Source organism: Pagrus major, chromosome 15 (genome assembly GCF_040436345.1).
Source record: "Pagrus major chromosome 15, Pma_NU_1.0".
Classification (NCBI taxonomy): Eukaryota; Metazoa; Chordata; class Actinopteri; order Spariformes; family Sparidae; genus Pagrus; species Pagrus major.
In genome coordinates this window covers 16,174,044-16,239,378 of record NC_133229.1, presented here as the reverse complement: position 1 = coordinate 16,239,378, position 65,335 = coordinate 16,174,044, and the positions used below count along the sequence as shown (strand labels likewise).

At 41.5% G+C, this 65,335-nt stretch overlaps 2 protein-coding genes across 3 annotated transcripts; both read left to right on the top strand.

Moving 5' to 3' along the window:
• Positions 1 to 10,981: 10,981 nt before the first annotated feature.
• Positions 10,982 to 56,472, top strand: kndc1 (kinase non-catalytic C-lobe domain containing 1). 2 transcript variants are annotated; one of them, XM_073481363.1, is made up of 32 exons: positions 10,982 to 11,066; positions 14,059 to 14,398; positions 18,789 to 18,987; positions 22,606 to 22,664; positions 25,897 to 26,043; positions 27,950 to 28,067; positions 28,158 to 28,297; positions 28,629 to 29,264; positions 30,908 to 31,022; positions 31,293 to 31,364; positions 31,528 to 31,589; positions 31,699 to 31,857; positions 33,592 to 33,669; positions 33,864 to 33,945; positions 34,275 to 34,467; positions 34,617 to 35,317; positions 36,560 to 36,698; positions 38,157 to 38,419; positions 40,614 to 40,969; positions 42,900 to 42,993; positions 43,075 to 43,172; positions 43,265 to 43,449; positions 45,175 to 45,285; positions 45,389 to 45,536; positions 46,329 to 46,484; positions 46,920 to 47,126; positions 47,296 to 47,372; positions 49,328 to 49,481; positions 50,373 to 50,495; positions 50,857 to 50,916; positions 51,360 to 51,517; positions 53,804 to 56,472. In XM_073481363.1, the coding sequence occupies exons 2-32, from the start codon at positions 14,300 to 14,302 to the stop codon at positions 54,030 to 54,032; spliced, it is 5,418 nt and encodes a 1,805-aa protein (XP_073337464.1). In that variant the 5' UTR covers positions 10,982 to 11,066; positions 14,059 to 14,299; the 3' UTR covers positions 54,033 to 56,472. The 2 variants fall into 2 exon arrangements, with proteins under 2 accessions (XP_073337464.1, XP_073337465.1); XM_073481364.1 differs by having other exon boundaries at positions 11,041 to 11,120.
• Positions 56,473 to 61,366: 4,894 nt separating this feature from the next.
• LOC141009737 (homeobox protein pv.1-like) lies at positions 61,367 to 62,292 on the top strand. Its single transcript, XM_073482429.1, has 3 exons — positions 61,367 to 61,619; positions 61,707 to 61,936; positions 62,047 to 62,292. Exons 1-3 carry the CDS (start codon positions 61,367 to 61,369, stop codon positions 62,290 to 62,292), a joined length of 729 nt encoding a protein of 242 aa, XP_073338530.1.
• Positions 62,293 to 65,335: the final 3,043 nt, after the last annotated feature.

The window sequence follows — 65,335 nt, the reverse complement described above, 5'->3', positions numbered from 1 at the left end:
TAATTACCACATTGCAATCTTTAAAATGGCACCCACTCCTTCTCCCTCTTTGAACTTTCCAGAATATATGAATATGCAAATTTTTCATTTCACAAGTTTTGTTGTCTCCTACTTCACTGTAAAGCCCATTGTGCACTGGAGGCTTCAAGTTTCAACAGTACACTTGTGTGCAAAATACAATCGATCAGCCACATTATTAAAATGACTGATCAATAACGTTGATCATCTCGCTGCAATGCAATGTTTCCCTGGAACACCATGGGACCTGGCATTCATGTGACACCTGCTTGGCTGGAGGGGCACTGCCATCAAGGAGTTTCGTTGCCGTGATGGCCACATGAATGCCAGGACCCAAGGTTTCATTAGATCCTGGAATTCAAGGTTTGGGGGTCCGAGGCTTCACTGTATTGTAACCTTTCAATGTTGTGGCTGATCAGTGTATTTGTGATGTCACAAATCATGCTCGTAGGACCGCTTCTTAAAATTAGATTTTCAATGAGCACAGAGAAAGTTGAAACTTTCAGTGAATGTGAAAACAGCCTTCTAGTGTCAAACTCTGCTCTTACATCTTCTGCCGAGTGAAGCTCAAACATTCAACTGTGGGAACAAGAAGAAAGAAAGACTGGAGGGGAACCTAAAATACTGAGTATAACGTAATAACCCATAATAGAATTTATATAACATTACAACACTCATTTTACTCTGATGCCTCTGTGCTTCATCTGTTTCACTATAATTAAATGTACTTTCATCTGCAATGGAGAACTTTACACAGACATTTTTCACAGAAAAAAAATCTCACAGAAGTTTTAAAAGCACAGGTGTAAATAATAAAATCATTCCCTTTAGCTGCTTCAGCTTCAGGATCCTGGAATTGTGCATGCTGGCTCACCGTCAACAGTCTAATAATAGTCTAATAGTCCACTCGAAGGCATAGTAGTTGTTGTAACAGTTAATTAAGCATTTATTTGGAGTTGTGTCTCGACACCTGATGAATGTCAGTCCAGTGTTCTCTCCTTTTAGCTCACTTTTGGTCTCCACCAACTCTTGAGAGAAATACCCGCTTCTTTAACTTGCTAAATGCTCCACCATCTTTAGCCTGCTGAAAACGGCTTCCAGCATGGGTGGAAGTAATAACAGTAATTGAGTCAGGTGTGGGTTTGTCGCTGAGTGCCCCTGTTAATGCTACAAATGTTGATTTAATCCATTGTTAATATAGGAAATACTGATTTGTGCCACTTTACATAAAGATCTGAAGACACCATTCCACTGCATGGTAGCATTAGTGATGTTGCAGTCTTTGTGATGCAGTGATTTATAGTCCTGTCTACGAAGCGTGTTGCTCCGTCATCTGTTATTTCCTTGGAAGAAGCAGCCTGCGTTTCCTCACAGACTTGAACTGTAGTTGTTTGCCTGGCGGACAAAGGATGTGATGTATGCTAATGCAGTGGGGGGGTGGGGGGGACTTCAGACATGGGAAAACAAAAACAGGTCTATTGGTTTACTTGGTTGTCATCGCTGTGTTTCGCCTCAGTATACGTCTCCCTCTGCTGAGGTTGCCTTCCAGCCAGTTGCCATCTCGCAGCTTCCCCATAAGACGACCTCTGAAGACTTATATCACTTGTCAAAGCACATGAAAGCAATGAACAAAACCCCCCCCAACCTATTTTCCCAAGCTCAACCCCATTCTGCTATTTCACTGTGGCTTACTGTCAACACAGCCGCACCTGATTTCCAGCCTGTGATGTGACAAAGCGAGGTAGCATCTCATTCTGGAGAAAAAAAGACTCTGACGTCTGGGTGAGTGACACGTCTGAATATTCCCTATAACTTGTTTTCTTGTCACAGCCATTGGCCCCTGCTGCGCTGCTGAATTTCTTAATGCATCAAATCCTTTTGTGAGTATTGTGATGCATGCCAACGACTAAGTCATGTAAGTGCGAACGTTACTGTGCTCTCCAACTCAAAGCTGTGTGAAGGGTTCGGATGGAGCCAATAGCTGCCAATCTGTGCTGCTCTGTGTGTTTGATAGTCCTGTATCTCCCCTCCCTCCCCCGCAGCCCCTCTTTGTTATTTATAGCTTCCTCTAATGGTGACGCAACACGGTACAACTGGAAGGGAGCAAAGAATCATGTGATGGTTTTAATGCAACAATCCAGTGGATTATGGGGGCCTAAGAGGCTGCTACTGCAGTCTGTAACATCAAGGCTCCAACACACCAGCCAGGCAGGCAGGCAGGGCTGGAGCCGGCCAGCTCCCTCCCCCCCCCTGCCCCCCCCCCCCCCCTCTTCCTCCCTCCTTCAGTGGAGAGAGAGCAGGACAGCTGGGGACGGCATGGTGGGCAAAGGTCCAGGGAGCGGGGAGGAGAATCGAGAGGATGGAGCAGGAGGAGTGAAGCCAGGAGATTACGCTACAGTAGCTGTTTGTTATGGGTGTGTTAAATCCTGCACAGCCGCCAGTACCCGGTGTCCATCCCCACTATATCCACAAAATGAAGGTTTATCCTCTGAGCAGAAGAATCATTTCCAAAGTTTGTAAAGGGGACCGCAAACTGATCTGAGTTATCCCGTGTCTCATAAAACAATAAACACTGTGACAGCTCTGCAAAGTTTGTTGTATTTAAGAAACACAGAAACATGAACAACACGACACTACAGTAATTCCTTTTGGATCAAGCCTGGCAGGACTCTTTAAAAGTAAAGATTTCTTATAATTAGTTTCATTTCATTAAAGCTGATTTCACATTTTTTATTACCGATACATTCAAATGCGACTACTTTAAGGCCAACAAAACAATGAATAAATACAGATTTAAGCTTTTCACCCCCAGAATTACATTTGTGATAATGTGGTGAAGAAATATGGCGTCCCAAAGCTGTCAAAAGGCAGTGAAAGTAAAAACAAACAAACAAACAATTGTGACTGAATACAACACATAAAAATAAAAAGTTGTATTCCTAACGCCAAGGAGGTTATGTTTTCACCGGTGGCCATTTTTTAGCTGGTTGGTTGGTTTGTAAGCTGGATTACAAAATAACTACTGAACTGATTTCCACGAAACTTAAATGGAGGATGGGCCTCAAGCTATTGAACAGTTCCCTAAAACATTAATAATGATGAGCACCCTGGTGGCTTTGGGTTTGAGTCACATACCATAAACCGTAGCGTGTCCAGTTTGTGTCCAGCTGCAGTCTTTTTTCTTCATTTCCAGATATCCCTCTACAGTAGAAAATAAATGGTTTATAGTTTTAATTTTCTGAGTGGTGGGGGATGCATTGCAGCAGACACATCTCCTCAGCATGCTAAAATCCTGGACACAGCCGGGGTACATTTTTTATGTCAGACTATATTCCCTCGCTAAAGATTCATGCCGACTGTACTGTATGCTCCAGAAAGTCACTCTGTCATCAGTTTCATTTGTTTTCATCAGATGAGCTCAGGGAATCTCAGAACGTAATTGTGCACTTGACCCTTAAAGGCTTTAAGCATGTGGCCAAGTGTGCAAATATGAGTTCTGAAATGGAGAAACATTCAGAGAGCTCCTCAGGGTTTTTCCTCTCAGCGTGACAGAAATCAAATCCCCACCAAAATAAAAGCGGTGAGTCGGTGAGAGCCACGGAAACTGCTGCTGCCGCTCTCACGACATAGAAACAGACAGTGATGCTAATGCATGATGTAACATAGCTGGTAGTGGCTTCAGCTGTCACAACACAAACACACTGAAGCATCTGATTGCCAGGCTTGTCTCTGGTTTCCTGTTTGTACTCTTGTAGTCTGCTTTCTATACATGAGTGCCATCTAGTGGTTGAAACTGGTAACTTGAGGTGTTGAAGGGCAAGTGGATGTCAGTGGAAAGCCTGTTTTTTCAGCATCAGTGAGGTTGAGACAGAGGTCAACAGGGAGGATAACGCATGAGCTGGATTCTACTTTGTGGTTGAGAGACGGTTTTTACGACAGAGAGACAAACTCTATCACTGACAAACAAACAAATAAAGATTATGCAAATGGTCAAGACACGAGTCAGTTTGAAATTTCCACATGTGGAAAGTGTACCTGCAAGATTTATCCGCCTGGCACAAAATATTGCCTTGACTTCATGTTGCAGAAACACTGGAGCATTGATCCCGGCTCTCTCACCCAGACAGGCCTGTTTAATAGATTTTTATCAAGTGAAAGATTAGCCAGCTGAAGTAATTAAGTGTTCAGACAGAGGTGAAAAATGGGGGTCTGGTAGAACTCCTGCCCCCGGCTAAATGCAAATGTATGCAGGAGTAAACTGTAAGTCCTCCCTTTCTCTCTTCCTGTGAAGCATTATCATGTGGAGAAAGCATGGGCGAGGTTCATAACTGTTTGTTCTGCTGTAACATATCAAGTGTTACTGCAGCTAGTTAACCCCGCGCGCGATGCAGAGATTATGCCAGTACATTGTTTTGTCTGCGAGGCCTAATGAATATGCATCTTTTTCCCTCTTCGACTTTTATGCCCGAGTGCTTCCTCGCCCTCACACAGGCTCAGACACACACACGCAAATGTGCACAAGGAGCCACTTGGCAACAACACCCATCTGCATGCACACAATGCTGTTTGGATACAGTTCATGTCAGAATTGTAATGCAGTAATCCACCTCGCTGGAGATACAGTTTACATTACTTTACACATGTAGTCGTTTGTATTGCAGTAATACCGTGGCTGCTGCTGCTGCTGCTGCTAATTAACTTGCTCTTAATAAGTTTGTTGTGATTATGTAAGATTTTTGTTAATGATGAAAATGCTGTAGTTATAACTGTAATGTTGAACACTCGGAAGCTAACTTTAGCATCATATCCTCCAGACTGTAAACTAAAAAAGCTTCACCAACTGTTTAAAGGACAAAAAGATCATCAAGAACAAAGAAACTCAACAGTAACAGTGACAATAAAAAGGGTTAGGGTTAGGGTTAGGGTTAGAGCCTGGCTAACTTGAATGGGGATAAAATAATTTTTTGAGTGAACAGTTCCTTTAACCATGACTGAATGCTCATGCAATAATGTACTCATGGGTCAGAATGCAAACATGTCGACGGACCTCAAAGATGGGGTGATCAGACTGCAAGACGTTCTCTACTTTTAGTCCATGTTTAAATTTTGGCAAATAGGGGCCATTGGAAATATGTCGAATTAGCAGTGTCTGTTTACGATATATTCATGGAAGTACAGGCACTGCACAACTATCACTGAATTACTGTGATAATGAAGAACACTTAAAAACATGATGGTTCTCAGACACATTCTGGAGCTACAAATGAGCTGTTTTTCTAAGACATTTAAGCAGATGCCACCTGCCAGAATGCCAGAAGAAGCAGGTAATATTGTGTTTTCCTGTTTGGCCTCATTTTGTGACACTGACACTGTTTTGATGTCTGAGAGTACAACAGTGCTTGCTTAGAAGCAACGAGCTTGACAGAAAAACTGAACTGCAACCATGGATACAATAGATATTAATACATCCCTGACTAAAACGTACAGTGCTCACGGCCGTGATGCGACGAGCATGACACTGTTACTGATCTGTTTACAGACTAATTTCTGTTTGATAAGTTCCAGTCATAGAGCAGTCACAGAAGCCTTTTTGTAACACATAGAGGACGGTTACTGCCTACTATGGTGCTACAAGTTATTTTTAGTGAGAATATGGTGCAGAAAGACAGGGTAACCCAAACTCAGTGCTTCAGCTTAACGGCAGCATTAACTGCGCTGGGATCTGGGTCAGGTTTAAACATAAAAACAGAATGTCTTTCAGGTTGAGGTCAGGCTGGTTTACTTTCTTGAACTCAGGATGGGTTTGGGTGGAAATACGTGGCCTCAGCTGCACTCCAGTACGACAGAACAATATGTAAATAAACATAAAATCTGTAATGTTTAAAGATATCAGTATGTTTTGATAATGCCTTTGTGAGTTTTCCTATAGTAAATAAATGCTGTAATGCTGTTATGTAAGGTATTCATCTGTTGCTCAATCTGTTACTTATTTACCAAAAGTCTCAGAAGACGCACTGTACTGTATGTTTGTCCAACTCCCACAGATTTCATGGTTAATATTCAGTATGAGTCACTGCGATCTGACTCACTGAGTTATAAATGTGTATTTCAAGATTTTTCTTTAAACTGTCAACTGCCCTCAGCTCCACCAGCTGTTCCAGAGGTGACACAGTGACCTGAAGCATCTCCCCCACGGCTCTCAGTCCTGTCCGTGGCATTAGCTTTCAACCTCATGTTGTAACTCCAGCAGTCAAGACTGTTTGCATGCATTTTCTCTTGCCAGTGTTTGATTTTGTAATCCCCCAGATATTACTGTAGGTCTACCCACAGAAAGCTTGTCACGCTAAATGAAATTGGACGAGTTACAAGGCGAGCATAGTTGCCTTGTAGCAAGTGTGTTACTCTGCGTCTGTGTGTGTGTGTTTCTGTGTGTGTGCTGTTTCTGTTCACCGGGTTTACATAGTTCCCCGTCTGGCCAAAGGGGCCAAAAAGGCTCCTTTTTTCCTCCCTTTTAACAAGGTCCTGGGAAAACACATGTCACCATGGCTTTTGTCAGATCCTACATGTCTCTTTGTGGACGTCTGAGCCCCGAACACATACCTTCAAGGAGAGGGATCAGAGTAAAGGTGAGAGTGGGACTGACCTTTGGGAGCGCTGAAGGAACTTGTGGTAAAACTACAACTTCAAGACACTGCACACGACAACAAATCCTGCCAGGACAGCTGTGATGTACAACGTGCTTCAAATGTTGATGTCTGTGACTCCGCTGAAACTATAAGGCCATACAGGGAGGGAATGGAGGATCAACTCAAAAAGAGTGTTATATCAAATACTGTTACTATTCCAAACACCACTTCATTTTGAAATTTCACATTTGTTATTTTGTCTTTTTTTTTTTTAAAGCACCCTTCACCCAATTTCTGTTAAAACATATATTTCCTCTCATCTTTTAATTACCATATCTTTGCAGGAGTTGTGGGTTATGGCCAGGGGTTAACAGCTAGACTCTCCTTACTACTGCTACTCATGTCAAGCTTTTCAGTTCTTGCACAGCACAGCTTATGATGCAATGATTACATTAGGAGAATTACCATTTGAAAATATCAGTCACTTTTGAAACTTTTTTCCAGGCAGGTTTTCTCATTTCTAATTGTGTACAATCCATTTTACCGGCTGAAATGCCAACCGTCACTGGCAGATCTTATCTTTTTATTGTGTGTAATAAATTCTGAGAGACTGAGGATAAAGCTTGAGGCTAAAAGTCTGCATCCTCACTAGGCTATGATCCATGTATAAGAACCAGCATTGTTCTGGCATTTCAGTGTAGAGCGTGTTAGTCCTAGTGGGTATACTGTGTTCTAAGGGAAAAAAATTAAGATTAGACTTCAGAGCTGGGGTTGGCAAGATTGTAGAAACCAGCAAAAGCGTCCAACCGTAAAAATCTTCTAAGGAAGTCAATGAAGGCTCTTCCTGCTGCTGCGGCTCTGTTCATCCCAGGGCCTGTGTGCTTTGTGCTACTTAGTTAGCAGCTGAACAACAGTCTGTTACCACAGTCGATGTGAAAATAATCCTGCTGAGAGTAAAGCAGCTGGTCTTGATAGCATCCCAGGCCATGTAAAAACACTTGCTAGCTAATGTTATTAGCCTACAGACATTTTTTAAGAAACTGGTTCCCCATTACATCAAAAGGTGCAAAACCATGTCGAAAACGATATGTAAATGTGGCATTTAGGTATGTTACAATCTCATTGCTTCCTACAGATCTAATGTTTTCATCTTCTGCAATCTTCTCTCTGTCCGGTAATCCAAATTACCACAACAGGCTGCGTATTGGAAATAAGCCGATGTTTTCTCAGCACAAATGAAGTTACAAGATTTACTCGACATGTACTCAACCTGGCGTAGCAGACTTTGTCATACTCAGCAGATTCTAACTGAGACTGAGATATTTCCATTTTTTTCAAATTTCTGGCATTTCCACTCATATCAGCAAACGTTACACGTGTACATTAACCTCTTTCATTTCCCCAGCCGCTATAAAGTTTTCAGCAGGTGAGGTCCACTGACAGTCCAGCTCATTTTATGATTTTGCTGCCGCTGGTGTAAATCTGACATTTAAAGAATAAGACTATAGGGATTCAACATTTGCATATGCCTAGCATTAAATCAATACTATATGCTGCTAACTGTGGTTTCATCTGGTTCCACACATTGCTCCTGCTCATTTAAACACAACGCTTCAGTAGACTCCCTGCATACCTCAACAAGCCTTTCTGCTTTGCTAGTTCAGATATTCTCACAGGAGCTTCCCCGCTGAGACACAACCCTGAGCTACACTCTTAGAGCATCATATTGGAACTGTCGACTCCAGGAACTTTTGATACCTCGCAGGGTTTTCTTTTTTTTGTTTTTTTGTTGTTGTTTTTTTTTTATTTCTGGTGCACATCTGCCAGTATTCACCATTACACCATGTGAATAGTATTATATAACTTTAAAATTATATAAAAATATATATAACTATATATTACATTTGTCAAAAAATAATGTCGTTCTATAACATACATAACAAAGGCATAAAAAGTGCAACATTCGGGATAATATAATAAAATGTATAATGTATATTATGAATTATGTGTATTACACATAAAATCTAGAGATAAAGTGTGATCAGATGTTTCAAAACTTAATAAACGTTAAACAATAGTAACAATATCTGTATAAAATGTAATGTAAAAGAACAACAGTCAATGTAATAGAAATAAAACTGAATAGATCAAGAATATAATCAATATACTAAAATGCATCCAGTGAAAACATCTGTTTTACATTTTTTGTAAAAGGTGAACAGTCAGTGTAATGTCACAGAAACAGAAGTAGATTAAAATCATTGAATGGTCACACACTTTTTCACTTTTCTGCCAGTGTATGTATACTCTGAATGTATCTGTCTGGAGACGTCTGATGGCTGAACAATGTAGCTGAATCAGAATGAATGCCAGTTAGACTTAGAAATGAAGACAAAGAACACACTTGTGTCTAAAACATGAGAACAGACAAAACTGACTTCAGATTTCCAATGTCAAGCTTATCCCCGCCAAGTGCTGCCTCGCTATAAATGATTCAGCTGTGCGGCGGCGAGGAGTGGTGAAGTATTTCCACATTAGCAGCTAATCTTTTTGAAGATGAAATACCTCTGAATGTATCTCTCGGTTGGCTACCGTACAATGCCAACAAGGATCAAACAGACTGCCTTGTTCTCAACTAATAAGTCATTGAGGGGATATGCCAGAATACGTATGATCACATTAATTGCCTGGCTGCTGAAGTAAAAGCATTTCCCTCTATCGTCTCGACACGCCAGGGCGTCGAGCAGTCAACAAATCTAATAGTGGTTCTCCTCCGCCTGACCAGAGAGGCCTCTCTATCACTGCTCAGCAGCCACAGGGCACTGCTGGCATAATAGCAATCTCATTCCCGACCACCCTGGGCTCAGCTGGCACCCACACAGGCTTTCCATCATCACTAGCACGCAGCACAAGATGATATTCAAATTGAGTGGGCGATTAAGATGGATCAGAGAGTGTACAAATAGTATTGATCTAGAACAAGTATGCAAGAGTGTGACTGCATTAGTAATATGAAAGCAGGGAGGGTTGCATTCCTCAGGAGAGGGTTTAGATTCTTTATAACACGCCGGTAAAATGAGGTAAAAATACAGACTCTGGTGTAGTCAAGGTTGTCGTACTGTGTTCTTTATAGCCCAGCTGGTTTTCTGAAAGTCACTTTTCCTCCAAATGGGTCACCTACTGAGGGCTGTGGTTTAAGTCTGGCTTAACAAGATTGAGAAAGTCTTCAAAACCTGGACAAACATGAGTGGAATAAAAGACACTGGGCTCATTTTAATAGGCCAGTGTTTGACAGACTGTGTGGGAAAGATCAGTAACAATTAAGGGGTTAATTCACCCATAATTACAGAAAAGTCCTCGGATATGTATGCATGCATTTTTGAGATTTACACGTGGCTTTCCATCTCCCCCCTTCCATTGCAATCACGTAACAACACTGCTGTTGTTGTTGTTGTTGCTAGCTAACATTAATGTAACTAATAGCTTAATGTTGCTAACGCTAGATAGCTAACATTAGGGCAGTATCCTGGGTGCATAATGTACGGTATGTACTGCCATTTTTGAGGGTTTTTTGTCCCACAAACTGAGACTCTAGATTGAAACACAGGTACCAAGTGATACCAATGCAGTTGTACTATTGATTGATATAAAGGAGCACTATGTAGTTTGGGGGGAGAAATTTTAATCAGAAGACAAAGATCTTCATTGACTGATTTTTTATGCCTGAACATGCTAAATAAACAAACTTCTCCTGACTGAATAAACAAACTGAGCTTAAAGGACAACACACTTTCATACTGTTTTGCTTTGTTTATATGTGGCGGACCCTGCCACCTTTCTAGCTTCAGACAGTTTTCTGGGGACCTTATTTTCCTCTGAGAACAGCTTGTTCATTCAGTTATGGAAAACATAAATATTTCTGAGTTTGTATTATTACCTCTGTCAAAGGGCAGAAGTGACTGTTGTTAAGTATTTTAGATTTTTGCGTGCTGTGTTTATATTTGCACGAGTTTGTTTGTTTTATTGCATGGTTTTATTGTTACAAATTGGTTTGTCTGCACTTGTCACTGCTTGATGTCTGCACTCCCCCTTAACTCACTTGATTGCCTGATAACCTGCACCTGGAGACATGCTTGATTTTGTAACAGGCACTGGCAACCACCAATTGGGTTTCTGAGCACGGCACGAGGGACCAATGGCGTGGTTCGACGGGTGGGACCAACCACCTGGCTGAAAGGTTAAAGATGAGGAGACTGGCACAGAACAGCAGAAAAAGAGGGAAAAGAAGGCAGAGGTGTGGAGAGACACAAGAGACACAAGAGACCTGCAGAGACCTGCAGAGCAAGGCCGGTGGTGTACCAGGCTGGTGGCGAGAGGGAGACTGAGGAGCTGCCACCTTTTCTCTGCTACACTGGACTGCAGGTTTTTAGAGACTCTTTTAATCTGGATTTTAACATTTTTGGGACTCTATTAAATGTATGCATTCGACAATTGTAAAATAAACTTGAACTGTTTTTAACTTGAACTTTGGCTCTCTGGTCTCCTCAGTATTGCTCTCCACCGGATTTAAAAAAAAAACACCTTTCCCCCTTACATTAAACCCCCTTACACCTCATTAATATTGTAAATATTAAAATTCTAAGTTTGAATTTCTTCTGCAAAACTACGTAGTGCCCCTTTAATTCACATCATAATAAGGAAATAAGGAAAATGGATACTTGTTTTCTGCACCTTTCTACAAGCTCTGTAGATGTATTGCTTTTTATTTTAAAAAAGATTCTGATCTAGCTGTCAGCAGTTTTGTTAGAAACGCGGTGAAATGGAAATTGTGGAGCTCAGGAAATTGTTCTCTGCAAGGACTGTAGATTTCAAGCGATGTTTCAAAATAAAACCAGCAGGTGTCATGACAGCAGTTTATTAAATTTCTGACTACCTGCTACTAACATTAAGACCTTTTTTCACAGCAGACATTTTGACTTGTCAAAGCAGGAGAAGAACGGGTGTTCAATTAAAGATCCAGTGTGTCGGCTTTAGGGGGCTCTATTGGCAGAAAAGAAAGCGATTTCATAGTTATGTTTTATAATCACCTGAAACTTAGAATCGTGTTGTTGTTGTTGCCTTAAAATGAGCCCTTTATATCCACAGAGGGAGCGGGTCCTCTTCCACGGAGTCCAGCATGTTGCACTGCCATGTTTCAGCTAGCACAACTAATACCACCTTATAAATACATAAATGAATGAACACGATGTGGTCCAAGCAGTCCAAGTTGTGTGTGCGTGGATTTGCAGAGAATAAACAGGCAAGTAGAGGAAGGAACCTGGGTTAGAGGATAGATTAGGATGCACAGAAAGCAAGGATTATTTTTGCAATGAAAACGTAAAACTGCCTGCTCGTATTGAGGTTCAGCAAGGATGACGCGGTTACAAATACTGAACAGCTTGTGTGCATGTATTCTGAATTCAGAAACTATAAGCTACTATTGTGCTCGCTACATACAAACAGATGCATGATGAGACTGGGTTCAGAGAACTAGCAGAGGATAGGGGGAGAAAGGAGAGGATGGTCTGCTCTCATTGGCTGCGGCTCGTTCTTGGCTCCCTGACCTGTCTGCAACTCGGCCAGATATTTAGCCTGCTAGATATCCAGGTGACGTCGGCAACTGGCCGGCAAGCTGTCCCTGAGATCCTGGATCACGTCTTTGAACAGTTCGTACATACTGATCATTGTTCATGGGAGCGCCTGCCATCTGCCTCTGATCTGTGGCTTTTTGTTAAGGAGCTCCAAAAAACCATCTGCGATGGCAAGATCAGGGCTGAAATCCTGTAGTGTGACCTTGGCTTGCGTTATCTTAACTCACTGTGTGATTCTCAGGCCACAAGTAATACATAGGAGACAGTCTGTCGGTCTGTAAGAGTCTGAAGCTGAGTACATAGTAGATCTGTTGGCCAAGTTGCCCTGGAGACAGAGGCAGTGTTATCAGGAGAGCTGCTCTAACCAGTCATCCTGAGGAAACACAGGTTAATTAGCTCCGCAAGCAACTGTGACATTTTACCTTTAGCTTAAAGAAAGAAATTCCATCACGGTCATGTAACAATTGGTTATTATCTAGACATCTAACAAACTTTTACTAATCAAGCATTTTTACCCAGTTTCAAAATTGCTAAATGAACCCTTACTAGCATTTATTTTATATGAGTGTGTTGTTCTATCAGTGTTGGGAATTCATTTACTGTTTATTCTGTTAACTTGAATTGAGTCTTCCTCCACGGAGTCCGCCATGTTCCTGCAGTAGCCCAGAGCGGACAAACCAAACCAAAAACTGGTTTTAGAGAGGGGCTTACGCATATTTAGCGTGCATTAATGTAGAAGTCGTTGCAGATGGTTGAGGTGGAGCCCGTTTTGAGCTATTTTGTAAAGGACTATTTTGACACATTTCCGGATCTTCACAGCAAAACAGCGTTGCAGCATTCTCCTAAACTGCAGTGGATGGGGACTGGGAAAGACTGTACACACTTTTTAAAAGCATGCATGGAGCCAATTTATGATTTTTTTTTTATGTTTCTTTGCATTTTAAAACAAGTCCCCATTTACTTCAGTTGTTCAGGAGAATGCTGTGACGTTGCTTTGCTGTGAAGCTCCAGAAATGTTTTGTGGATTGCAAAACTTCACTTTCAATCGGCATGGGGGTGAGTAGAAAATGACTGCATTTTCATTTCTGGGTGAACTGTTCCTTTAAAGGGGCACTATGCAGTTTTGGAGAAGAAATGCACACTCAGAATGGTTATATTTACAATACTAATGAGGTAATAATACAAACTTTTTCCATAACTGAATCAACAAGCTGTCCTCAGAGGAAGAACAAGGTCTGGTGGCGGGGTCCGCCTAATGTAAACAAAGTCAAACAGTGTGAAATTGTGTTGGCCTTTAAGGTTTGTTTGTTTATTCAGTCATGGAAATGAAGAGAGTTTGAAATTTTCGACATAAAAAAATGAAGATCTTTCTCTTTTGATACATTTTAATTATAAACACCCCCAAAACTACATAGTGCACCTTTAAGCTTAAACACACGGTGGGTAAATGACGGCCACTTAGTTACATTCCACCACTTGTGGCATGATGACATTGACGGCACATATTAATGGTGTAACACCTGAGTGGAGGCCAGCTGACAGACTGAGAGGAGATAGTGGTGAATGAGTCACGCTGTGTGTGGACGGAGGCGTGCAGCCAACTGTAGCAGGCAGCAGGCAGCTCCTCTCTGCAGCTCCGACTCACAAGGCTGCGGCTCATGGTCATCTTCAGTGTGTCGCCTCTTTCTGTGGAGGTGTAGTAGTCATGACAGCCTCGCACACTGGCCAGCATCACTCACCCCCACCTCCTCTTCCTCCTCCTCCTCCTCCTCCTCCCACCACAGCACGCTACAGACGGTCGGCTCCGGCGCATCGCTGCGCTCCTGTTTTCTGCGCCGCTGTTTTTGGACCCGAGTGTCCCGCAGTGACCATCGACTGGTTGCTGGACTGCAGCAAGTAGTCGACCCCCTCGCTGGTGCTCGGTGGACACAGACAGCTCGGGCATGCTATCAGTCTCGGCTGGAAACGTTGCTGTTGTCTGGGCAGAAATCCGCTCCACTACTTGAAGGCATCAAAGTTGCTGCAATGGAGACTTCTGGGAGCGACGCAGCGGTCACATACCCGGGCAGAGCTGAGGACAGAGACTATGAGCTGGAGCATCTGCCTCCACTGCTGGAGGATGAGGTGGGTGAGACACAGGGGTGACATGAAGAAGTTGAATGTTGAGTGTTGGTTTTCATAAATGGACTTTCTTCTGCAGAAACCATGCTACTTCTTCAAACTGTTGAGGTTTTCATCACGGAGGCCTTGGATTATTAGAATATTTGCACCTCAGCTGCACCAAGGCTAAGAAGTTGTGAGTTCATGTCAGAGACCTGCAACAGATAGCAACGACACTGATGCTCTCCATAATGATGTTTTCTCCTGTGAGAAGCGCAGACTGTGGTCATGTATGACCCTGTGACTTCTTGCTATAAGCAGTATTCAGTTCCTTCAAGTAAAAGTACCAATAATCCAAAAAGAAGCAACAGTCCTGCATTTAAACATGAATCTAAAGTATCAAAAATAGGACTGCACAGTATATCGAGATTATAATCTTGGTGATATGAGACTACATGTTGTCGTAGATTTTGCATATGTCAAAAGTGTTGTCTTTTCCTGGTTTTAAACGCTGCATTACAGTAAAGTGCACCAGACTGTTCTACATGTTCTTATACTTGCCTTTACCCAGTCAGGCTGAAATCAATAACTACCCATGAGGTTTGTAATCTTTTGAGGAGATTTTGAAATATCCATATATATATCTTGCACTGTGATGCAGCCTAATGAAAGTAAAGGTACCTCAGTAACTATTTTGTATACAGTTATTGAGTTAAAGTAGCGTAGTCTAGTTGTTCCCAATATGGGTTATGGGTTGGGCCACTGCAAATAGTCACACGATAAATCTGGAGGTCCCTGAGCTGGTTGTTGGGGTAGAAAAGAAGAAAGTTCTGCGACATACATTTGTAATCTTTTTTGGAGTTTGGACTGATTGATTCTTTGGACCTTGCTTCTTTTGTAAAATATTCGATCGTGTTTCCTCTTTGAGCCTTGAACAGCTATTTTAATGAAACCATCTGTTAAGTGTAATGACAAAATCAGTCCTTGCTGGAACTGCTAGCAACTAATATTAGACATCTGAAATGCGACAAGAGGCCTCAATAAGCAGACATCTCTTTTTTGAAGGTGTCATATATTTAGTAAAAAGTACACTACTTTCTTCTAAAAGCCAGTCGGACTCTGGTGTGGACTAAAGTTCAATCAAACATAAGTGCATCAAACTGTTCCTGTCAGTTCCAGCGTGCAGAGCCAGAAAGTGCACCAGCAGCCCCATCACAAACCTCGGAGCTCCGAGGCAAACTTATGTAGGACAGCATATTTAACTTGCGAGGGGTGAGAGAGACTTCGAGCTTCCCTATGCACTGCTCTCGAGGGAAGCCGTCTATTTATGGGGCCGGAGCTGCTGCTGCTGCTGCTTGAAGTGGCACTTTTCTGCCCTGTAATTGTGCTCTACCCCACTAGATCACATCGATATGCGTTGTTCACAATCTTCTGCGACTCTCCTGCAACTACAAGTCTCATAAAGCACAGCAGATGCAGCCGGTCGCAGATAACGCAGTGATTTTCAGTTGTTGAATATTAAACAGATCCGGGCAGTAAAATAAGTAAAAATAAGTTCTGAATGAAAGATTTATGTGGTACAGTTTATGTCATGGAATGAATAAAAAAGATTAAAATAGAAGTACTGGACATAGTGTTTGACAGTTGCTGCTTTGTGATAGCCCACACCTCCCACTTCCGCCCCTCTAGCTGAGTTAAGGCCAGCTTTTGTGTTCACTTGCAAAATCCTATAATTATCAGGCCGCAGCATTCTGCTGGATGCTGCATGGAATATCTGAGATCACTGTTTGCCAGGATAAATGGGGCCAGTTAGTAATAGTGGATCACAGATGATGAAGTGTGTTCATGTGAGTGTGAGTCACTCCATCCATGGCATGAAAAGGCTACGTGAGTGTGTGTGAAGGCCACCATGTACTTTGTGTACCATATGCCCTTGCTGCTGAAGTAAATTTGGGCTTTTGTGCTGTTAGTGTGAATAAGGGCACTGTTCAGGGTGCTGTATTTGATGAAATTAAAGCAGCAACATGTCGCTTTTTTACCTTAAAATCACAGCTTCAAAATCAGTTTGATGTTACAGTGACCTGTAATAGGTAGAATGGTGTCTCTGTCTCAGCCACTCCATCCCCTGAGTGCTTGTTTCTGCGCTGTATTACCTCAGTGAGCAGGTAGCATCGCAGTGTGTAAGGCTTTACAGCAGTACATCACGCACAGCACCAACATCACTGATTTTGGTGAAACTCGAGGACACAATTCCAGGACTGTCACACCAGAATCCAGGGATAGCATTCAGTCTGTGGTTAGGTTTAAGAAACAAAGCTTGGTTAAGTTTAGGAAAAGATATTTTTGGTATTTGATATTTCTTTGACATGGTCACGAATTCAGTTTGATTAAGGTCAGGGAAAGATTGTGATTTTGATAATATGTTGAAAACAATCTTCAGCAAGTACTGGCCAACTTTGTGTGTACATGGACACAAATCTTCCATTTTAAACTTGCAGACATTTCGTGCCCGTGTACAGGAATCCTGTTGATTTAATTTCTCAGTGTTTGACAAACTGTTGGATACTTGGTCCATTCACTACAGTTAAGTCATGTGCATCTTTAACTTTGCATCCTGCAGCACTTTTCCAATAAAGGTTGCAAAATCAGAGTAAAATAAAATAGACTCATTATTTCACAATTTTATTTTTAGCAAGCTGCAAATAAACTGTGCAATTAGCAACAGCACTCCAACAAGCATAAAGATAATCAGCTCTGTAAATGTTTTATCCCTTTTGGCACCTCTAGTACCTTTAATTCGCTGGATTGGCCAAAAACACACATTCACATTTGGTTGCCTTATCTGTATCTGACCTGAAGTCCCTGTCTGTATCCTTGCAGTAAGGCAATCTATTTAATCTGCAATGCTGCTGCTGCTATAGCACTGCATGGTCACTGTGTTATGTTGTCCCCTTCTCCACCCCGGCACCACCTGTAGCTTCTAGTCTCTCCGGGGTTTTGGTCGAACTTTGTTATCTCTCTCCAGTGTCCCTCTGTGCTGCAGAGAGTGATAAGGTCAGAGCGTTAACACCAAACCTTACCTTGCACGCTCTGTATTTACATTTTAATAAATCCGTTCCACTTGAGTTAGCTGACTGAAATGCAGCCGAGAGCCGGGACTGTTTTGAAAACTCTTCTTTGATGGTGCGTTTAGGTGCTCATGGAGGGGAAGGAAACGTGAATGCTCTGCCTGGCTCTGGTCTCTGTTGCCTCACATTAAAACGTATGATATGCTCTGAAAAGAGTCAAGATAATAAACATATATGAATAATATGGATCCCAGAGGACGTTGAAGAACGTCAGTCCTCCTAGAGTCCTCGCTACACTGAATGCCCTTCCCAAAGTTGCTGAAACCTTATTTTACCTGACTTGAAAGTTTCTAGTTTCTATGTCAATGCAAGGTACAACTGCATTGTTGTATTGTTGTATTATAGTGTTATGTTCTGCCTCCTCTCTTGTTTTGAAACAACAGCAAATGGTCAGCCGAGCTAAATAGCTAAAAGGTGATAGAAAAAATCTGACAAAATGCTGAATTGAGCTGAAGGCAGGTAATCAGTATAAAACAAAGGGAGTTCCTCATTAACATTTCGCCTCACACTATACTAAACCAGAGCGCTGATGCAGATCCGGCATGCCCTTTAACATTTTACAGGGTTTAAGAAATTCAAACAGCCTAAAGTGTTTTTTAAACACGAAATTAAGCCAAGGGATAAATCTTCAGTCCAAAATGTGATAATCCCAATTTTAGACTAGGGCTTGCTGGCTTCGCTCTGGAACATGGCTAGCTAGCCCAGAGTTTGCAGGCTTATCCCCTGGAAAATGACTAAAAATGGGGCTAAAATGAGCCAGTTTTAAAAGGGGGCTCAAGTAAACAACTAACCCATGTATGCATCATTCAAGGATGTAAACATTAGTTGTGTGTTCCATATAACGCAGGAATGGCAGATGTGCAGTGTGAACTGTATTGCCCTGGGGCTTTTAAAAAGTATTTAATATAGTATATAAAACCGTCATCTCAAGCACTGTAAAACCAAGTGTAAGTATTTATTTATAAAACCTGACTTTGATGTGAAAATGATCTAGTCAGCAAAAAATCTTGACTTGGCGAAAGTGATTGTCCTGCTGGTTATGTAGGGTTATTGCAGTTTCAGAAACATGTGCAGCAGTGACACTCTCCCAAGAGGCTACTCTTTAGTTTGATTGTAATTTATAGCTTGCAGGTGTGTAAGCTGTAAATGGGATTCTTCAAACCTGCTTAAGCAGTATTTTAATATTCAGCATCTTTTATGAATGAAGGCACACCCTTGGAAATGATCTTAAGACCAAGTTCGAGTGTAAATCTAAAAAACAATATTGAATGTGTTTACGTCCACAGGAGAATGTGTCTCTGGCTGACATCCTCTCTCTGAGGGACAGCTGTCTGACCGAGGACGAGGTGTGGGCGGTGTGTGCAGAGTGCGCTCTGGCTCTGCAGAGCATCAGACCCTCCCACCTCTTCCACACCCTGTGCATAACACCAGACACTCTGGCCTTCAACGCCCATGGGAATGTTTGCTTCATGGAGCAGCTCAGTGGTGAGTCTTTATTAATCTTTTAAGACAACTTTTAGGACAGTTTTTTAGGACATGGTAAAAGGCTTCTTTATTCTTGGCACAAACAACACTTTATATCACTATGGCAGAGTTAAAATGTGAGGTTGTGCTTTAACTGTAGTTTAAACTCTGTTTGACGCAGAGAGGAGGCACCTTCTTCTCTTCGGTGATTTACCGCCCTGATATGTATCAGTTTCAATTAGCAAATTTCTGCTTGAAAATACTCCATCAGTGTCTCTCTGGATCTGTCAGGCTCTGCTGAGGTCTGCAGGTCTGCTCTGATTTGCACAGATGACATCTTCCTCCTTCACAATGACAGCCAATGAAATCCTATCAGGGATTATCATCCCTCACCTCTCCTCCTCTCTTCTCTTCCCCCTCCTCCCTTTTTGTCCTTCCTTTCTCTCTGGTATTCTCCATTTTTCCATCATTCTCTATCTTATCACTTCCACCAGAGCTTGTGCATGCGTGCACGCACCTCTTCCATGTCCCGATGAAGAAATTGATAAGGATTGATTAGATCAGCGGTGTCAGAGTTGCCAGGGGGAGCGTTGTTGTGGTAACAGCTTGGCAGTCGACCTGCGTTCACACACATGCGCTACACAGCCAACATGGCATCGTTTAAAGTGTTGCATCCATTTATCTCCACACAAATCTCGAGTCAGTAATAGAGACACTACGCGGAGATGTTTTGATTACTCTGTCAGATAAAATCCTTCTCAGCCTCATTTGTTGTCATGCTTTATTGGATTGTGTTCAGTCCTTCGGCTATGATTCATCCTGTGGATAGAGAAACAAACCACAGCGCCCGCATTAGCCCTCTTGTGTTAGCTGTTCATGCTCAACAAAGTGCATCTATATCATTAATCATAACACTACGTGCTCCGCTTTACTTGCTGCACAGTTTCCTATTGACTCCTTGTAATTGAAGTCTTTGTGCGATAGTGATGAAACCTCAAGCTGACGCACACTTGAGCAGCCAATGCCGTGCTCACACACAAACAGCCTCTCTGTAAAGCCGTATAATAGAATGACCTTGAGGGCTGCGGTGATGAATCTCAGCGAGAATAGCTGTTGTCACAACCACTCATCAATAGGCTTCATTTTGGCTAATTAATTCCTGCAGTAATAACAGGAAGGTAGTTTGTCTGACACTGTGGGTGATGTGGCATCGCCAGAGTACCCAGCCGGAGCAACAAAATGTCCTCGATTGGTTTTCACACAACGATGACTAAGAAAAATGGCTAATTTTCCCACGAGCTCCAGCACGGCAAGCTGTTCCATATCTGATAAAACGGGCCTGGCTGCGCTCGGTGGGACATCTGATCAGCCCGTTTGGAGTGTGTTGAATCAGTGATATTGCTCAGCTCCAACTACCTGTTGTGCTAAAATGCTGTAGGCAGTCATGACTCACCAAGCTCTCACCATCACCCTGGAGGCATCTGCGTCACTGACAGCGTCTGCTCACAGTCTATTTCACTGTGTTACAGCGTTTCCTCACCACAAAGGTTTCAACATTTTGTCCCCCTTTTCTACTCCAGTCTGTCCTTTTCTCCTTGTCTGTTTCAACTGGCAACCTTTTTTTCCTTTATTTCATTTTTCCTTCAAATAAATCTACCTTGTACCTTGAGAGAAAAGAGGTGCGGAAAAGAAAGAAAGTGAGCGGCGAGGAGAGGAGAGGAAAGAAAAGGACTGAGAGGAGTTAACAAAAAAAGGGAAAGAGGAAAGAAAAGAGGTGAGGAAAGAAAATGAGAGCAAAGGAAAGAAAACGAATGAAAGTAGATGATGGTGAGGGCATAGGGAGTATGGAAAGAAAAGAGATGTGATTAAAAAAAAGCTGAGGAGCACGTGAGGAGAGAAAAAGAAAAGCGAGGAAAGGAAGGAAGGGACAGGTAGGGAAAATAAATGAGAAGAACAGAGGAAAGAAAAGAGATGACAGGAAGGGAAAGGAAAGATTTGAAAAGATATTAGGGAGAGAAGAAGAGGAAGAGGAAGAACTGGAAAGGAAAGGAGAAGGGGACGGATGAGTAATGGCCCTGAAAGACCAACCCAACATAGAAGAAGGCCGACTTTTGCCTCATCTCATGCCGCCTGTGTCTCAGTCTTAAAGTTGCAATTAAACACACCACAAAGACTACAGCCAACAGCCAACTAGCTTGTACGTTCTGCATCTGGGTGAGAGGAAATACCTTTCCATACCACCAGGTGGTGGTAGTCTGTATTAGCCATTCAAAAAGGGAAACAGGAAGACTCAGAACTGGGGATATACAAACTATTTTTGACACCACTCCTGCTTATATAGCCATTTCTGATCGAAAATACGTCTAATGAAAAGTTACAAATGGCGATGGCAAAGAGGCGGAGGTGACAAACCGCACTAAATGGTTGAAGTTTTGGATATTACAGCGACAGGCTCAAGAGGCCTTCCCTTTCTTTTTCTGCTTCTCTTCTCGAGCACTGATTCGCTTAGCTGAGCAGCCAATCAGAGGGATTTCTCTCCCTGATGCGCTCTGGAGCCGATACATGTTCCGACGGCAAAAATGTGCCAGCAGTGCCAGACCCACTGCAAAAATTAGGGCCAGGATTGTCAAGGATTGTCAAGGCCCTTAAGGGGTAAAGAGGAAAATGTCAAAAGCATGATTAAAGTCCATAGGAAGGAAATGAAAAAGGAGAGGAGACAAAAAGAGACAGAAAACAAACATGAGTAAGGAGAAGAATCAATCAAAAAAGAACGGATAGGAAGGAAAGAGAAAAGGAGAGTAAAGAAAGGGGAGGAGAGAGGAAAGAATGGAGGAAAGGAAAGTGAAGGAGGAAAAGAGATGAGGGAGGCAGATAATTGGGAAAGAAGAATAAAAGGAAGAGAGGAAGGTCAAGAGGTGAGGAGAAGAAAGGAAAGGCAGGGAGAGGTAACTAAAAGTGAGAGGAGATGAGGAAAAAAACAGATGAGAGAGGAGAGAAAAAGAAGGGAAGAGGGAAAAATAGGAGAGGACGAGTGGAGACACCTGGGAGGGGATATCATAACTCCAGTAGACGAACCCAAATCTGTCATGACCCACTTTACTGACTTCCTTCTCCTTCTCTCCTTCCCCTCCTCTAACTCTGGATGCGACCTCTCAGTCTCTTTCTGTCTCCACGTGCCTCTCTGCCTCTTTTTTCCTCGTCCAGCTGAGGGAGAGCACGTTCGTGGTGAAGTTCTCATGTCTGTGTGTGTCCTGCTTGTAGCCGGTCTGAGCAGTGGCCTATATTCAGCAGGAGGATGCAGCACTGCTCCTCGGCAGATGCTCCAATCTTCTGATCTGCTGATAGCTCCTGTCTTGTTTGTTGGGGATTATCTCTGACATATGAATTATGCAAACGAAGGGAGACGCTAGCTCACTGGACTGTTGTGGTTTAGCATGCAGGACACACATTCTTTTGATTTACATCTCATTACAGTGGATGCTTAGCAAGTACAGTACAGAACTGACATGGCTATACATCAGAGCGATGACATCAAACGACAAATGGGCTGTTTGTTCCCTTCTGATGACAGTATGATGGACTGTATGCTCCTCAGAAATGCTTAATGTTGCAGTTAATTGGTATGTTTTCGTCCTGCAGATGATCCAGAAGGCTCCTTCGTGCCTCCCGAGTTTGACAGCACTGGCAGCACGTTCGAGGTGAGAGAATCCTCGTATAGGTTTTAATCTGGTCAGGGTTGCACACAGTCACCCCCGGGAGTTTCTCAGTACACCACACAGTCACGGGCACCTTGGTGATGTTTGCTGAGGGAGAGAAGAGTGTTGCTCAGTCTCTTTCCTCACCTTAAATTCCCCTGCACAAGCCATCATTCATCTACAAGCCGCCTCTCTCTGATCATGCGGAATAGAGAACAACAAGGTTGTGACCTACAGGAGATAATGGTTTATTACAACTCGGATCTTATGTTTATAGTTATAGACATCAGTCCTGTTGGCAGTAACACCGTGGTGTCCTCACACAACACTGGAGCAATCTCCATCGAGTGAATGCCTGTCCGTTCAATCTTGTTTAACCTCAGTTTCTATCACTCTCGCTCTTCGTCTTCTTTGCCTTTTCCATCAGCACGGTTCTTTTTGGTTTCACAGTGAAGATTTTCCACAGTTATTCCAGCTGTTCCACTGTTACCTGGGGACAGGGACCGGGGAAAACGATGCCTGTTCCCATTCCGGTTCCGCAATGGCAGACACACTTCCTTTGTGCATACTCTACATCTTTACTCAGGTACTATTGGTATGCCAGCTTGGACCCTCACCAGTATGCTTTCAAAACCAACAGATCCACAGACGGTGCCATTTCCACTTCCCTCCACTTAGTCTTCACACACTTGGAGAATAAGAACAACTACATCAGAATGCTGTTTGTTGACTTCAGCTCAGCATTCAACACAATCTCCTTCATGAAGCTGGTTGGAAAACTTAACACTCTGGGCTTGAGTACAACAACACTCAGCCTCCCAGGGCTGTGTGCTCAGCCCCGTCCTGTGCACATTGGGCACCCATGACTGCACTCGCAGACATCAAAAGAACTACTGTGAAGTATTCAGATGACACCACCACCATCAGAGAACCTGTCAAAATCATGGCAGATAATACTAGTGAGGTCTTCACAGGTCCATATAAGAGGAGGGTTACTTCAAATGAGGACAGAAGCCCTGTTCCAGTCTCAAGCTTTCCCTTTTACCTGAAAACCATCATCAGAAGCAGTTTGTTGTCAGGAAACAACAGCTTATTGGCGGGTGTGGCGGCTGATTGCATCATGTCACAGGATTACACAACACATATCAACATCCAAAAATCTCAGCTTTTAGACCTCCGTATAACTGCTTCCAGCAAATGCTTCTTTAACTCCTGAATAGCGCCTAGTTTCCGGCTCCTGCCTTGGGAGCGACAACTCTTTCAGGGAAGCTTTCTCCATCTGCAACAAGTTTGCAGAGTATTTCTTCTCTCCTTCTGGTGCAGTCTCCTGACAGCATGACATTTGTGCATGTGTCTTTTTTTGGCCTTTATGACAGTTACTGTCTCATCCTGACACAGAATGTATCATGCCAACGAGCGCTTATGAGAAAACTTTAAAAGTATTATAGTCGTAGGCTGTATTTATTGCGTCAATATATAAATGTAGTTTAAACTGCTTGAATATCAATACTGTTGACCAACTGGTTTATGTAATTGGCCACTGCAACCCCTGTGGTCCACAACGTCACAGCCTAAATGCACTACCCACACTCGAAAAAGACATACATCTGTAATGTATGTCTTTGTTTTATGAAAGGACCAATAGTCATCCCTACAATGCTGTCACAACATTAATATAGGTATTAAGTCAAAAATGCTTAATCCTAGCATATGAGGTGCTTTTGAGGGTATTTCACAATATCCAGGTATTGTGATACTGCCTAAAAATGCTGTGATATTATTTCAAGGCCATACTGTCCAGCCCTATATAGACATATAAAGTCATTACATGACATCAAATGTTCATACACAGCACTGTTGGGCCCTCTTGAGTGTCCACCTACTCTTGAACATAAGCAGTGTTCTGTTTTTCTTATATAATAAGCACTTCAACCAGGACATTTGAAGTGAACCTTTTAAATACTTTACGTGGAGAATCTTTAGTGAATGTGAAATGTGAGTCATCTAGCAGTCCAACATTGTTCTGAACTTGAACTTGAACTACAATCTGTATGATCACCCGACTTTGTATGTTTCTTGCCCATCAGCACAATGTTACCTGACTTAGCCAATGTTAGGCCATGATGGCCACAGGTACAAAATTAAGACCACAGTTGCAATAAACCAGAGTTATCCTTTAATGGTCACCCTCTGATGATTGGCTGGTATGATCTGGTTGTAGCTCTTGAGTTAGGCACCTAACACGCAGTCTTCTAATGTAGCTGTGTATTGACATAAAACCATCAGAGCTTTGTACTCTACTGTGTTTATGACTCCTCTTTCTTGCTACAGTTCTTCCTCTGGGTCCTTTTTGTAGGATGTGTGTACATTATTCTCAATGACTTCTGTGGGTTTAATAAATGTTCTAATCAATTATTTATGCTCTTTCAGTATTAGTGAGTAAATCTTCATAACCTTTATATTCCTCTCTAGAGCCTTCCCTACACTACTGTGGTATAGGTGCAGTCTGACATAAGTCTTTTTTCCTGTGAAATAGAATACAGCTTCTCATATGACTGGATTCAAAAGCCTTCGGGTTCCTCTGTTGAACCATATAATCAAAATGTGAAGCTGCCCCACTGCCACTGAGTGGTGTCACTGCTCGCACCGTCCCATGAATAAATTTACAATAGACTTACATAACTGAATTTCAAAATAAACTCTGCATTCTAATTTAGCTGCATGTCAAAATACCCAAACTGTCTGACAAACAATGAACCTCTTCTCCTTCACTTCTCTTGTGTTTTTCTTAAGGGAGATATTACACACGATCACAGTAATAGCAGAAGCAAAACAGGAGTTAAGGCCTTCAGCTGAGTGTTTACTCTTCTATTTTGGTGACCCACACTGGGATCTGCATTGCACATGTGTTTACCACATAAGTATGGGTAAAGTTCACATCAATTGTTGAAAGTGATCGTTACGTCTGAGATGTGAGCTCAGAAGCACCTGGTTCAAATCCACTGCTGCCTCAGAGCTGACCATAATATCTACTGTCAGTGCTGCGAAGCAAAACAAAAGCTCTGTCATAAATATGTACAGTACATGACAATTACTGCCCAAAATTGTAAGAGGATCATCTGCTTTTCAGCCTTTTCTATAGTCATTCACAGATTCGGATCACTGTACGCACTGTGTACTCACAGCTGCAGCTGGGTGCTGATTGCATTTTCTCCTCTTTCATCCCCGGCTGCAGGGCCATGTTTACTCTCTGGGCTCTACGCTTTCTGCCGCACTGAGCTTTGTCATCGAGCCAGAGCTGGAGGCAGAGCTGGGGGAAGAAATCCAGAGGCTGTTGGAGCAGATGCAAGAGGAGAAGCCCGAGGACAGGCCGCTCCTTCAGGTATAAAAACCCCGCTGACTGCTCTTTACTGCTAAAATGATTTATTGAAAGCTGCATGAGGCAGGTGTGGAATAATTAGATATCTCACTTGAGCAATTGTGTTGTCATGGCGCTCAGGGGATAGAGGTGAAATGTGTGAAATAAAATCATTAGGTGTTAAGTTAAATGTAAAATTAGGTCTATTCCAATGCACATTTAGTGGTGATGTTTTTTTAAATAAGTGATAACAAAATTAGGACTTAGAAGTAAAATTAATAAGTTATATTTGTATTAGTGGTTATTGCAGTTTCAGGTCAATTCTCCAATTCCTTTAGCAACCATACAGGAAATCTTCAATTCCTGAAAGAAACCTAACAAGAGGCATAAAACATTAGGCATTAAGATAAAGCCATGGAGTAAATAAAATAACTGTAATGTTAGAATCATCATGGTGATTTCACAGCGACATGTGTGTGATCTTCCCTGATTATATCTTTACACAACAAGATCATAAAATATATCCACTACAGGCACAGCTTCACTATCCCTGTACAGTCACAAGCAGAGCCACATGGGAGCTTTATGAGAGGTAAATGTGCTGACAGTAATTATGGCTGTAGCATTAATTTCAGTGTATTTTTTTTATGGCTTGTCGATGAACCTACTGGCACTGCATTAGTGAGTCAGTGCTCTTGAGCGGCATCAAGTGGACATTCTGCGTCAGTGCAAATCACTCACAGATTACTACAATCTGTCAGAGTCAGTCACAAGATTCCTCACTGTCAATTTGTCACAACAAAATACAATATGATTTTAATAATAATGATAATAATAACAGATTTATATAACTTTCCATTCACAAAATGCAGCTCAAAGTGCCCACAAAATGAAAAATTAAAGGCAGACAATTTTTACTTGATGAAATGATGGTTTCGGCTCATAATAACATGCATGATTTACCTCAGCAGTAGAGCGTGAGCGATATATCGGTTGTCTGATATTATCGACCAGTCCTGGTCTATCACAGATATATTATGTACAACCATACACAAAAAATGATCTTGCACATCTGGGTCTAGACAGATTGCTGCGTTGTAGAGTAAATGACAAAAATCTGCCCGTGCACTCTGTTTGTACCTATGGCGAATTTATTGAATGGTTTAATTTCAGTCCAATTACCTGTGTCAGGCATTTCAAATAATAAATGGCAAGCCTTTGTTTATAGTTTATTCATACATATTCACAAAGGACAGCAGTCAATGCTGTATACCAAGCAGTCAACCATCCATAGAAAACAACAACACATTGGATAGGGCAAAAAAGAGAAAACACATTTTAAAGCCCCTTTCATGTGAATCCCACTTAACATACCCAATGAAAATTTTAAAAAATGGTTGTTTGAAACGTCAACAAACCCCAAACGAGAAAAAGATAAGACCAGCTTCCTGAACAATAGATATCCAAAAGTACACACGTTCAGGTTAAAGAGTTCAATCCTTAGTTCATTTGAATTACGACATGCAGAATAAGTTTAAAAACTGCATAAATACACAAAAATAACGTCAAGTACTGGATTATCTCAAAACATCAGTCAAAAATAATGACAATAAGGTAAAAAATTCAGGGAGCATGCACGATTCAATGTAATACTGTATTAAATGAAATGCCTGAAAAGGTTTACTTGATGGAAACATGACTTTTCAAATGTACAATCAAACATCACAAATTCCAAACTTTAAGTGACTTTCACAGAATTGTACTCTAGTAAGCATTATGTTATCTAAGCATCCTGTTCTGCCTCTCGCCTCAAATGTTTTTCTTTTTCCTAAAACAAGACCGATTTTCCCAAAAGTATTTGCAAAAGGAGAACATGATCATTATTTGAATATTTGAATATTGCAAACCTGCGGGTATCATACTCCCACAGGACGTCCTCTGTCTGGCTGAAGCAAGGCTGTCTCATACCTCTTCTGCAGCTGTGTGCCGGAAACTGTCTTCAGTTGGCCGACGGGTGCTCTCCATCGAATCAGTATCAACCTTCCAAGGTCACTTTATCATCTCCGTTTACAGATGTCACTGTTTGGTGTCTGCTGTGTTTTCCTCTGGTACTAATCGCTCTCTTTGTGTACCCACAGATGGACAGGAAGGCTCCTGGGAGGCGAGATGGCAGCATCCCAAACCCAGATGTCTGCTTAAAAGACTGAGCTCGGATGATAATAGCAAAGAGCTGTGTGCTGACAGTTCTGTTAAAGCAAACGGTCTGTCCAGGCAGCAGGTATGTGACAACCTTTTTTTAGGAAGCTGCTGCTCTGGAGGAAGAAATAGTTTAATATAATTCTTTCTCATCAGTTTCCACTTCATTAAAATCCAGGGCCAGACCTGATCCCCAGATACTTATAGTTAATTACACATTCTTAGCTCAAAGGGAGGTTTTCCTTCTTGGGATATTGAACACTGTCCACCCAAAATGTAACCAAGGTTTCTTAATTTCAGCTCCAATTTTGCTAAACTTTAATCTTTTTATGCTCATTATTGTATAATTACACTTATTTCTGCATTGATAACAGCTGAAACAAATGACTGTACGCTAAAAACTCAATCTGCAGGTGTGCGGGGGCTGGGATTCCTCTCTCTGGGAGGAGGATATGGACAGCGGTGATGGAGACTGCATGATCTTGGCAGATGACTTGGACTGCAGGTCCCACAACAGCTCCCCAGTAAGGAAGAGAGCCCAGCAGAGGCTCACCAGGGTGAGGGGGGCTCTGAACCGCTCCTGCTCTGTCCCAGACTCCAACAACCCCCCGTGTCTTTCCCCTCCGAGTCATGGAGATATCAGCGTACCTGTATCTGACCTCACTGAGATTGGAGCGGATGAACACTTGAGCTGCAAGTCTGTGTGGAGTAACAGACTTCAAAGACTTAACCGGGGCAGGTCCTGTGAGTCTTATCCACACAGTAGCACTGAGGATTGTGTGAACTCTGCTGTGAACTACCAAGTGTCAGAAGAAAATGAGGATGCTCCAGAGACATTGTTCAGTGGAGAAACAAAGATTCAAGGATTCCATGAATGTGAATCTTGTAACTGCGCCCGGGATTCAGCATCGTCCTGTACTTTCTGTCAGGAGCTGGAAATGGAACAGGACTCTTCTTGGGACCAGGGCTCATTGAACCACAGCCTCTACATTCCTAATAACTACATGACCAAAAGCATGCTGTGCCTCAATGAAGAATCTCAGGATGAGGTTAGGTCATGGGGTCATGTCTGATGCTCTTGTGTTCACTGAAGAGTTGGCTGTCTTTAAATAAGAGTAGCTGTTAAAGAGAAAGAGAGCGATGATAAGGGTTCTCGTGGTAGGTCAGTTCAGAAATAGGAGCAGTTGGATGGAGCTTGTGTTGACATGGAGTTTTGTCTGTATTGTCATCATGTGGCCCTAGTATAAAGTTTCAGCTTTGTGAAAACAGTTGGTAATATAGTGAGGTGACCGCGTTATTATAGATCCCACTGCTGCTCCTGCAACATGCCCTCCTCTGCCTCTGATTGGCTCGCATCTATTGTTTTCATATGACAAAAGCCTCTGTTCTAAATACATTTTTAGACTGGAGAAGGCAAGAAAAGCACTTTCACTGATAGGGGCCCTCTTCCCATTGAAGAAACAAAAATGACAGAGATATTAAATTGCTTTGGTTGTCCGCTGGACAACAAGAGGGAGGGAGCTCGGTTGGACCTGTGACCACAGCCAAGTGCCTGTACTCGGCTGCCCTCCCATGTCCACACACCCCTGAGGGAGGGTGGTCTGTGGGCCACAATGTAGTAAAGATTTAGCTAGCTAGGATGCTATCTTCTTACTGTATGTTCAGTGGTTGTTGTTAATGGGTTGTCTGATTGTGAGCTGTAGTTTCCCCACTAAACCCAACCAACCTCATTGGCTGTCGCAGCTGCAGTGTCTCTGGGCTAGTTGGGCAGTGTGGTCCAGTGGCAAGGCAGCCCGTGGCAGCCCTCCCTGTGGACACTGGTATGTCTGCTCTACCTAGCCCAGAGACACTCCAACAGTGAAGATGGCTCCGGAGGATGAGTGACCCTGAGAGGAGACTGTGAAGGAGGCCGAAGAGATCGGCATGTTTACTGGGGAAACCACCGAATCAGAACAGCAAGAAAACCAGACATAACAAGCGATACACTCAGTCTTAACTATTTGAATCAAGCATAGAGAACACAACAAACAAAGGCAACCTATTTTAGACAGAGTAGGGTGGGTTTTGCAAGAAAAGCAGTGAGATCCATAATAACACAAGGTGACCACTTACAAGTTCTAGAAAACAGCTAGTCAGGGAACCTCGTATTTAGATTAAGCTGTCTTTTAGCTTTCTAGCTAGCTAGGTAGCTTAGTAATTAATGTTAGCCCAGGAAAAGATTGCTAATAGGCTACCACTCAATAATTAAAACTAACTTTATTTGGGTTACTTTACGCCTTCTTAGTGCCACGAGACATGATGCTGAGGTCTGCTTTTTTATTGCGTGCTGTGAAACTTTTTAACATACTCAGTAGTGTGAGTATCAGCTGCTCATAACTTGTTTAATGAGTCCCCTGTATGATTGAATTTACTGATGTAACATTTTTAGAGGGATGTGTTCATTCTCTAAGAGACGGAGTAATCACATAGGTACTCAGCATTAATGCACCAAAGCAATTTGCAAAAGTGGAGGAGTGAACATTTCCTCAAGACGAATCATTGCCAAATGTTCGAACATTTGGAAATGGAGTTTGAGAAAGTCAAGTTAGCGATTACTTCAGTTTAATTAGGCCTACTGAGGGATCAGCTGAAGCTCCAAAGTCTGTTACTCATTCCCTTTTTAAACTGGGCTTGTTCTTTATTTTCTATCCAGTGGATCTCTCTAAGAGAGTTGCTTACTCGATGTGGACGGAGGCTGACGGTTAATGAGCTATGGGCTCTGTGTCACACCTGCCTGTCCTCACTGCAGACCTACATGGACTTTCCAGGTGATTTTATCCACTTCATGCATGAAATCAGTGGCTAAGTATTTATTAATTTTAAATGCTCCTGCGAGACCCAACATGGTATATAAGAGCACACATCTTATTTTATATGCATGTATATTATATCATTTGTTTTTGTTCATTATGCACCAAATGTTGGGCTTGTGGGTGGACATTTTCAGAGGAAAGATGAAAAAAGAGATAATGCTTCAGGGCTTGCATTTTGCTGCCCACATTATTTTCTGTGCAGTTGATTTCTCTTTTTTCCATTAGCCTATTTATGCCTGGACACAGTGCACGTGGGCTGCGAGGGAGAAGTACTTTTCTTGAAACCTAAAAACATAGGTAGGTTTTTTTTTTTGCTGTAGTCTCTGTGCTGCAGTAGAGCAATTAAGCAGTCCCAGCAGTCTAACATTCTTCTTTTTTTTGGTTGTTCTCTTGCAAGTATATGAAGCAGTGCCTGGAGGCTTTTTTGGTTTCAATAACTGATGTTCAGTGTTCTCTGCAGGATCCCGAGATGAATTTTATCTTGCTCCTGAATATCAAGAACATGGCATTGTGACGGAAAAGGTCTGCCAGCTGAATGCTTTAATTTATTTTTGAAACTGACTTTCACGAGATGTTTGTTTTGGGTGTAGCTAGAGTCATCACTCCTCTATTCTTTTCTGCATTGCCTCAGGTTTGTGTGTACGGGGTTGCTGCTATTCTCTGGGCTACAGCCAAGTTCAGTTTATCACCTAATCAAAAGCTGGCAATGCCGCGCAAACTGAAGAGACTGCTCCTGGAGATGGCAAAGAGGACACCCATTGAGAGACCTTCCATCATCATGGCCAAAAAAGTATTATTATTTTAATTTAACATATTTTTTTTATCCATCCAACACTTTAAATTGGCTTTTTTCTCAACGCCAACCTTACGAAAGCATTAGACAAATTATTGGCATGGCTCTCTGGCTGACACTTGAAGAAAGCTCATACTTCCTGTGGTGGCTTGTGACTCAGTTTTCTTCTTTGCACTTGGCAAATCTCTTCTGCATTGGCAGCTGAAAGTGATATGACCATCCCATCACTTTTCTTGATATAGTACTTCAACTGACCTGTCTTACTTGAGCTCCCCTAGCTTACACAGTTTCTGTGTTCAGCTATAATGCAGACATAGCAATAACAATAATGTCATGTTTTGAACTGGCACCTGGTTGAAAACATTCAGGCTGACAGCCCTGCCTTCACACATCCATGGCTGACAGCTTTAACAGAAGCCTCACCTCCCACTCACATCATATAATATATATGAGATATGATATGTGTACATGGAAGAAGAAGTAGAGGGATATTGGCTTGGTATACTTTGCTCTTTTTAGTGCTATTCAGATACATTTCACAGGCCTCCAAGAACTGAATCTCTTGTCTGACAGAGCTCTCAGATTTACTATCACTAATTCATCCCCACTACCAGAAGTTTCTGAAATATTCTCCACTGTATATATCTTGTGATAAAATAGGAAATTCTTTGGTAACACTACTGAAGCCCCCTATCAGTGTTCCTGGTCCCACTCCCATCAATTTTTTAGCCAAGGTAGCAACATCGCTCCAGGGATGAATGTCTGTCTGTCATCCAGTCAGTTGGTCCAGCATTTCAACCTTTGGGGTTTTTTAAAATGTTTTATTTCTCAACAACTATTGGATGGATTGACATGGGACTTGGTGCGCAGAGGATAACTACAGCTGACTTTGGTTTTCCCCTAACTTGTCCTGTAATGCCGCTAGCACGCCAAAATTTCACTTTTCTTAAATGGCCTTACAAGATGGATCACACAGATGTTTCATACAGACATTCATGCCCCCAGAGGATAAACCTCAGGCTAGTGACTTTAGTGATCTACTTTGAGCTAAACGCTAGTCACGTCAACTTGTTAACATCATAAATTTGACCTGCTAAACATTAGCATGTTAGCATTGTCATTACGAGCATGTAAGGATGTTGACATTAGCATTTTAAGCACAGCCTCAGAGCTGCTAGTATGGCTGTAGATTATCTGTCTGTGAGGAAGGTCCTGCTTATTAATCTTTTTTTACGATTAGGCTTTACCTTTTTAAAGAAATAAATGTGATTCTAAATCAAATTTTCTTTTTATGTCAAATTTTTACTTTTATATTTCTTTATTTTTTTGTAATTCAGCCTTTTTTCCACTTTGTTCTGCCTTTTAATGTCTGGCTTTGGAAAGCACTTTGAATTGAATTTCCTTGTATGAAAGGTTGTCTATAAATAAAGCCTGATGTGATTTTGCATATCAATGTGCAGATATCACAACCCCAGAGAGGAGCACCTTCCCAAATAGAGAGAAAATCACTTGTTATTTAAATACAGAGAATCCAATTTGGAGAAGTGCTGTCACTCTGTCAACAAAGGACCCCATAATGCATTTTTATTATTATGCTGTCAGTCATTTAAGTAACTGTTAGTTTTCAACACTTCAGTTATTTCAGGGCAGAATTCATAACAGCATTATTAGTGATTGTGTGTGAAGTGTCTGTATTGTTATCGCACTTGTTTTCGTGTGGATCTGTTCCAGAGCTGTCGTGACTACTTATCACGTCAAGGGACAAATGCTGAGACTGTCTGGAACAACCTCATCAGCAGAGTTCACCCGGTAAACTTTGCTTTGTTTTTCCACCACAGATACGTTAACACCTTTGCATCTCCATCTGTTTATTGTTTCATTTAAGCCTCAATTTAGTCAGTTTATTCGTTTTTGGTCAACCTTTTAATGTCTGCCATGTTTTGTCTCATTGAAACGTAGGATCTCTCTCTCTATTGTAATGAGCCAGTTCACTTTCCTTTCAGCCAGCATCCAGTAATACAGATGATTTGAGTGCGACGGAAGCTCATCAGAGCTCGTGTGAAGAGTCTGCACAAAACAACAGCGGTAGGACAGCTTCACCTTTGTATGGATGACCCTCATGCAATGAAATGAACACTATATTATATACTAAATGTGCCAAATTAAGAAGACCCTTTGAAACATCCTGTGAAGAAGCACAGTTAATTTGTTCTTGTCTTGAAAAGGGCGACTTCTCATACATCCAACATTCATGACAGAGAAAAGATTCAGTAAAGAGATTTAATAAAGACTGTGGCATCGTTTTCAACTGGGATCGTGCCATAGTAGCAGGTCATTTTGTGTCATTTACCAATGTGCATTGCATGAGACAATATCACTGATATTGTAACTGGCGTTGTTGTAACTGTGTGTAGGCTTTGTGCCCATGGCCACTGAGAGCCGACTGGCTCCTGTGCCTGGCCCTCTTCCCCACAGCTACCCAGTCAACAAGGAGCTCCAACTCCCAGAAGCCTTCACTTCCACTGCCACACACTTCACCCCCATCATCCTGACCAATGAGGGGGACTCAGAAGAGGAGGGCCAACACCTTGGAGCTGCTGTTGAAGGGTAGGATCCATCAGATAATCATATGCAATATCACAGTAATCACAAAATTTAAAGGAGCAGTTCGCCATGTTGGGAAATACACTTTTGCTTTCTTGCTGCCTGGAGACGGGGGGAAAACAGCTATACCAACACCTCTGTCTATTTTACAGGACTGTTGATGGATTCACAAAAAGCAGTGAACACATCGAGGAAAGAGACCTCGATTTCCCTTCACACTCTGAGTGCCCATATCCTACACAGGCTGAATCCAATCCACATACACCGGAGTTTCCTGTTAATCAGGCATTCGTAACTTCAACTTCCAGCGACAAGACTCTTGTGAACTCTTCCTCTGCTCTCCCTGATCTTTCACGTCTTGAAGTCTCACTCCCTCAGCCATTATCCAATAACCTCAATGGCTGTGGTGTCTTCAACAATTACCTCTTCCGTCAGGATCCCACAACAGGACATCTTTCCTTAGTGCCTGTGCAGGTTAGAGCTCCAGACTCCCTCCTCGGGTTGGATATAAATCTCTCCCTGGTGCCACAGCCTTTGCAGGGACTCATCACAGTCCCAAAGAACTCTGATGGCCCATTTATTAACTGTATGAATCTGCCTGTGAGGCAGGAATATGGCCCATCATCATCTTATTTTAAAAGTAGCTCCATAATTTCTGACAGCCCCTTGGAGCAGAGTGTTTCCAGAGCTCACAATGGACGGACAAATCCAGGAACACAAGGTCAGAACCAGTCTCCTTCAGAGTCCATCTCCCCTAAAGTCCATCCTGCCCTACAAGAGGTGATTGACCTGCTCAAGGGAGAGTTTTCACTTGATGGATATTTGGACAATGGACATGAGGACATTGCCATGGGTATGTATCTTTAGATGACTGGAATATTTCATATATTATATTATTTTATTGTTGCTTTACAAAGCAGTGGTGTCGAATAAAAGGTTAACATAGCTGAAAGTAATGAAGGTTGACATAGTTAATGTTAGCTAAAAGTAGGCTAATGTATAAGGAAGTACATCTGACAGGAGCCTTAGGGCTACAAAAATGTTGCAACCACTGCATTATATGTATGTGTAGAGCTACATCTGTACATATATATAATGTCTTCTATTAAATGATATGTTTGTAGTATTTTGTGTGAAAAATAAATGATATGTAGTGATTTGTGTAAAACTGCAAAAACGCTAGAGCACCTTTTATAAAGACAAATCAGTACAAAGAGCCTATAAACTCAGCAAACAAGTAACATTCCCATATCCTTAAGTGTCTTTGGTAATTGTTCTTCTAAACGTATGTATTTCTGAGAGTGTTCACATTTGGTTCACTTGTTTAACGTAGGCTATGATTAAATAACCTGGTAAAGTGTGTCTGATCTTCTTTCAACACACCACCACATCTAGAGAGATATATTTTACATTGGGAGGTTATTTGACTTCCCACAATACAATTCTTCTCTATGGTATCAGATTGAGCTGTTGGGATACCCCTAGGTTGAGAGAAAAAGATGGCTTTATCTCATCTAAAACTCTGTGTGCTCATTGACGTCAGGATGGCAGCAGTGATCTAGATGTTGCAGAGAACAGACGCCCCTTTGTCTAAGAAAGCTTAAAATCTGAAAAATGATTCCTTTAGCCCCAGTTGGCTCCTTCATTGCTGGTATTTTCAAAGAGGCACTATGTAGTTTTGGAGAAAGACATTCAAAAAGCAAATGTACAATATTAATGATACAAACTCAGAGATATTTATTTTGTCGCTAACTGAATAAACAAGCTGTACGCAGAGAAAAATAACGTCCCCAGAACAGTGATTGAAGCTAGAAAGGTGGCAGGGTCCGCCAATTATAAACAAAATAACATGGTATGAAATGTTGTCCTTTAAGGTCAGTTTGTTTATTCGGTTTATTGAGTCATGAAAACAGAAAGAGTTTGTCTGTTTAGTTTGTTTAGGCATAAAAATATGTCAATGATCTTTCACTTCTTCCCTCAAACTACACAGTGCTCCTTTAACAAAACAACAAACCAATAACACACACTCCATGAATCTGTCTTGAGTTGTTCGGACATATTCATATAGAAAATCAACCTTTTTCTCTTTTCCGAGGGGAGTACATATTCTCTTTGAAGGACCTCCAGTACGACACGTTTGCCAGTATTGTGAAGGAGAGGTTCAGCGATTTGTACTGGGAAGACGACTTACTGGGTGTACTTCACTGCCTGGTTAACTACAGCCCATCCACACTGTGAGTAGGACTTCAAACACCTGTGTCCGTCTTTTTCCCTTTAAACTGGCTGAGATCAGTCAGAAAGGATTGTTACGTTGGTCCACTGCTTTCGTCAGTTACTGTTTACTTGGTAAAGAGTTAGCTGTGCCATTAGCTGTACATTGTGCTGAAATGTGACATAAACCTTTGTTTGGTTTCTGTAATGCTTCACCAGTGAATAACGATGGAAGGATGTATCATGAATCCATGTTGTTCATCCACTGCACAGCTCAGATTCTGATGATCAGATGTTTTTTTTTTTTTTTTCACATAAATCAGTTTTTAATCCTTAAAATAAATGACCAGTGTTCAGGGGGTGGTTTGCCAAATGAATCATATCAGCACAATTATCCTCCATTATGACTTAAAGAGATTATCTTTGGTGTTAGGAGAATAACCCCAATTTAAAAACACATATCACGTTAACAATAAAAACAGATTTGGCCGCTTGTAGTCAGATGTTTAATTTATTCTGATGTGGGTTCTGCAGAAGAGGCGCACTGAGCATGACCTCTCCTCCTCTGCACACTTGCATATCACACCCATGCACAGCATTTTAAATGAGCATTAATACAACATGCACTTAATATATAAACTTTAGCCCTCAGCTGAAATGGTCCCTATGGTAACAGCTCTGCAATATGGTTGTATGGAAAATGTCTGGCAACGTTAAAGGTCCGTGTGGAGCCTCTTCTGCATTGTTACTGATATGCTGACAAGTAGCCCTGATGGGGGGGGGGGATCCTTAAGTGCGTGAATGAATACATGAATGAAGGTGATGAATTTCATGCTTCACACATCTCTCTTCATGTAAATGCAAGCTGGAGACGAGCAGAGGGATGAGCCTGTCAGTTCTCTCAGACATCTTATGCTCAGGGCAATATGTGGAGAGGCCCTTTAATCTGCTGTGGTAGGGAGACAGCACAGCTTCACACAGTGATAGACACTCGTTCACAGGGCACAGCTGTCGAGGGCTATTTTTTCCGCAGTTTCTCTGAGGGGATAGAGAGATGACTGTGGTCTTTCTGTTGAGAGATGGTCCATTCAAACTCTGACATGGACTGGAGTGGACGGCGTCCCATCCGGGTCCGATTAAATTGATTGGTGTGACATACGTCTGATCTGCAATATGTGAGCAACGTGCTGCAACATGTTTGAAATATGTCTTTGATAGTTTTTCTCTCTGCTTCTTATTGATTGTTGCTATGAGCGACTGTGTTCAGCTGTGTTTTCACATTAAATCCCGTCTGATGTAAAGATTGTATGCTGTAGTCTGGTGAAGTTTGTTGACTATTTTGTTTTGGCTCTATTCTTCCAATTGTCTTTTTATTACATTCTAATTGCAAATGATTGGCATCTTTCCTTACATAAGTGCTAATTATCACCAGCTTTGAACGCACTGTGTGTGTTTTCTCTCTCCTAATGCGCCTCCTGCAGTGGCTCTAATGAGCAGCCTCCATCAAAGGCTGTGAAAAGGGCAGCTCTTACCCAACCCTTGATAGCCACTGTCTGGGGAGGGAAGAGGGAAGTTTGCCTGCACGGCTGTCTCGACCTGAACGGAAACATTCACACGTCCAGTCCTGCTGCTGCTGTGGATTCTTGGGAAGGAACTGAGGCCCAGTCCTGTCATGGAGAAAATGAAGCTGCGCTTGAAGGTTTTGAATTAAGATCGGAGGAGAGTCGACACGGTCTCTGTCAAGGTAGGAGATAGACTTTTGACAACGATCAAATTTAGTGTGTGTAATGATTTAAAAAATCTCAGTCAGGGGGGAAATACATCTGTTGGGTTGAGTTCAGATAGCCGATTCAATTTTAGATTCAGTTCCAAGTTCATAAATACACAGATTGAGTTACAAAATTTGAGTTTCAGTGTGTTAAATGCTAATATTTAAAGTGAGAATGGACTTTACAGTAAAGTAGGAAACATCTTGTGTTCAGCAGTTAAGCTTTTGAAATTACAAATGTTAGCATATTGATATATTCTTCTACTTTTAAGGTTTTTAATGTGGTAATTATACTTTTTTCTGCAAAAATATGTCAGACACATTAGATACTTTTTATGTAGACTGTAATACATGTATGAAGATGATCTTTAAGAATTAAAACTCAAAGATGACTTCATTTATATCCTTTTGTAAGTGCAGTGGTGGAGATGTTTTTTATTTTACTTAGGCCAAAGTAGCAATGGCATAATGTAAAGTTCCCCATTACCAATGCTGTGCACTATAAATGCACTGCAAGTTTTTTATTTAAAATGCCATGTCAGTAAAACACTGTTAGTATTATGAATAATAATGTACTTAAATTAAAATTAATCAAAATGTAGAAAAGTAGGCCTTCTTCAACTGTTATATAATATTATTTATTTTTACTGATGCATTATAATATGTTTTGATGCATTCATTTGTAAGTAGTATTTTACTATTGCAATTTATGTCACATTTTATATGTTAATTAATGGCTACATTTATTTGTAATGTAATTTTAGTGCATTTATTTATTTCCGTATTAACGTCTGATTTTGGAAGCTTCAGTCCTCCATACAACAATGCATCATTTTCTATATGCTGGTGATATGTTTTGTATTTAAAATCTTATGGAAAAAGTGTTTGAGTGAGAGAGGCTGCAAATGGTTGAAATGGTATAAATAGAAACAGGACAGCGCTTTGTGACATTTCACTTTACCTTGTGAGTTTCATACTTCATATTACAACATAATAATAGAAGAAGAGAGTATTCGTATACACAATAGCAAATAGTTCAATTCAGTCATTTGCATATAGAATAACAAAATTATTCAGATATTCAAGATCACCATCTATCAACTGGATCTTTGTTTTTGGGCCTCCCCTGGCAACCCATGTTGACCCCGTGTTTGGCGTTACAGAGCTATGAATTTTGGGTAATTCCTTCAGGCCAAGTCTACAGAAATGCGGACTTACAGAAGGTGTCCAAAAAGAGCTCAAAATGTCTGCAAGAGAGCCATCATGCATTTGACAATTTGACAGTGGGACAGACCCAAACCCCTATGTGAGTTGGTATAGGGCCTCTGTTTGTAAAATAGCTGGTTCCTCAGGCTGTGAACATAGTGCAGTAAAAAGTACAATATTTCCTTCTAAATTGTAGTAGAGTATTTCCATTTCATGCCCCACTTCTACTGAAGTAAAGTACCTCAAGTACTTGTACTGACAGTAAACATGCTTTTATCCCACCACAGCTGTTCTGAGTACGATAATAACAATACTTTTCTTTTCTAAGAAATTGTCTCTTCCTCAAGCAAACTTGAGCTAAATAGATCATTTACAGGATCTTAACGATCTGCCTTTGGTAAGCAGATTCAATGCCGGTGTCAGCTATGTAAAAATCCCCCAAATTATCTGCAATGTTTTGATACATTTCACTTTATTTGGCTGCTGACTGAAGTCATGAGAGCTGTGACTGGCTGTTGGATGCTGTTCTTAAGATCGGAGCACATTCATAAGAGTCCAAGGCATGCCAGCAAACTCTAAAGATTTCATCTCCTTGGGAACTCACTTCTGGCCAATGACATTCACAACCACTCGCACACCCTTGCATCTGCATTCGTTGTGCTATTAAAAAATGCTGGACATGGAGTCCTCATTTACAAACAGGCTCTTACAAGGTACTTCAGATTAAAAGATAGTTATGGAAAAAGTTGCGCTGGAATTGCCTTTAAGCTCATCTGTTAAACAGTGGATGCATTGTGCAGCCATGATAGGGTGAGCAACAAATAACCCCAGCGCCACCCCTGGGATTTCTCTTTGTGTTTTTCTCCACAAATCCAGTTTGTTTTTTTGCACTCCATGTGATTCAGTCCCCCTCTCTTTCTCTTCTCTCCCCCTCTCTCTCCACTGTTGCTGTTTACTGGTCGAGGCGTGAGCACTGACGGTTCAGACACAGGGGTCATGGAGGGAGGAGATCATTCAGCGGGAGGCAGCGATGAAAGCCCCTCTGAGGCCGAGTGTCTGTCAGGGAGAGAGGAAGGCCTGACGGGAGCCCACTACGAGCAGATGAGTCCCGATTGCTCGGAGGACATGGAGGACAGTGATTCTGTGGCGTCGGAGCGACTCCTCTCGCCTGGATCCAGACCAGAGGGACTGGGCCTCAGCTTTAGCCCGGCCTGGGCCTTAGCCTTCTTTGGAGAAGATTGTTTTAGTGCAGAGGTGATCCAGTATGCTGTGAATCTGGGGCAACACACAGGTTCTCCATGTCTGGATGGGAAAACACAGGTGGGTAAACCAGTGAAGCTGACTGCCAGTGAGTCATATGTGACCTTAACCTTGTGTGTTTGAACAGCAGACTGCATAAAGTGGCTGATTTATTTATCACAAGCTATCACACTAACACAATGTATGTGGTTTTAATACAATGCATGCAGTTATGGAATATAAATATTTACTCAAGTATTGTAAAATTTTGAGTTACTTCTACTCTGAGTATTTCCATTTTCTGCTACTTTATATGTGCTTCTGCTGCACTACATTTTGGAGGTAAATATTGTACTTTTTACTCACAACATTTATTTGATATTTGTGTTTATTAGTTACTTACTATTGCATGCTACATCACAGCCACGTGAGGGCATTTTTAAATGTATTTATTTTATTGGCAATCGGATAAAAAACAAAACACTGATTCCGATAATCAGAAAAATGCTGAATATCAGGTCTGATAATTGGCTAGGAAAATCGGTCATCCCGTAGTATACAGTGTATCAGTGTTGTATAAAATACCCAAATGTAAAGATAAAGATACCATGTTAAAATATTTCTTTGGTAAATGTGAACATCACCCAAACGAAGTACTTGTACTTGATTAAAATATCTGACATGAAAAGTTAGTACCAAAACGTTCTACACTATGTAGAAGACATAACGTTGTCTACATAGTGTAGCCAGCTAGCGTTAGCTTTGTTAGGTAGTGCAACAAACTTGCAACCACTTGAGGGGGCAGATGATTCAAACAACAGTAGTGATGTGATGTGATGTATACGCAGTGGTCGGGGGAGATGGAAGGCCACATTTATTCCCACGCAGAGTTTAAAAGCCTGCAAACTCTCCTCCAGTTAGTTAGAAGTGAAGAAGCCTCTTGGATGAGAGGTGAAACGTCTTCAAGAAACTGAAACACTTCCAGGCCTTTGAAGATGTGCTACTTTGGCTCTGATGTATCATCATCTAATAACTAAAGCTATCAAATAAATATAGTCGAGTAAAAGGTACAATACTTGTCTCATAGTAGAAGTATTTAATAGCAAAAAATGGAAAAGCTCAGGTAAAGAACAAGTACCTCAAAACTGTACTTAAGTACAGTACTTGAGTTAATGTTACATTGACTCATGGCAGTGTATGCATACGTAGATGTATATGTATGATTCCTTTTACTTGTACTTTTGATGCTTAAGTACATTTATTGCAAAAAATTGTTTTGACACTTAAAGTGGAAATAGACAACTTGTCATCTCTCCTCCATCCTACAGTTTCCCTGTGGTATTATGGTATCAGCCCAATAAATGATCGGCCCAATAGGGGGAAATGTATGTTATCGTTGATAGTCTGTCACTGTGATTTCAACCAGTGTTTTCGTTTCAGTCCTTCATGCATTCTATCCGTGTATTATGTTCTGTCCAAATGTTTATTGAATGCAGTTTCCCTTCCTAGTTGTATTCAGCCCATCACCTGGCCTGCTTTTATGAAAAAGTGCTGGAATTATATTTCTATTTATAATGAAGTGGGGCACGGTCAGGGTGTGGGCTAAATAGGACAAGAATGTGTGTGTGTTTTTAAGATAATTGGCATATTACTCTCTCCAAACTGGATCTGAATATAAATATGTTGAACTCAGCCCATGGCAGGGGAAGTTATTATAATTTGTAAAAGAATATTAATGAATGTTCTTTGTGTTTGCACACTTTGATGGAAGCACTGCTCCTTCAGAGGCTTTGTGCAACAGCTAATAGCACACCTTATGTGCTGTTGAGACTTCTTTTTCATTTCACTTCAAAAGAGCTGTTGCGATCTGTTGCCACGGTGAAGATAGCAAAAAAGAAAAACCAAGCGCTGCTCCAGACACATTGGAAACACCCGAAGGCTTCTTCCATTGAAAGCCATGTGGTGTTATTTTAGGGCCTTCTGTATGATTTGTGCGTGGTCCTTTGAACAGGAACTGCAGCAGCAGCTGATAATTGAAACAAAGAATCTGAAGAAAACGAGAAATTTCTACCAGAAGTTGATTCAACAAGAAAGAAAAAATAAAGGTTGGGAAGCCACTATTCTCATTATATATGTATATGCATAGCTTCCAGTATGATCTATGAAATGGTGTATGTATCCCAAAGGTTCTGAGAACAAACTGATGCTGTCCAAGCTCAAGTCCCAGTTTGAAGAACTCAGGTCCAAAGTGGTCTTCTTGGATGGCGTGAAGAAATACCTCGAGGTGATGACAAAGCTCCACAATTCCACACTGATATTTCTCCTTCATTTCTTGACTACTCCAGTCCTTTGATATGATTTCTTGCTCTTCTGCAGGTTCTGAATGTGGACCAGTGGGGTTTGGAGGTTTCATTACTGCCCTCCTTGGCTGTCTGTGGACCTGGCTCCTTGGACCTCCAATCCTCTGAGGACCCGTCTGTTCTGTGCTTTGGTGCCAGCAAAGGGAAGAGCACTCTGCAAGCCGGGTCTCCTCTGGGACTCATGGCTTACCTCTACGCCAGGTATTATTGATGAGGATTTGAATTAGATAGGTGCTGCCCATTGATTTTCTCTTTTCAAGGCCTGAGGACTTATGAAATGTGATAATGTCTTAGAGTTTTGTGCAGCTCATGTGATCAGTTTTATGTGATCTATTATTTAACCTCCCGGCTGCTTTTCATCTGACCACCAAAGGGATTTCACAAGGACTCTGGTTAGAAAATGACCAGATTAAAGCAAGAAACTGAAGAAGATGATCGATGTTATGTTTTTTACAACAGACATGTTTTTCCTAAAATAAGGACTTTCATTACAGCAGTATATTTCGGGTATCTGTGGTGTTTTTAGCCAAACTAGCAGCAACATAAATATCTCAACAACGATGGATTGCTATAAAAAGCAGCATTGTCAATGTGAGTACCTGTGTTAGCATGCTGATGTTAGCCTTTAGCTTCAAGCACCACTGTGCCGCACGGAGTGGCTGCCGTGGCTGTAGACTGCTGAAGAAATAATTCTTTACAAATGAGTCGTAGATATCCACCTTATTCCTACTTTGTCATTCATTCATGAAGATGTAGGTAAGCGACACTATCACCAAGTATCACCCATAATTGTTTTCACAGTGAACTCCGTATTTAAAAAGTTATTAACAGTAGTAAACAGTGCTTTTGTTGGTGACTATTTGCAGCTGCGGATTCATATACATTTGCTTCCAGTGAGTATTTAAGGCAGTAGGACAGTGTGTGTGGGATCAACTCAAATAAAAAAAACAAATCAGTGTGTTAATGGTGTTAAGGAGCATGTCACCCAGTGCAACAATGTGGGTCATTGATGTGTTTTTGGACAAAAATTGAGCTCTATTGCACGGAGAGATAAAATATATCAGGCTTATAATGTCCTTTGGCAATATTCAATACTTTTCTTATTATCATCATTCTTATTCTGGCTGATTCTTAGTCTGACCTTTAATAGCATCTGGTTTGTATCTGTTGCCATGGGAAATGGCAACAATAATCAGAGAAACCATCACTGAATGTTTTAGCCACTTTTAGTTGCCTCAAGCTGAATCGGTTTCATTATGCCTTCGTGCCGGCGGTAGCCATGACTGGAGGCATTATGTTTTCGGGTTGCACATCCAATCCGTCCGTGCATCCCATTCTTGTGAATGCCATATCTTAAGAACACCTTGAGGGAATGTCTTCAAATTTGGCACAAATGCCCAACCTTAAGGATTAGATTTATTTATATATATATATATATATATACACACCAATGAGGTTAGGACATTCTATATCAAAAAAGGTCAAAGGTCAACTTCACTGCAACATCAAAATATTCTGCGAAAGATGTTCTGGCCATAGCTCAGGAAGAGACCCACCAGACAACTTTGGCATGACGTGACTGCTCCCTTACAATGAATGGGGCCATTCAAAGTTATTTAGAGCACACAGCGAGGATGCCCCAGTCGATTCCTTTATTACATCTCCCACATGGTCTGAGAGAGCTTTAAGGGATGAAATTGCTACATTACATTCATTTAGCTGACACGTTTAACCAAAGCAACTTACAATAAGTGCATCCAACCATGAGAATAGAACCCACAAATTTCAAGATTCCTGCAAGTACCACAGCTTTCTTTCCTCCGTAATATGCAGTGAAATGTTTAACGATACATTTAGTTAAACTGTGTTATTAAACTGCGTTGGTTTTTGTAGTATTCAGTGTTACTGTGTTCCTTTTCGTCACAGAAATGCAGCTGTGGAGGGCTACATCCAGCAGTTCCTGTACACCTTTCGTTTCCTCTGCACTCCTGAGCAGTTACTGCAGTTCATTGTAGACAAATTCATCAGTGCGGCAAGGTACTCTAAACTGGACTAGACTACAAAACATAACACACAATAGCACACGGTATGAAATGTCTTGCACTGGTTGTATAATGATTATGTTTGTTTTCCACACAAGACATGGTCCAGACATGTCTGGAGACATTGAGAAGATCTTCCATCGCAGTTTGGACGTGCTCCAGTTCTGGATAACAGACTGTAGACAGGTGGACTTCCCACCTAAGTCCAGCCTCGTGGATACACTGGAAAACTTCCTTAATACCGAGGTAACCACATGAGCATACATTTGGTTTTGCTGTATGACTTTTCAGTCTGTACTGTGACTAATATATAATAATAATAATATTGAAATTCAATACCATTTTCAATACCTAAGGGAAAAATTGTCACAAGATTGAGGGCATAACATAACCCTAACCCTGTTCTGTGTGTTAACCACAACAGCATCGAGGTTAATTTACTTCTGACTATATTCGAGTTTTTTCCCATCAGCTGTCTGAGGCCTGATAACTCTGAGGGGGGTTCGATTCGCTCTGAGAATTACAAATGGCTGTTGGGCCAACTGGACAAAAAACTGATCAATATTGAAATGGGAGCTGTCACCAACCTCTCGAATATGTTTAGAGAGTGTGGTCTGTGTGTTGGTCCTTCCGGTGTTTTGCTAAATTTGTTGTGTTGTGTGTTGAGCACTGCACTGTAGCATCAGTTGCATATGGCCAGGCTTAGATCCTTTGCCTTCACTTGATCATTTACCTCAAATGTTTTTCCAAGCACTCCCACTGTTTTCTTAGTCAACCAAAACCGGTTGCAGAGAATCAGCACTTGCCATCTTTAATGAACTAACACCATTTGAGTACCCCTTTTCCACTGGTCAGAACTCAATACCCTGACCCAGGTCAATTGACTCTGCAGTAGACACGGGTTTTTATCACCTCAGCTCGGCTTTGATCTAAACCTAAGACCGTGGTCAACAATAATGCCGCTTTTCTGTCATTTTTCCTCTTTATGAAATGTACAGTGTCTACAGCCTTTAACTGCCTCATCTCGTTTGTCCACAGGTGATTCCTGTAGACAGCCGAGGGGAGGCACTACTTGCTGTTCTCCACAGCCCCCCACGTACAACTGGGAGCCAACGAACAGGAAGCATGGTCAGCTTGGAGGAAGAAGACGATTCTACTTGTATGTATTCATCTACTGAGGATCTTGGGAAAAAGGTCAGTGTAATATGGTGTTAAGTTCTGCTATGGTTTGTTTGGATTTTGTAAATACTCTGTCATCAAAAAAAAATGAAATTAAGGTATTTTAAAAACCACAACTCATTTCTTCCCATTCTGTATTCTGCAGTGGTCAGCTACAATTTATTTTTTTACATTTTATAGACTAGATGATCGATTAATTGTGAAAATAATCGGCAGAATGAAAATAATTCTTAGTTGCAGCCCTTGCTCTTTCCTGCCAAATTGTGAAAAACAACTGTTTAAAAATTCAAGGCTCACTTATTGATTCCCTGTCCACTGCTATTGAAAAAGAGCACTCTGCAGGTATTACCAAACAGCATTCCTTCCTCTATTACCGTATTAACAGTGTGTTGACATAATTCAGAGCATGTATCCTCTCCTGTCACATCTCTCTCTCTCTCGACCCTTCAGTGGAGATTCTCCAGAGTAGTGGAGCCCTCTGCGTCCGTGCCTAAAGAGAGGGCCTTCTCCATCGCTGCAGCCCTGCCTGTGCCTTTCTACGGCTCCATGATGGATGACCTCTCCAACGTCTGCCTGCAGAGTGAGGAGCGACTCCCCTTCAGCCAGAATGAACACAGTGCGCAGCACGTAGCCCAACAGCTCACCCTCCTGCAGCGGGTATAAACACACACACATACCCCACAGTCCACTCACCCGCCTTCCACTCAAGGTGTTGTTGTCTGTTTTTACCACTGGAGGGAGACATACCTTTATGAATGCATTGTAAGGCCCAGATTTTAACAGTCCAATGCTGATCTAGTATAAAGGTATACCTTTTGTGACACAGGAAATGTTTCAAGGATGCCATCCAGTTCATTTCCTCAACTCCAGAACACAAGGAGTCAGGGACAAACTCCAAAACAAGTGAGTAGAATGTTTACATGTTCACAGCTTTACTGAGTTTATTTGTAAGGTGTAGCTCAGCCATGAACAGCCTTAGTACTCCTTGGAATAGATTCTTCAAGACTCAGAAATTTACTCAAATTAAAATATTCCCTTATTGGGTGTATTGATGACGGTGGTGGAGAGTGCTGATTATACACAGTTTCGTCACTACAGGTGCACCTGCTTTAAAAACGTCTTCGACAAGCCTGTCTTGGGCAAAACAGCAGGCACTACTGCACCTTGCGCTGAAAAGTCGAATCATTTCAACTTCTAAAAAGTGTTTCTATTGATGCATCTCAGTGTGATCGGCCTTTAACGCAACACTCTGAAATCTCCCACTGGTGTTCAATCGGGAGGAGAGCCAGTGACTGTGAAGACAATTACATATAAGTCATGTAATTCTGTAGATAACAATGTAAAAACATGGCTGGTGGAAACCCCCAAAAATATGACTTTTTAACATTTAACAATAATGCCCCAGGTGAAGAGAGAGGCATGCAGACTGAGGCTACTGTGCCTCATTCTGCACCAGGCTGTTCGAACAGTGCCACATGCTGAAAAGAAGTCTAATAAACTTCCCAATTTAATAAAAAAACAATCAATTTCTTCACAAACACAGTACCCCTTGAATTTATTTTAATAGCTTTAGCCAGCTTGGCCATAAAAGATTTGAAAGTCTCACAAACAGAACAGCAGTATATTGGTGGTAGTCTAGCAAAAATTTCATGCTGATGACTGTTTGATGACAAGGAAACCTCATAGTTTACTTTACTTTATGTCACCAGGGTAGTCCACTCACTATCAATACAACAACCACACTTCAATTCTTTCACAAATGATGCTGGCCACTGGGTTATTGACAACTTTTATGTAAGTTGTTGCTGTCCTATATCCTATGCAGTGTGTTGTGAAATCTATTCTAAAATCAGTATCATAGAGAAATATGTGAACATTAAATATTAATTAATTAAGTTAATCAATTTCCTGGAGTCAAAGGTGACATTGCCAACCAAAAGCTTATAACCCAAATATGTAAAAAAGAAGCACAAGGCATACCTCATATTTACGGAAGCCCTAAAGGGCCATGCATTCATACATTTTATTTCCTCCATTTTCCCATGATAACGAGTTAATTTCATTTGTTTTCTCGAGATCTCGAGTTATTATCTCGAAATAACAACTGCCGTTTTCCCGAGATAACAGGATAATTTTCTCGAGATCTTGAGAAAACAAAACGATAGTGTAGTACATTAAATCATTGCAGGAAACATAATTCAGTGTAGCCATGTCAGAGGAGCAGGAGCATATCGATCACCACGTCACATATCTTTTCAATCAAGGCCTGACACAGGCTGAAATAGCATTATGCCTTGCTATTACAGATAATATACACATTAGTGTGCGTAATCTAAAAAGACGGTTAGCAAGGCTTCAGCTATATCGGCGGCGCAATCTAAGTGAGCCTGATGTCGTCGTTAACTACATAGCTGACCAGCTACGAGGTCCCGGGCGTCTCCATGGATACCGGATGATGACTGAGAGACTAACTGACATGCCATGCCACTTGTGTGTGATGGAAATCTCAGGCCTATCATATCACAGTTATTATCTTGAGATCTCAAATTAATCATATCGTTATCTCGGGAAAACAAAGTTTCGTTATCTCGAGATCTTGAAAAAATTATCCCGTTATCTCAGGAAAACGGCAGTTGTTATTTCGAGATAATAACTCGAGATCTCGAGAAAACAAATGAAATTAACCCGTTATCACGGGAAAACGGAAGAAATAAAATGTATGAATGCATGGCCCTTTAGGGCTTCTGTAGTATTTGTCATTTTGACAATGAATTTATTATCAGAATTTCTGGTAATTAACTAATTAATTTATATAATTTCTGGTATGATTTTCCTCCATCTGTGTTTCCCTCCTCCAGGAACGTGTCTCAGCAGATCCCTCCAGCAGAGGGCAGCAGTCTGCTTTCATGTGAAGGGACGCCATCAGACTGCTACCTCCAGCAGCTGCTCACATATGCTGACAGTGTTTCTAACTGGATCTCTGCTGAAATAGTCATCTGTGACTCCATCAAGGTGAGAGGAGACACAACTGATGAAAGAAACAGGGTCAGCTGTGAAGAAAGGCAGCCGCTACTGTCACAGCACAGCTTTGATTTCTCATTGGACATGGTTTCTCGTGTCAGTCGCAGACTTTCCCCCATATGTGCTTCCTGTTGCCTCTCTAGTGACATGGTTGAATGGTTTATAGACAGTTAGGAACCTGAACATATGGGTCTGAAATCTGAAACTGATCTTTATTTAATGTTCTTTTAGAGGCCTCATAAGCTGCCATTGGTGCATATTAAAATGCTGTATATCAGGGCAATTGAAGGCTACAAAAAGAGGACATTACGGAGCTGGGGGACAATATTTCAGAATTGCACTCAAATTTTTGAGAAAAAAGTCAGCGTTGGGGGAAAACCGCCCAATTGGGCAGTTTTGGTTTGCATTGTGTGGGGTAAGATGGCCTTGTGTGTGTGGACAAGATTTAGGCTGCTTACCCATGAGTTGGGCTGCATTTTAAATACATTTAAAATTACAGTATATGAACAATATACTCATAATTCTTAATATGCCATCGCACGTCTGTGCATCCATTTAGATTTTTGATATCTTTCATAATGAAAGCTCCAACACTCCAACTGACACTTCAACTATTTACAGTGTACTTCCACTATCTCTGGCGCGTCAACTGCTTTCCTTATTTACTTTTCTGAACTTTAACCCCTGCTGATCAGTTTGCCAAAAAGAGACGGTTCTCTGTCGCTCGCTACTAGTATGCTGGTCCTACTAGTGATTGTTTGTCCACATCCACAGATGAAAAAAAGTGACGCTGCCTCCTGTAGTCCCAAAGAAAAACAGACCACTGTAGCATTTGCATTTCGCCTCGCTTAGCATTTTTCCTCTTTTTTTCCTCTCTCGCAGACACAAGTTGCTTTGCTGACCAAGTATCTGTGGATTGGAAAACACTGCTATGAATCCAGGAACTTTGCCACAGCCATGCAGGTCCTCAGAGGTCTGGAGAACGTGATCGTCAGGCAATTACCAGTAAGGCTGCATCTCATAAATTGCTCCTCCCACAAACAATGAGTTTGTGTAATAAGTCAGACGCCCTCAAGCTAAATGTTGTTCTTCGGCTCTGATAGAACTGGCTGGTGTTTAATTAGTTTCACAAATGATAAATTAGCATTAATGCATTCAAATAAGGTGAAGAAAGTGCGAGTGCAGTGAGGAGGAATGTGGCCCATGAATAGCGGTAATTAAAAACCAACAGTTAATGAAAATATAAGACATTTCCATATTTCCGGGCTGGTTATATTCATTAACTCTTGTGTTGCTTTGAAGCCAGGGTATAGACAGTCTTCATTTTGGAGCTACTACATAAAACTTTTCCTCTCTTTCCTAACAGGCTTGGAAACATCTGTCTTCCAAGGTGTGTGAGATCCTGGAGGAGCTACGAGCTGTTCAGGTGTGTGTGTGTGTGTGTGTGTGTGTAGGCGTGTTTGAGCAAGCACACACGTATGTTGTTTGTAACTGAAGGCTACGCTGGTCACATATTGTGAAACTGGGCTGCGGGGCAAACAAATCAATAGAAAAACAGCTTCAAGCAACTTGCCTGTGTGCTGAGGGCTTACAGCTGCCTCAGAAGAACCTGATGCATCAAACATTATGCACCACTCTCCCACCAACTTTGCTCGAAATGACTGCACGCTCGCTTGGTTTTGAAATGTGAAGAGGTTGAATTTGTTGAAAATCCTCTAAGAGTCTTTCACTCATATTACACCGCTACATTGGACATGTTTATTGCAGCGTCAAGCACCTGAGACTTTGGCTTAATTGGAATTTTTCAAAAGGTTCTATTCCAGTAAAAACTAATTTATTCACTGCGCAGACGAATCGCTCTCTCCTCAGGTGTTTCTGAAGAGTGACGACCTGTGTCTGATGGGGGGAGAGCACACGAGGCGGAGGCCCACGCTGCCGTCAGTGCACATCCTGGCCATGCACGTCCAGCAGCTGGAGATCGGAGCCTTCACACTCACTACTGGAGCTTACAAGTGGGCCAAGCTCAGGTGAGGGGGAATCCAGCTCATTTGGAGATCTCATTTATGAGGCGTTCACGTGACCTGATACCACTTCATTTACCACAGATATCAGAAAGAAAATCTTTAGCACTGTTTCCAATGATGTTATCTTTAACTGTCTTATCAACAGCTCAATATAAACTTTCTAGAGCACTGATGGTAAACTTAGCATTATGATGATGTTACCTATTGGCATTCTTACTGCAGTCTCTCTGATCCGGCCGAAACAAGATAAGTCGTTACAGTATACAAGTTGTATAATGGGTATAGAAATTAGCCTCCACATGCAGACAACTAAATATTGATTCATGCATCAAATTCAAGAATTATAAACAACCTTTCTTGCAAACGCTCACTTAACTAGCTGTTGTGTGCTTTGTTGGTATTTATCTCATTCATTATTGTTACTATGCTTTGAAATTTACATTTTTCTTAAAATATTAGCCCACCAATATCCACAGGTTTTTCTTTTTTAATTGGTACAAATTGGTTTTGGTAAAAGTATAAAGTTAGAGCTCAAGTGTTTCTAGGAATCAGCATTTAATATTAGCATTATTAGTTAGTCGTTAGGAATCATGGGAAGCTGTCTTTCCCTTATACTTTTTTTTCTTCTTTTTTTGAAATTTGACAAAAGCAGTAACCTCATGTGCTCAGTGACATCTTTATGATACAGAAATGGATGTATTTCAAAAGCTTGGTACCACTGGATTCAGGACAACTTCCATTTCTATAATATGTGCTCAGATCCAGCGCAGATCTAATATTAAGCATGTAAAAGAAATCAATTGCTTTTGTGATTTCTGTGTTTTTAAAAGAGAATCGACCAATTAAGGCATGATAAATACATGAAATCGAAATTTTTGATTTTGTCATGTGTAGCCACATGTCTTGATAGTTTTCACTGCAAGTTGTGTGTTTCCACCATCAACAGAAGAAATGATCTGGTGCTTTTCCTTAAAATACTTAATATAGTTGTTAGTCATGAGTGGTTAATATTGAAATTTTGTGATAATATTGTTATGGAATAGTAAGTCTGTGTCATTGAAAGTTGGACTGCTGATTTATATTTGATTTATTGAACCCCATACAGGGTGGATAGTATACGTGTGGAAACAGTCCCTAAGAAAAATCTTGCATAGTGTAACAGTGTGACTACATTAAAAACCAAATGAGTCTGTCCACTATTGCCACAGTCAGACTTTTTCTGCAAAATGAACTCACATTTTATATGCACATTGGGGATTCTGACCAATCACCAAGACTCTTTGCCAATAACATGTATAGCTGATCTCAGCACATAAGGTGGACCTCATCTAATTGGCACAGATACCAATGCTAATAGCAATCGATATGTTTAGAACTGCTGCAAAGGAAAGATCTCACCGCCTTTCAGAACGTGGCAGTCCTCCCTGCTGTATTTTATGATGTGAAACTCATTAAAACTTTGCTAAAAACGTAGCTGAAGGTGTTTACAAGCATCATATTTCAAACTTCAGAACTCAAACATTCAAACATCCCATTTCTGGTGTAGACAGGAAGTTAAAAACACTTCCTTCTTATGGATGAAGATAAAGTGGTTTCTTTTCTGGCATCTCAACAACAAATCCATGTTGGAAACTGGCCAAACCCTGTCTCCTCCTCCAACATTACAACCATGATTTGCACTCATTTAATGTTGTTAGAGGTTTGATATTGAAGAAATGTGCGTACAGCCAGTGAAATTAGCCTGCTACCTATCCTTGCAGTGACACAATATATTAACAGTTAGTGTCATTACCTGATAATTAGCTCTCTCCACATCCCAACTATCCATCCATGACAAAGTCGGCCAACTCGCTACGAGGACTCTCTTTCCTGTGTCCTTCTCCTTCAATCCAATATGGCTGACCAGATGCTGAGGTCACAGCAAGTGGCGGTTGGATGGTAATGGCACAGCTGTTGAATTTGGGTTGTTGGTTGGGGTGCCAGTGTTGCACCAGATGGCGCCCGTGGGATGGGGTTTGATTGGAAAAGAGGTTTCGGGCCAGATGCTGAGAGGGGACTGGCTGTATCCAGATGTTGGGGTCAGGAGATCTAGCAGGGAAAGGCAGAGACACAGCTGCTCACTGTAGACCCAGGGTTATCCCCGCTCTCTCCAAATTAGGTCACAGACGAAGCTGATGGTGCTGCCAGGAGGAAACTCGGGCGTAATATGCACCGAGATATAAATTATTTTCCTGCTTTCACTTTTCCTTTTGTTCTGTGTTCCTCTCATCCATCCGTCCTTGGCTCAAGGAGAATAGCAAAGGTTGTGAGTCAGGTCCACGCCTTCCAGGAGGCTGTGTGTCCCTACAGCCCGGACAGGGAGCTGCAGGCCTACCTTCGGCGCCGCATCGCCCGGCTCGCCACCTCTGACATCCACCTTTTGGCCTCCGACAGCGATGCCAACTTCCAGCAGTCCAGCGAGCGACAAACACGGAGGATCCAGGACAAGCTGAGGAGGGTGAAGGCCACTTTCAAGTGAGCCCTGCCCCAGTCACACCTCACAGCCCAGAGCGAGACACCAGCACCAGGTCAACACCTCATGTGTGAGCCCAGACTGAGAGTCCATGCTTCAGCCACGACCCACAGATGCCTCTGCTGTAGTGGCAGCAGAGCCTTGTGGACTGGAAACTTTTTTTTACTGCTATATGTTCTCTGTTTGTCAAAGGGGCCCTTAACAATAATATCAGTGTAGAATATCAGGCAAACTTTATTTATAACTCACACCCTTAACATTAAATAGGTTCTGCTGTTGATCACATGTTGTCTCTGTTTGGTTTTGATATTAATAAGTAATGGACCATGTTTGTAATTTCCAATGATTCTTCCTCAGATCATACAGTATACTGACACTTTCAGCATTATTTGTGGTTTGACCCTCTAATCTACTTGTTAAGGCCTCTATTTAATCATATGTGGACTGAACATGGCAGCAATACTTGTGTGCTTGTCCAACATCAAGGCTAGATTACTAACATGGGGAGGTGGGCAACTGCACCAGGGGGCCCCAGCAGCCACAGGTCCGCTGTGTAGCAATGTGGTAATATGATAATTTGTAACTTTTAGGAATATGCACCACTAAAGCACATTATCATCTGTGGAATCCTGATTTTTAGCCATGCTAGCAGCATAGGATTCTTCCTTTAATGGTTGATATGATTATCCCCTGACATGTCCTCTATTGCTGCTTCGAGGTTCACGTTTGTGGTTTTCAGTGAATGTCTTGACAAATATTGGGTGACTGAAGAGGTGAAAATTCCATCAACACTTGCAGCGACAAGATCAACTTCATAATTAGACCTACGCATTTCAGTTTGTTGCCTTCATCACATTGCAACAAGCCGGAATGCATCGGCAACATTAAAGCAGGGTGGGGATGAAGATATTCATAAACCCAAAAAGGTTGAAAAAAAATATATAAAAGACAACCAATCATAAACATTCACATCCATAGCAGCCAATGGAGCACCTACAAAGGTGGGCTTGGTTTTGTGGTCATGTGACTTCCGGCCAGGGGTTTCCCAGGCTGAAGGAGAAGTAAGAGGAGTGCCCAATAAAGAGCATTGGTGACACCATATTTGGTTTATAAATTGGAGAAGAGGGTGTTACTTACCTTGTACCTTTTTGATTATTTTCTTCTTCAAACCTACCCTACTTAAATGTTGTCATGATGACACTGATATAGGAAGCCGAAATGTGTTTGTCTAATAATAAAGTTGTTCTGTACAAGTGTTGCTGGAGTTTCGACCTCTTTAGACTTTTTTTACTTTCTCCATGCACGTTGGAAGTAGGTGAAGTTGTGCCAGAAACCCCTACTGTGCTTTAGCAATTATATGACATTTAATTTGTATCAGAAACCTACTATTTTGATAATTTGTTGTTTTAGACATTTTTCAAGCAAAAATGTCTAATATTTACTGGTTCCAGCTTCTTAAATGTAACAATTTGCAGCTTTTCTTTGTAATTTGTGATAATTTTAGAGAGTCTTTGGGTTGAAATTTGAAGAAGTCACTTTGGGCTCAGGGAAGTTGTTATTAACATTTGTTTAAACAATTTTTTGACATTTTATAGCCAAAATAATTAATCTAGAGAATAATCAGCAGACTACTTTATAATAAAAATAATCTTTTAGTTGCAGTCCCACTCCTGAAAGGCCTTCATAGTGTCGCACTTGGTTGTTCACATGAAAAGGGAGACATAGTTTTTGTAAAAAGGTTCTGATACTATGCTGAGAAGGTGCATATTCCTAAATAAGTTTATATTTACTCATCACACCACACGGCACACTTGGGAACGTGTCATTCCAGCAGAGAAGTACTGTGCACACCGCACAGAGAGAGAATGGAATGGGGCCCGGCAGCTGCTTCGTACCCCGGGCCCCTAACAGGTTAATCCAGCCATGTCAACCATTCAAACAAAATCTCTTTCATGTTGCTGAGAAGTGTTTGACTTGTACTAAGTGAGACCAGGTAATGCAGAATGTTTTCCATTTACTGAACTGTTTATTGATCAATTTTCCTAACCTACAAGACGTAGTTTCTGTTTGTTTACCCATCAGGAGCTCACCAAATGAGATTTATCTGACTAGATGGGTAAATTAATATCTAATATTAATCCAATTTAAACGGCACAATGTGAAATGATTGCATTTATTATCATAGTGTGTCTGGAAGGGTAAAAAGCCAGACAAGCTCACTGTCATGACAATACCTTCCCATCACGCAGGAGATGATACAACATAATGGGATGTCAGTGTGCAGAATTGTTATTTGGGGAATGATGTTCAGTCCTTGTCTATTTTTCTATTTTCCTGCCCGCTCTCTCTCCTCCATGGTCTGCTGCCGTGAAACACAGCGTGGAGATGGAATGTGACGTGCTATGAAGATTTGCTTAATTTAGCCAAATAAAATGAGATTTCATAAGCCCTGTCTTGCCAAAGCGTGTTATTGTCAGACTATATCTGTGATAGGCCGGCTGTACGGCAGGTTACAGCCCTGATATGTGGAATGTGGTGAGAGGAGCTGAGGCTGGTCTTCCACTCCTCCTGCAGGGATTTAATGACTTTACAGTGAAATTAGAGTGCGTCCTGGCATTCCCTCTTAATTATCACCAGAGGATTTGTTGTGGTGTAATGGCCGAATCATATTTTATGCCAGTAGACAAATCCTGACCACAAGGACACTTCATCACTTTGTCATAATGTTTGGGTGAATGCATCACCCAGGCGGAGGGACCCCTTGTGTTTTGTTGACATTGACCTTACTTCCTCAGTGTTTGGGGCCCCACAGACTCCACAGCTGTATGTGTAAAAGTAATAATACTAAGAATTACAAAATGAACCAATTGTTTTCACTTGAAATTCTTTAATCGTTCCCCCTGGCCTCATTAAAACCATTCCCTGTGCCTCCGGCTGGGCTGTCACTATGGACTAAACATGGAAATGACCATAAAGAATTGTTATTACACCAATTTAGAAGATAGTTCATGTTTTCTATGTTTTCTACGTGCTATGCGCGCAAACTTTTTTGTAATGATAGTCAATTACAGACACAGAAATGTACAGTATTTTTCACACATTGTAATATTAGCTATGTTTGGGGTCAGTTAGTTTGAGATATTATGAACAAACTGTTAAAAAGCTCTAATACCATCATTTTAATACCATCATGTTTTTACCCATGTCCATGGGTTGGTTTGTCAGCAGGATTACACAGAAACTATCGAACGGATTTCCACAAAACTTGGATGGAGGACGGGTCTCAGCCCAGAATAGACCCCATTAACTTTTGGTGCAGATCCAGATAAGGAACGGAGCCAGAAATGTGTCCTTACTTTCTTTAACACTGTAACAAAGGGTGTTTTCAACAACCAAGATAGCGAGCTTAAATTATGGTAAGGCAGTCATGGTTGGTGTGATACAAGGCTATCAGACTTTGATATTGGATCAGGTTTGATTGAATTACAGCAGACTGTTGGGACTGGGTGCAGGTATGCGCTCTACTGAGTGCCATTCTAGGTTGTGACTTGGGAGGTGTATTGCTGCCTAAACAGTGCTGGCAAGTCCAATCACAAACAGGAGAGGAAGATACATTGTTTGAGCTACTTCAATTTACTCTTTTTTTTATGTCATGCCACTTCATACTTCCACTTCTCTACATTCAAGAGGGAATTGTCGCACTATTTGCTCCACTACATTTATCTGACAGCTAAGGTTACTTTGCAGATAAAACCTGTAATCATGTGTTAACAGATGCACTGTTACACATGAACCTGCTACACTTACTTGCTCCTTATACTTTAATCTTAGTTAGTTTTTGATATCTTAATATATTTGGTAACACTTTATTATGTCTATTATACCGTTAAAATGAACAATTATATATGACTTTTTAAAAAAGTTTATAGTTAATTAGACTTTAGTTAATAGTTATTTCACTGTTAACAAGCAATTAAATGCTTTATCAGCTATTTATTAGCAATTCTTTATTGGAAAGTTGCATTTGATGTTCATAATACTTTGTAAATGGTTAATAGATACTGTGTAGTTCATTTATAAACACCATTTGGATGGCCGTTACAGAAGTGCAACTGATGTTTTGAACCTTTACAAATGCTTAATAAATGTTTTATGAACATTTTATTGTTTTGTTTTTTAACAGTGAAATTATGTAACTAAATATTAGTAACTATACATTTACCATTTATTAATCCATCAATCCTTTATCTGAAACCGTTTATCCTTTTCAGGGTCATGGGGGGGCTGGAGCCAATCCCAGCTGCAACGGCGGGGTACACCCTGGATAAGTCGCCAGTTCATCACAGGGCCCATTTATCAATGATGGTTATTATAAAGTGTTACCCACAGAAATAAGTTTAATACAGTTAAGTGAAAATTGGCCATATTTGTGACTTATCTTTGTCTTTTCCATGCACTGATATGATTTCCTAAACAATTATTGGCTCTGTCTTTCAACATCTTTTGGATGGATGGGTGTGGGTGGGGGGCATGCCCTCAGTATTTCTAAAGTCTTGGCTACGGCCCTGATCAGAATACAGTCAGTCGCTGCAGCCCTGGCTCCTCGGGGACAGACGGCGCAGAGGTGAGGAAATGGTCGCAGTGTGAAGGCGACGTCCCGGGTGCTTCTCATTGTACCAGGGCGCAGCTTCAAAGCCTCCGAGATAAAGAGCCCCAGAGGGCTGAAGGGACTCCTGCCTCCACAGCGACAGATCGCCGATAAAAGACACGACTAGGCCCACTCTCTTATCTGCTTTGTCATATAACTAAACGATCAGTTTAGCGCCATTGTCCCTGAGCCGCTGCATGCGGAGATCTGTCAGAGGAGGGCCGCAGAGCCTCCAGGATCAGGCGCTGTCTGCTGGACAGAGACGTGATGTGATGCTGTCAGTCATGTTCACACCAAGCGGAGAAGGCTGGACACGTGAAGCCAATCATGATGAGTCTGAATCTGAATGATCTCAGTGGAAAAACAGCGATATTTAATTGATTATATTTATAGAGGTCTTTAGCAGTCGATCTAAGGATCACCCCCTCTCTCTGGGGGCCTGTTTGGGCTCACAGGGCTTTCCCAGCTTCCTCGCAGCTTGTTTTAACATATTTGCATGTGAACGGGCCACAATCAGCCCTAATTGTGTTGCTACTGTAATACCTTTGATCTGTAATGTTTGAAGCAGCCTGAGCCAAACGCTGGCGCCAGCACCCACCGGGGTGTCAGAGACATGTCAACACCAAACCACCGACTGCCTACTGCGGCTTCCACAGCCAGATGATGAGCATCTCTCCATGTACCATCTGCACTTACAGTGACTTTTAATCGGTGCTGTAAAAAGTACCCAGAAGTCATACTTGAGTAAAAGTAAAGATATTGTGTTAAAACATCACTTTGGTAAATGTGAAAGTCACTCATACAAATATTACTTAAAAGTCTCAAAGTATCTGATATTAAATGTACTTAAGTATCAAAAGTACAAGTAAAAGTAACTTATACCTATATTTACATGTATTTGCTGAGTAGTTATGTGATTGTTGATAAAATATGTTAATTCAAACAACAAGCACTCATTTGGCTCTGATGCAGCATGTAATCTGAAAAGTAACTAGTAACTGAAGTTATTAAATTAATGTTGTAGGGAACAAAAGCACAATATTTGCCTCCAAAATGTAGTGGAGTGGAAGTATAAAGTAGCAGAAAATGGAAATACTCAACTAATGTACAAGTACCTCAAAACTGTACTAAAGTACAGTACTTCATGTATATGTACTTAGTAATATTTTAACACCAGTGATGGAATGTAACTTAGTATCTGATAGAGTAAAGTATCTGATATTAAATGTGCTAGAGTATCACAAGTACAAGTAAAAGTAAATTATACATACATGTACTGTGTATTATGGGTCGATCAATTATCCGCCTGGGTGAATATCAGATCCAAAGTGTTACTCTGGCTCCATGTAATCTGCAAAGTAACTAGTAACTGAAGTTATCAAACAAATGTAGTGAGTAAAAGTACTCTGTTTGGCTCCAAGTGTGAAGTAGCAGAAAATTTGAATATTTAAGAAAAAGACAAGTACCTCAAAGTCGTACTCAAGTACTGTACTCTTAGTTACATTCCAACCCTGCTCTTAACAGATCAATACTATTTGCATTAAGTACTAACATTTGGGGCTTCTCATTAAAATTAAACTGAAATGAGAAGATATATGACCTAATATCCAGTGTTCACAAGTATTCACACTGTAAAAATACAAGTGATGGAATGTAACTAAGTACATTTACTCAAGTATTGTACTTCTGCTACTTCTGCTACTTCAGTTCTTCTACTTTATACTTCCACTTCACTACATTTACTTGGGGGTTACTTTGCAGGTTTCATGCTGAATCACAGTATATAATATGGCATATATATTACTTCTGATACTTAAGTACAAAAGTATATCAGATACTTTAAGACTTTTACTCAAGTACTAGTCGTATGGGTGACTTTCGCTTTTACCAAAATAACATTTTAACACCATATTTTTACTCTTGGTCAAATATGACTTTTGGGTACTTTTAGCAACACTGAAAAATACTCCATTACATGTAAAACTCCTGCATTTCACAATTTACAAACAAATACACAACGACTGGGAACTTGAGCCAGTGTCACAACATAATAGTAGCCTATCAAGAGATGTCACTTTAATTATAGTTGTGAAATAATTATAGTGGGCTGCAATATGAGCTCTAAATACTCAAGTAAAGCCCTCAGTTACACATCTTTAAGCCAGGCATGTGATAATAATCATACACTGTCACCTCCATGTGTTTTAGTTATATTGGATTACTACATTGAGAGAGACGGTAGATCAGATCAGATCCAAGGAAATTAAGTTTAAGAATAAGAGCCTTGACTGAGACGAGACACTTTGACACCTCTCCTCAGCGCTACTGTATGCAGCAGCAGCAGCAGCAGCAGCAGCAGAGACATGAAAGCCTCCACCTCTGCAGGAGATACAGCTGTTTCTGCAGGGCCCCCAGTTTCAGTCGGGCCGGACAAATGTATGAGCTCAGGAGGGTTCTCACAGACTCGGCGGCGCCAGGTCTTCACACACTCACAGGATATGTAAAGACTTCAATAACGAGCCATTAACCCCTAATCATCGGGATCGATCAGGCGTTAACAAGGGCCTCTACATATGCAAATGCCAGCGAGGGGCAGGGGCCCCTATAAAAGCCAGCCTGGACGGGGGAGCTGCTACCACACACTCCCTCTGACACTTGCTGGATTTACAGGTCACTGAGCAGCGCTGCCAACATGGTGAAATACTTTTCAGTGGACTGGCTGGCCCAGAGCCATCACAACACGGCGCAGACGCAGGAGCACGGAGCTGGCACGGATACCTCACCGACCTGCAGACCTCACATTCCCTGCGTGGTGCAGCCGCGCCCGCCGACTCTTGGCAAGAGTTACCTGCAGCCAAAACCCAAAACTCCAAAGCCTGCTGAGCACACGGAGATCAGCGGACAGCAGGACTCCAGCCTGGGCTCACCTCTGCATCCAACAAGCTGTAAGTATCCTCAAACTCCTCACTTTGAAGCAGCAATCCAGCTTTTACGCACGAGCAGTGTTTCTAACCAGTTTATTCTCTCTCCAGTTTCAGAAACAAGCGGGTATTCCTCCGGGTACGAGAGCGAGGCGGCTTCCTCTGAGTGTCTCGCTGTGGATGAGGGAAGCGAGCCGGAGAGCGGACCGCAGCGGCGAGTGCGCACAAAGTTCAGCCCAGAGCAGATCAGCAAACTGGAGAAGATCTTCAACAAGCACAAGTATCTGGACGCTGGAGAGAGAGTGAAGACGGCGCAGAAGCTCAACCTCACAGAAACACAGGTAGGACCAGACTCCCAATGCAAAGACATCAATTTTAACAACATCTGATCAGTAAGTCTCCATTCTGCTTCGCTGTTATACTAACTAACTTTATCTTTGCGCTCTCTCAGGTGAGGACCTGGTTCCAGAACAGGAGGATGAAGCTGAAGCGGGAGGTGCAGGACTACCTCGCTCCTCAAGCCCCCCCGGTGATGTTCCAGCCTCTGACCCCGGTTCAGTACCACAGCATGGCCGGACAGCGACCCCACTACCCGGCCACCGGCCCGGCCTTTTACCCTCTCCCCGTCCCGCAGCTGCTCCTCCAGCAGCAGATGCCTCCTCACCGCATGATGCACCGCAGCCCGCATTTCTACTGAAGAACTGTCAACTACAGAGACTTTTCCGACTGAAACACTTAGAATCCAAAGAAGTGCAATCCAGAGTTGTTTTTATTTGACGTGTGATTTTATTATATTTTATATTAAAAGTGTAAATAATTTACAGAAAAGTTTATTTATCCTTGAATAAAGTTTATCTTCAAACTGAAGCACTGGACTCTGCGTTTTCTTGACTTTGTCTTTGATCTGCATACATAACATATAAGCTGTTAGATGCATGCCTGCGCTGATGATGTTATCTGTATTGCAGGATTAGTTCAACATGAATAGATCATCCTGTCTTTCATCTGAAGGCGGGGGGAGGTCAGAAGACAGAGCAGATAAAGATGGGTGTTGTCCATTAAGGTTTAAGGGTCTTATCAGAGCTCATTGTATGGATCCCCCGCTTTGATCCTCTCATGATATCAAGCTGATATGAGACATAAACAGATCTTAGTAAATTAAATCACTCAGGATTGGTCACGTTGAGAAAGATAGCCAGAAAGAGCCGCAGGAGGAGCAGCGGCAGTAAACTCCTCACGCGCGTCTCATACAGACACTGTGGTTTTTTTGTGGTGGCCAAAGACCGACCATATGCTGCGCTTTCATATGCGTTGTTTGTCCCCACCTCTGCACTTCAAAGGCCAGCTAACGTGGAGATCATGGTCGACAATTAGTCCTAATTAAGCCGCTCATTGATGAGTTTACACTTGCGGCAGGAGCCCTCCGGCCCGGCTCCAGAGAGTCTGGGCCTTTGTGTGGACAACGATTCTGACCTCTGGTTTGAAGTCTGAGCCCTGCGGATAAAAACCTGATTGTGTGATGAGATCTGGGAGATAGAGAACTTGATTCACGACCTCATTAAAGCTTGATATACCTGATTTTGCTGCAAGTTATACATTCGAGGATAATTTAAGTCATTATTCTGCTTTGGAGCCTGAGAGGTGACCTGAGGTGTGAAGGTCCCCAGAGGGCCTTCAGCAAATGTCTCATTCACATAAAGTCAAATAAAGATCAAACGGAAGTTTCTCACTTTCAGACTGCGGCCGCACCCACCTGGTCCCACCGTGAGGCTCCAGTCTGTGGAGGACTGACACCGCCAAAATCAGAAAGGAAATGAAGAAACAAATAAATAAATGGCTCAATAACTAAGTAAATAGGCCATTACATGCAACAAAAATACAGGTAGGAATTAATTCATTTATAATATTTGACCTAAACTGATATTTCTGTTCACTTTTGTATCAGTCCCCCCTATTTGTTTACATTTTTAAAATTGAATTTACATTTTGTTTTTTTATTCAGGTATTATCTTACAAAGTGCAATGAAAATAATACAGACAGCAATATGTTAATAGATACATACATACAATGAATAAATAAAATGGGAAAGTAAATAAAAAAGGGAAAAAATACAAAAGAAAATCAAAACAGAAATCTGAATTTATGTCAGATTGAGTAAATTGATTCATGCCTTTGTATTTAAAAACACTGTTGGTACATTTAATGACATATTCATCTGTTTACTGAGCCATTTCTTTCTTTCTGTTTTTATTTTTTATTCTGGCAGTGTCAGTCCTCCATACTTCACCCGGTGGCTTGATGCTCAGACAGCTTCAGTCAGTCACGGAGCTGACAGCCAAGATTGAGACATTTTAAAAGAAAAAAATGCTCTAAATTTGGTGGGTTTCGTTGTCTTGGAGCACCAACACATGATTATTTGTTAAACTCTGTCATTTTATTGAGCAGGGGAGACACTGATTAACAGTTTTTAGGGCACAATGGGACTCAGAGCCTACTAGAATTAGTCCCTTCATTTGGTCAACATGTGACACTCTGTATTCAGCAGCGGATGTGGCCCTGAATCACTTTATGCAGAGATCATTTAGTCTCGAGATGTCAGGTAACTGATACTCAGACTCGGTGGCGCCGGAGTATCTCAGCCAGCCATGGACGTGAGAAAACCCACAGCCCGGCCTCTATTAACCTCAATTACAACGACCATCAAGTTTCTATCGTTCCGTCGAGATCCCATTGCATATGCAAATAAACACGTGTGTCCCTCATATATAGCAGCCAAGAGTCACCGAGGGGCAGCAACACACACACCTTAAGATCACTACTTGGATACAACATGGCAAACTTCTCTGTAGAGTGGCTTTCCAGAAGTTGTTACGAGAAGACGACCCCTCATTCAGAAGTCCATAAAGAAATGGAGGAATTTAAGACCCCGAGAAGCCAGTACTCTCCAACTTCTCCAAACAGTAAGTTCACTGATACAATTCGTTTTTAAGATGGACAGCTCTCTGTGCGGCCATCGATCTGGACTAAATAAATGAAGTGCTCTGTTCTTTCCCTCCAGATAGCTGCGGATACACCTCGGGCTCTGAGAGCGAGGTGGGCGATGACAGCGAGGGGGAAGGCAGCCTGCAAAGACGGCTGAGGACCAAGTTCACCTCGGAGCAGATCGGCAGACTGGAGGGCACCTTCAGCAAGCACAAGTACCTGGGTGCTGTGCAGAGGAGGAAGATAGCTGAGAAGCTGAACCTCTCCGAAACTCAGGTGAGTCTGTGTTTAGAGAAAGAGTACATGTCCGAGAACACTTCATAATCAGTATATAGTGGATTAAACTTTAGTTAAGAGTTATTTAACGATGAAGTGCTTTATAAACGGTTGTTGTAGAGTTTGTAAACATCACAGATGATGTTTATCAATTAACTACTGCATGTATGAACTACTGACACAGTATTATAAACATCTGTTGCTACTCTACAATAAAGAATTGCTTAATAAATGTTTTATAAACCATGTCATTGTTTATTAACAGTTAAATAACTATTAACTAAAGTTTGATGAACCATTTATTCATGCTGTTTACTATAAAGTCTTACCAAAAGTAACTTTTAAGTGTAGTTTGGATTCCCCTCAGTAAAAATAGTCATTATAATTCATAACTGCATGTAGTTCTCTGGTTAAAGTGAGCCCTGTGTGTCCCAGGTGAAAACGTGGTTCCAGAACAGGAGGATGAAGCTGAAGCGGGAGG

What these genes read in the sequence shown, in the direction of transcription:
- kndc1 (XM_073481363.1), top strand. Translation starts at nt 14,300, where the DNA reads ATGGAGACTTCTGGGAGCGACGCAGCGGTCACATACCCGGGCAGAGCT. An exon ending in CTCCACTGCTGGAGGATGAG is followed by an intron (nt 14,399 to 18,788) that starts GTGGGTGAGACA and finishes TTACGTCCACAG; the next exon opens with GAGAATGTGTCTCTGGCTGA. An exon ending in ACAAGAAAGAAAAAATAAAG is followed by an intron (nt 42,994 to 43,074) that starts GTTGGGAAGCCA and finishes TGTATCCCAAAG; the next exon opens with GTTCTGAGAACAAACTGATG.
- LOC141009737 (XM_073482429.1), top strand. Translation starts at nt 61,367, where the DNA reads ATGGTGAAATACTTTTCAGTGGACTGGCTGGCCCAGAGCCATCACAAC. An exon ending in ACCTCTGCATCCAACAAGCT is followed by an intron (nt 61,620 to 61,706) that starts GTAAGTATCCTC and finishes TTCTCTCTCCAG; the next exon opens with TTTCAGAAACAAGCGGGTAT. An exon ending in TCAACCTCACAGAAACACAG is followed by an intron (nt 61,937 to 62,046) that starts GTAGGACCAGAC and finishes GCGCTCTCTCAG; the next exon opens with GTGAGGACCTGGTTCCAGAA.